We start from the raw sequence: 72,089 nt of genomic DNA on the forward strand, positions 1-72,089 counted from the left end.
AGAATAGAATATTGAGTTGAATTCTATTGCATAACTGATAGTAACAAATGGATTTGCCATCTTAATAACTATTCAAAACCTGTATCCATCAGTAATGGTCTCTGTAATCCAGTATATCAATTAACACAAGCAGACTTAAGGATTCTAAATGAATATATTGTTAGGAAATCCCATTTAACTTTGTCTTAACTCTAGGTTTAGGCAGTAGCAAAGCTATATTGAGGACTTCGGAGAAGGGAATGGGAATCCACTCCAGTATTCTTGCCTGGAGAATTTCACAGACAGAGAAGCCTGGTGGTACAGTCTGTGGGGTCTCAAAGAGTAAGACACGACTGAGCGACTAACACACACAAAAAAACTAAATTGGGAAGCAAGGTCATGGTATTTTATAGTGTTATTTTCCTGCCTTTTTATGTGTTACATTTGGTTGTTTCACTCAGAAGCAAATTCTTAAATGGCATTTTGTTTTGTGAAGTTGATATTATTAATTCACTTGATGATTATTCTGAATAAATAAATAACATTTTGAAGAAATTTAAAATGTGTGTCAGGCTGATTTTTTTCAAATTGATGTTTCAAGACTATGTGTTAAGTTATCTACTTGGGTAATTATAAAAGTGTATTCAATGTAACTACTCATATGTCAAATTCATCTACTGCTTGTGTATAGATGAATAAAAATAAAATACAGAAAGTGAAAATATTTTTAATATAATAGATAAAAATCAGCATACAATATTCTCAACTTCTCAATCAACAAAATACTGTGTAAGAAGAAGCTTTTCTGTTTGTTGTTAGTATGAAAGCAGAACTATTTTGCGTTTTAGAGGTTAAACATTTTTGCATAATCATTTTTAGAGAAGCCACTGACTTTTTTTCTTTTCCTTTTTTTTCCTTCCCTCCTTCAATCCTTCCCTCCTTTCTTTTTTCCTTTCCTTGCCTGACTCCTTCCTCTTTCTCTTCTTGCCACTTTCTCTTGCTCTTCCCCCTTCTCTCTTCCTCTTTTCTTCTTTCCTTCTTGTTCTTTCCTTTTTTCAACTGAATACATATACTTTCCCATCACTGTTTAATTTTATCCTTATAAAATAAATTAATAATAATACCTTAAAACACCCTTTTACTTGTCCAAGGGAATCACATCCCTAATATAAAGCAGACTCCTGCTTTCATGTCTGGAAAAAGAGCTCATATTTAACTAAGTAGGCAATATATTTAGGTTTCACTCTTTTCTCCTTTCTTTGTATTTCCTTCAAGTAATTAGGAAGAACAGGGGTACTCTTTTCACAAAGCGCCTGTATTTAATTGTATGTTATTGCTTGTCCCACAGGAAGACATGAACAGCTGGATTAAAATAAACTGTAATGAAACAAGAATTAGAAAAAAGAGAACATTCTCATTTGGAGAATAATTTACGTTGCTTGAGGAGAAAATCCAACAAAATTAAATACTAGCTCTGAGGCTAAATAATTTAGGTGTTTTGGTTTTATCAATTTTTTAAAAATTTGTACCTCTGTCTTCCTCTGACTCCATCATGTTAACACTCTGAAGTAAAGATATTATTATCTGAAAGTCAATATCCTGAAATATATCAAAGCCTCACCTTAGAGAAAAAAACAAACTACTGTAGCTGACTGAGCTTTCAGTCTCCTGTTTATTAGTGGAAAGGTTTCCCACACAGCCTTGGCTGCTATTCAGAGTCTACATTTAAATGTGTATAATTCAATAAGATCAAAGCACTTTGTCTTTTAGGAGAGGTTTACTTAGATGATAAATTTTAACTTAAGGTGATTTTTTTTTTTTCTTTTTCATCTTACTGTCTATATAAGGTTTTCATTGGCTCTTTGTGAAAGGTTATGAAATCCAGCCGGGCAAAAGGATAGGAAAAGTATGTACCTTTTAAATTTCACTGTAACTGCTTTCTATCTTTAAAAGAGTGTTCTATGGAATATAAATTCTAACTAGAATATTACAAACACCATTCCAAAAATGCTTTTCTGCAATACTTGTATTGAGTGTTCTCCCCAGTGGCTCAGCCAGTAAAGAATCTGCCTGCAATGGGGGAGATCTGAGTTGGATCCCTGGGTCAGAAAGATCCCTTGGAGAAGGAAATGCCTACCTTCCCCAGTATTCTTGCCTGCAGAACTCTATGGACAGAGGAGCCTGAAGAGCTACAGTTCATGGGATTGTAAAAAACAGGACAAGACTAAGGGACTAACACTTTGATTTTCACTTTCTTGTCTGACTATACAACTACAGGTAGAGAAAAAATAATAAAACTAGAAATGAAGCCTAAATATAAACATGCAGTGTTGGGTAATATATAGACACACACACATATAAAATTTCTGGAAAGTTCATTGCAGTTCCATAGTAACATAATATGAATTTATAATACAGAACTTCGAAATCTGAAGTTGACTCCCTTGCTGTATCACACTTATATTTGGAAAAATGCATATTGCCAATCTGAAAATATTGAATTTTATAACTTGTATTCACAATATAAAATAATATAAAATATCTAAATTGTAAAATTTAGATATTATGAAATATCCAATATAAAGAAAAATCATGGTAAGCCGGCCTGTGATCATTTGAGCCCTGGCAAGGCAGAGAGAATTTTGTCTTTATCTTATGTGGCACTTTGAGGGCAGGCTCCTGTGCCTTCATGCAAAAGGTGCTAGGATTTGGCACCCTTTCAAATCAGTATTACAATGTGACAATCTCTGCCTTTTCAGGATATGAAGAAATTAAAGCAATGTATTAATAATGGATGTCTTCTAGATATTAAGGAAATTTGATGGACTTAATGGAAATGAATTTTTAAAATTGACATGACTAAAGGCAAATTACTGACCACTAATTTAATTTTTCTCAGCTATAGTTTTTATTTACCTTTTCCATGATTTCTATAATCCATGTGCTGCAGAAATGACTATTGTTTTATAAATTAGCTTTATGCATTGTAGTTAGCCAGTAAATAATTATCTATTAATTTTTCTCTGGATATTATTTCTATAAAATCCATCTATATCTGCTATATGATATCTATAATTTTTATTCCTCTCTATTCTGTTATTCTTGATTTTTCTTTGTCCAGGCTTAAGTTTTTTATAAAGTATAGATTTCCCTCATTAGTGTGCACCAGTATGCATATGATATGTATGCAATCATTTTCTAAAATCCATTTACTTTAGGTGTACTTTTTAAGTGCTTTTAAATTCAATCTATTACCTTTGGTTTACTTATTGATACTATTAGGCATATTTATATACTAAGTTTCTTATTTCTTAAAATTAATTCAACACATTAGCATCTTACTAATATTGGGCACTATTCAATCATTGTATAAATTCAAAAGTATATTTATTGAAAGTATTTAAATGCATAAATATATCTATAAATTAAATTAAAGAGCTTGTATTTATGTCAAGAAAATAAGAATTGCAACAAAAAATAGAAAGCACTTGTTAAAGTTTTAACAAAGAAAGAAAAAGTTAAATCAGTTTTATTGACTTTAGAACTGAGTTATTTCCCTTAAGCTTGAAATGGAAAATAAAATCAAAGGTGGGTTAGTTCAAAAGGAAAAATTTGTGGGTTTCTTGTTTTTGAAATTATCTCAGGATAGGAGATTTAGGAGTCCAATAAATGATGTAGTGAAGTTTGGAGCCAAGCTGTTGGGTTTGAAACAAGTCTTTGCTGATTACTAGTTTTGAAGTCATAGAGAAAATAATAGCACCTAACTGATAAGGATGATACACCTAAAATTATATATATAATATTTTATAAATTACATATACTATTTATAATATTATACATAATATGTTTATTATATATATATATATATATATATATAATATGTTTAGAATAGTGACTGGCACATGTTTTCAAGCCAAAATTATCATAGTCTTACCATTTATTTTATTAAGTGCTGAACTACTTGAGAAATTAGATAAAGCTCTAAGGCTTAGTAGAGATAAGTGTGTCTTTGTTGCAGAACAAGCTGACCTCAGAGGTTTCAGTTCATATTTGAAACAATTAAGTTTCCAAAAGTTTAGTCTGGGAGTGAGACAGACTTCCCATCTTCTCATTGTCAGTGATGCATTAGGACAGATGTCTCTGTCACAGTTACAGGATTTACAGTTTAAAAAAAAAATTAGGAATAAAGGTACAGACAGGAACAGGAGAGCAATGAGCAGTGAGAAGAAAAGAAAGAGCTACACTTCATATTCTCTAGTCTCTTTTCTACATCCTAAAACAGCAAAATCACTCCAGCAACACTATCGCATAGGGAACTGAAGGGAATAAAAATGGAAAAGAACTTTACACTAAAAGAGCTCCCTTTTTAAAAATGAAATTTCTACAAGAAGGAAATAAGCCTCCTGACCTGCTCCAAAAAGCAATGAATCATTATATCCATTATATCCATTACATGACAAATCAGGTAACAATTGTATTGTAAAACAGACTTCCAATACACAGAACCTAATTCCAGACAGTCTTTGGGTTCTTTTTGATAGTTTTATGGAAGATTGAAAATTTGATTGAGATAGGGAAAATTTAGTAGAGATAAGGAATCAACTAATCCCCTCCATGTTCATTGAACAGATATGTAAGTACTACCATTGAGGATATAGAAACAATGGAAATATTGAGTATGATGCTGAAGATTTTCAGTAGGCATAAGAATATGAAGAGATATAATTAACAAGTGTAGGTACAGATAATAAGAGAGGTATTGGTGTAGTCCACTTCAGTATTCTTGCCTGGAAAATCACATGGATAGAGTAACCTGGCAGGCTTCATACAGTCCATGGAGTTGCAAACAGTCAGACACGACTGAGCACACACATACAAGAGGAATTCAGGATTGAGAGCACTCTGTGCTTGAGGGGAAAATTGGTAGGATAGGTCTTAAAATAGTTAGATATTTTCAGGACCTGATTTTATGAGCCCAATTCTTGAATCTCCTCATATCTAGTAAAAGCACTAAAATCCTTCATGGTGACAACTATTCCTCAAGAGATTAGCAGAAACACCTGGAAAAATATGTGCTTTATTGCATGTACTCTCCCTTCACCAAAATCATATATACTGACCGTCCCCCCCCCCCCCAATCTCTTTGGAGCAGTTTCTCAGAACTATATGAAGTGCTTTTTCCTGGGCTGCAGTTCTCATTTTGCTCAAATAAAACTTAATTCTCAACACGTCTGGCATTTTTTTTAAGTCTGCAGAAGTCACTGGTAAAGCTAAAGCTTTACTCATTATCTTAAAAATGCACATTTCATAGCTTAATTCAAAGGTCATAACGTGTCTTAAATCACATAAATTATTGATGACAATTACAATAAAATGTGGTTCCTTTATTTACTATTCATGGTCAAAATTTTTAGGTTATTTCTTCAGTTAGAAAATATTTAAGGATATGCAATATCTAATTTTTTAATTTTATTTTGTTTTACATTACATATTTAAATTTATATTTTAAAATTTTGAAAATATTTGTTGCTACTAAGTGCAATTATTTAATTAAATTTTAGTATAAATATAATTTTCATATGTATATATGTTTAGATGACAAAATGCACATTTGTAATAAATTTGTGTGTATTCAAGAATATTTTAGATTTTAGAGATTGATAAAGTTGAAGAAATTTTGAAAATTTATGCTTTTATCAGTCACTGCTTTTTGGTTCAGTAGATATCAACTGTAATAGATATAACTTTGGATCTCATTATTCCTTAGTTTCCTGATCAGTGAAATGGGGATAATAATATTATCGATTTCACAGAGTTGATCTGAGCCTTAAATTAAGTCATATATGTAAGTACTTAAATAGTGCCTGACACAAAATTAATACTCTAGAAATTATAACTACTATGTGCACTTCACTGTAATTATTCTGAGAAGGAAATGGCAACCCACTCCTGTACTCTTGCCTGGAGATTCCCCTGGAAGGAGGAGCCTGGAAGGCTACAGTCCATACGGTTGCTAAGAGTCTGGACACGACTGAGCGACTTCACTTTCACTTTTCAGTTTCATGCATTGGAGAAGGAAATGGTAACCCACTCCAGTATTCCTGCCTGGAGAATCTCAAGGACAGAGGAGGAGACTGTTGGGCTGCCGTCTATGGAGTCGCACAGAGTCAGACAAGACTGACGCGACTTAGCGGCAGCAGGAACTATAATTACTACATTATTGTATTATAAACTAATTTGAAAACATAAGAAACATACTATAAGGAACCTAACCCAGGTGCTCTGATTTTAAAAACTAAGGCTAAAAAGGCTAAGCAATGCATCTACTCGCACAAAAGAATCTAAAGTTTAACTTAGAACTAACACAAGGTTTCTACAGCAAAAATTGATCCCTTCCACCACACTTTCTAACTTCAATGTATACTAAGAATTTTTAACCCATATTAAGAGTGATTGTAAAGAAAGAGTACATTGTTCCTGAAGGTTTACTCTTGTTTTGCATTTCCATTTTAACAAATCAGAGACAAATAAATAAATCCATAGCCTCTCCCAAAATTATACTTTTACTTTTAATACACATTAATCTAAATAATAATAATAATGTTTAACTTGAATAATGTTGACATAGAAAATGGACATATATATGTATAATAACATATAACATATTAACATGTTTAAAATCATACTTTGTGTGGGTATATGTGTACAGTTTGTGTGGGTATTAATACAGTACAGAATGACACATAGTATGATATAGAATCCCTTAAAATGTTGGAAATTACATCAATTAACAGTAAAAATATTTATTAGTATGTATTTTTAAGATATTACTTGCAAGTCTCCAAAGTTTACTTTCTCAACCTTAATTTATGGATAAATAGCTTTTATCTTCCCATAAAGTACTTCGCCATTGCTTTGCTAAAAAATGTTAAAAATAGTGTCATAAAACCACCTCAGGAAAAAAATGAGTCATATTTTTTTGTATTATATAACTAAAACCATACACTTATGTTTCTTTTAGTTTGCTGCTATATATTACAGAATATATATATATATATGTATACATATATATACACTTAATTTAGAAAGAAATTGATATGCTGACAAATTAAAAAGGATAAGATAAATATTTTAAAAATCATCATGCCATTTACTGGAATCAAATTTAATCTCCTTTTACCTTTTCTACACCATTCTACTTAGAGAAGGAATTTAAAAGTTTAGAGGGTGATGACATACCTTATGTGACCCCAAAATAATGAAGGCATTAACAAAAGATTTTCCAATTGCAGTTTAGATCTCACCATTCACAAAAGGCATATTTTATATTTTTTTGGAAATAGGAAGAATTCCTACTTCACATGACAGAAGAATTCTTAGTACATATTCAGTGCCTCCCCTATGTCATATGACTATAAAAGGGAGAGACTGTGTAAAATTAGTAACTGGTAGAACTACAGATGCTTGGATTTATTGGTATTACTACCAAAATTATTCCAAGACAAAATTATATGGTTAATAGTAAAGGTTACTGTCAGTCCTTATCTAAGAAAAGTATCTGCTGGTAATTTTTATTTTCGCTCTCTTAATCCTACTGGATCAACATTCCCAAAATATTTTGTAAGCCTAATTCTATTCAGTAAAAGGTATGAAATTCTGTTATGGATCTAAAGTTATTAATGGTTTTATTTTCAAAGAGTGTCATGAAAGTTCAATTTTCCATTCACAAGGAATTGCAATTGGTTTCTTGCCATTCTCTAAACATTTATGAAATTCCATTTTATTTCATTCAAAAGGAATTTCATTACAGATAAGTTCACAAAAATAAAATACCACCTTAATTTAGAAATAACTTAATATATCTTCTCCTCTACAAAATTTAGTTTTGTAGATACATAAGTATTTTAAACATTGAGGGTCTGTTTCCTAAGACCTGTAGATGGTGAACTATTGTGTATAAAAATAACTTTCTTCAAATTTTTTAAAATTGGAAACATACAGTATGAAAAAAATCAAAAACTTTACATTCATTAATCTTTCATCATTTGTCTTTTCCTCAGATGATCTCTCAAACAGGTGGCTTTTTCTTCAAAAAGCTGTTATGTCTTATTTGTCCAGTAAACCACTTGGTCAATGCAAAAGGAAAAAATAGGAAGGTTAAAGCAGAAGACTGTTAATGGCACAGTTATATCATCTGATTTACTTTGTGTCATCTGTTGTCCCTTTGAATAACCTAAGCATGTGTTGACCTTGTCCTTGAAAGGGAAGGCTGCACAGTGCAGAATAGTTTCCTTAGTTCAGATTGTCTTTCACAGGAAAATTTGCAAACCAATAAAATGAGGTGGTTAGGAACACACATTTGACAACAGACTGAAATATGCTCAAATTCAGGCTCTGCCACCTTTTAGATGTAAGATCTTGACAATTTTCTTAATTCCCAAGACCTGAATTTTTATCTCAAAAAATATACTAATAACATCTACCTCAAAAGTTTTCATGAGAATCAAAATTGTATATGAAAGTACATGAGGCCTAATGTCCCTCACATATTAAGAGTATAAAATATGGTCATAAAGACACAAATTTGAGTGAAGGATACACACTTACTATAGAAATGGATTTCTTTTTTTAAATTTCAATTTATTTGTTTTAATTGGAGGCTAATTACTTTACAATTGTAAAGTAATTGTATTGGTTTTGCCATACATCAACATGAATCCACCACAGGTGTACACATGTTCCCCATGCTGAATGCCCCTCCCACCTTCCTCCCCGTACCATCCCTCTGGGTGATCCCAGTGCACCAGCCCCAAGCATCCTGTATCCTGCATCAAACCTGGACTGGCGATTCATTTCTTATATGATATTATACAAGTTTCAATGCCATTCTCCCAAATCATCCCACCCTTGCCCTCTCCTACAGAGTCCAAAACACTGTTCTATACATCTGTGTCTCTTTTGCTGTCTTGCATACAGGGTTATCATTAACCATCTTCCTAAATTCCATATATATGCATTAGTATACTGTATACACAATGGAGTATTAATCAGCCATTAAAAAGAATGCATTTGAATCAGTTCTAATTAGGTGGATGAAACTGGAGCCTATTATACAGAGTGAAGTAAGCCAGAAAAAATGGATTTCTTGTCCCTTACTGCAAGAGTGTTTTTTTGTTTTGTTTTGTTTTGTTTCAAATATCTCACCTCTCTTCAACAGTTTGGCAGTATATATTCAGAGAAGTGATGTTTACAAATAAACCTGAGGTACCCACTGAATGGACTGATTCAAATTTAGGAAAGGAGCATATGTCAAGGCTGTATATTGTCATCCTGCTTATTTAACTTATATGCAGAGTATATCATGCAAAATGCCAGGCTGAATTAAGCTCATGCTGGAATAAAGATCTGGGAGAACTATCAAACACCCTCAGATACGCAGGAAGTATATCTAGTGGTAGAAAGCGAAAAGGATGAACTTCTTCATGAAAGTGAAAGGGGAGAGTGAAAAAGCTGGCTTAAAACCCAACATTCAAAAAACTAAGATTATGGCACTTGGTCCCATCACTGCATGGCAATTAGATGGGGAAACAATGGAAACAGTGACAGACTTTATTTTCTTGGGCTCCAAAATCATTGCAGATGGTGACTGCAGCCATTAAAAGACACTTGCTCCTTGGAAGAAAAGCTATGACAAACCTAGACAGCATACTCAAAAGCAGAGACATCACTTCGCCAACAATGGTCCATTTAGGCAAAGCTATAGTTTTTCCAGCGGTCATGTGTGGATATGAGAGTTGGACCATAAAGAAGGCTGAGCACCAATTAATTGAGGCTTTCAAACTGTAGTGCTGGAGAAAACTCTTGAGAGTCCCTTGGACAGCAAGGAGACCCAGCTAGTCAATCCTAAAGAAAATCAACCCTGAACATTCATTGGAAGGACTGACGCTGAAGCTGAAGCTCCTATACATTGGCCACCTGATGAGAGGAGCTGACTCATTAGAAAAGACCCTGATGCTGGTAAAGACTGAAGGCTGGAGGAGAAGGGGACAACAGAGGATGACATCATTGACTCAATGGACATGAGTGTGAGGAAACTCTGAGAGATAGTGAAGGACAGGGAAGCCTGGTGTGCTGCATCCATGGGGTCACAAAGAGTTGAACAAGACTGAGCGACCGAACTGAACTGAACTTACACAACATTGCACATCTTGCATTACTGCTCAGTGGAACTCTAGTCACGATCCTTCAAACAAATATGTCAGGCATTTACACTCTTAGTTTTGCATCTCTTATTATGTAGGGGCTTTTATGAAGAATATCTTTCTGGGTCAGAACTTCCTCCCAATAATACTGTTTAAATCAATTTATTTTAAAACAGATAAACAGTAATGTAGAATTGTTTACAGTATAAACAATATATGCTCTTTTACCTGGCAGCATAAATAATATATAAATTATCTTTTTCATTCAATATTTGACTTGGCCACAGATTGTATGCTATTTTTATATTGTTATTCATTTAGCATTCTTGTTCAAAACCTGTATTATTCTATGTACAAAACCTGCATCATTTTTATAAACATATTTCTAAAAAGTATGCAAACTTAAAAATTAATGATATGAAGGTCTCTATCTTTAAAAAGTATAGGTTATTCCTATTTGGATAAGTATGGTTATGTTTGGCCTCTACTCAATGTTATATTTTATATACATTTTATTTGCTAAGCTCTCTTGTGATCTTTTGTTTCTTTTCCCTTTATGCTTCAGAACTGATTGAAATTTCCTATTTTATATTACTAGCATAAGGGAATTAGACACTACTTGTATTCTTTCAGAACTTAACTTTAATTTTCAAATGGCATTTAAATATTTCTGTCTTATATAATTGAGAATAGCTAACATTTACAATTCCCACCAAATGAGAAGCTAGATATAACCATTTATTCAAGTTTAATTATCACACATCACATATATAGCAATTATGTTCATATTTTTCAAGAATGCTTCTTGTTCTCCTATTACACTATTTTTCATTTGTGACTGATCTTACTTGATATTTCAACATCACCTCAAACACTTTGTAGACTCTCCTGAGGAAATAAATCAAGTTTTTTTCTTTTTATGTAATTTCTGCTTCTCCTCAGGTCAATTATTTTATTCCCATGATTTTTCAGTTTGCTCTTTTGTTTTTCTAAATGATTAATGATTTTTAACTAGTCACATAAACACAAATAAAACATTGTTTTTTGATTGCAAGCAAGTTATTTATATCCCGTTTTGAAACTCTGTTCCAAACCTATTTCTCCATTTTGTGTACAACCTGGCTGTAGCTGTGTGGGTAAGGGGCAGGGGCCAGGGGAATTAAACAGAGCCTCCAATTGAAATGCTCTTATAGAAAATAGCCATTAGCCATGAGAATAAAAGAGTAAGAAAGATTTAATCTGGGTTTGTAAACTATACTATATTTTATTTTTAAATTTTCTCTCTTCCTTTGTATGTTTTCTAGGTAATTTTTGATAAGATTCAAAGCAGCCTCTTCCTGTTTTTCTCTCATGCCAATGCATATTAAGAAGATGTAAAGGAGCATCACCACTTTATTTATGAGGTTCATGAGGTTACACTTGGGACTACAGAGTGACACGATGAAGGCTTTGAAGGAATCCCAGCCCAAACGTTCCATATTCATCCAATTAATTACTCTATATTTGGTCCCTCCCTTTCTCCTATACTCAGTCCTGGCCACCTCAGTCAGTTCAGTCACTCAGTTGTGTCCGATTCTTTGCGACCCCAAAAATCAAAGCACACCAGGCCTCCCTGTCCATCACCAACTCCCGGAATTAACTCAAATTCATGTCCATTGAGTCGGTGATGCAATCCAGCCATCTCATCCTCCATCGTCCCCTTCTCCTCCTGCCCCTAATCCCTCCCAGAATAAGGATATTTTCCAGTGAGTCAACTTTTTGCATGATGTGGCCAAATTATTGGAGTTTCAGCTTCAGCATCAATCCTTCCAATGAACACCCAGGACTGGTCTCCTTTAGGATGGACTGGTTGGATATCCTTATAGTCCAAGGGACTGTCAAGAGTCTTCTCCAACAACACAGTTCAAAAGCATCAATTCTTCAGTGCTCACCTTTCTTCACAGTCCAACTCTCACATCCATATACGGTCACTGGAAAAACCATAACCTTGACTAGATGGACCTTTGTTGGCAAAGTAATATCTTTGCTTTTCAATATGCTATCTAGGTTGGTCATAACTTTCCTTCCAAGGAGTAAGTGTCTTTTAATTTCATCCCTGCAATCACCACCTGCAGTGATTTTGGAACCCATAAAAATAAAGTCAGCCACTATTTCCACTGTTTCCCCATCTATTTCCCATGAAGTGATGGGACCAGATGCCATGATCTTAGTTTTTTTAATGTTGAGCTTTAAGCCAACTTATTCATTCTCCTCTTTCACATCAAGAGGCTTTTTAGTTTCTCTTCACTTTCAGCTATAAGGGTGGTGTCATCTGCATATCTGAGGTTATTGATATTTCTCCTGGCAATCTTGATTCCAGCTTGTGCTTCTCCCAGCCCAGCGTTTCTCATGATGTACTCTGCATAGAAGTTAAATAAGCAGGGTGACCATATACAGCCTTGATGTACTCCTTTTCCTATTTGGAACCAGTCAGTTGTTTGATGTCCAGTTCAAACTGTTGCTTCCTGACCTGCATATAGGTTTCTCAAGAGGCAGGTCAGGTGGTCTGTTATGGCCATCTCTTTCAGAATTTTCCACAGTTTATTGTGATCCACACAATCAAAGGATTTGGCATAGTCAATAAAGCAGAGATAGATGTTTTTCTGGAACTCTCTTATTTTTTCCATGATCCAGCAGATGTTGGCAATTTGATCTCTGGTTCCTCTGCCTTTTCTAATACCAGCTTGAACATCTGGAAACTCATGGTTCACATACTGCTGAAGCTTGGCTTGCAGAATTTTGAGCATTACTTTACTAGCGTGTGAGATGAGAGCAACTGTGCAGTAGTTTGAACAATCTTTGGCATTGCCTTTCTTTGGGATTGGAATGAAAAGTGACCTTTTCCAGTCCTGTGGCCATTGCTGAGTTTTCCAAATTTATTGACATATTGAGTGCAGCACTTTGACAGCATCATCTTCCAGGACTTGAAATAGCTCAGCTGGAATTCCATCACTTCCACTATGTGTGTTCCTAATGATGCTTTCTAAGGCCCACTTGCCTTCACATTCTAGGATGTCTGGCTCTAGGTGAGTGATCAAACCATCGTGATTATCTGGGTTATGAAGATCTTTTGTGTATAGTTCTGCTGTGTATGCTTGCCACCTCTTTTTAATATTTTCTGCTTCTGTTAGGTCCATACCATTTCTGTTCTTTATCGAGCCCATCTTTGCATGAAATATGCCCTCGGTACCTCTAATTTTCCTGAAGAGCTTTCTGGTCTTTCCCATTCTATTGTTTTCCTCTATTTCCTTGCAATGATGGCTGAGGAAGGCTTTCTCATCTCTCCTTGCTATTCTTTGGAATTCTGCATTCAGATGCTTATATCTTTCCTTTTCTCCTTAGCTTTTCGCTTCTCTTCTTTTCACAGCTATTTGTAAGGACTCCCCAGACAGCCACTTTGCTTTTTTTTTTGCATTTCTTTTCCATGGGGATGGTCTTGATCCCTGTCTCCTGTACAATGTCACGAACCTCATTCCATAGTTCATCAGGCACTCTGTCTATCAGATCAAGGCCCTTAAATCTATGTCTCACTTTTGATTTAGGTCATACCTGAATGATCTAGTGGTTTCCCCTACTTTCTTCAATTTAAGTCTGAATTTGGCAATAAGGAGTTCATGATCTGAGCCACAGTCAGCTCCTGGTCTTGTTTTTGCTGACTGTATAGAGCTTCTCCATATTTGGCTGCAAACAATATAATCAATTTGATTTCGATGTTGACCATCTGGTGATGTCCATGTGTAGTTTTCTCTTGTGTTGTTGAAGAGGGTATTTGCTATGACCAGTGCATTCTCTTGACAAAACTCTATTAGCCTTTACCCTGCTTCATTCCGTACTCCAAGGCCAAATTTGCCTGTTACTCCAGGTGTTTCTTGACTTCCTACTTTTGCATTCCAGTCCCCTATAATGAAAAGGACATATTTTTTGGGTGTTAGTTCTAAAAGGTCTTGTAGGTCTTCATAGAACCGTTCAACTTCAGCTTCTTTAGCATTACTGGTTGGGGCATAGGCTTGGATTACCATGATATTGAATGGTTTGCCTCGAAAACGAACAGAGCTCATTCTGTTGTTTTTGAGATTGCATCCAAGTACTGCATTTTGGACTCTTTTGTTGACCCTGATGGCTAATTCATTTATTCTAAGGGGTTCCTGCCCCCAGTAGTAGATCAAGGGCCACAGCCAAGATGAGCTATCACACCCCCAAGGTCAGGGCAGCGACCAGGAGGAGCTACCACACTCCTGAGTTCAGGGGCGGAGGCTGAGAGGAGCTACTCCACGTTCAAGGTCAGGAGGGGTGGTTGTCATGAGATACCCTTCGTCCAAACTAAGGAGCAGGGGCTGCGCTTTGCTGGAGCAGCCGGGAAGAGATACCCCACATCCAAGGTAAGAGAAACCCAAGAGGGTTTGTTGTGAGAGGGTTGTTGTGAGAGGGCATCACAGGGCAGACACACTGAAACCGTAATCACAGAAAACTAGCTAATCAGATCACATGGACCACAGCCTTGTCTAACTCAATGAAACTAATCCATACCATGAGGGGCCACCCAAGACAGGTGGGTCATGATGGAGGGGTCTGACAGAATGTGGTCTACTGGAGAAGGGAATGGCAAATCACTTCAGTTTTCTTGCCTTGAGAACCCCATAAACAATATGAAAAGGCAAAATGATAGGATAGTGAAAGGGGAACTCCCTGGGTTGGTAGGTTCCCAATATGCTACTGGAGATCAGTGGAGAAATAACTCCAGAAAGAATGAAGGGATGGAGCCAAAGTGAAAAAAGTACCCAGTTGTGGATGAGACTGGTGATAGAAGCAAGATCCGATGCTGTAAAGAGCAATATTGCATAAGAACCTGGAATGTCAGGTCCATGAATCAAGGCAAATTGGAAGTGGTCAAACAGGAGATGGCAAGAATGAACGTTGACATTCTAGGAATCAGCGAACTAAAATGGACTGGAATGGGTGAATTTAACTCAGATGACCTGGCCATCTGCAATGCCATATTTCCTGTGTGTCATTTGGGGATCGGAGCCCTCTTTGCCACATTCATCCTCTTCTGTGCTGCTATGGTTTTTAGACTTCACCAGGATGAATTCTGGCTCAAGCTTTATAGAAGTGTTCCATTTAAAGATAGGCTGTTGACAATACACTTTCCTAATTCCATTACCTTTATCGGTTTCCCACTCTTCTTTTGTTCATTCAGCTAAATTGCATTTTGGGAGGGCAGGAAAGTGAAAGCTTACATTTAATATACAATTTTGAAGCAGAAGTTAGAAATGCTGTCTTGAAGAGGGTTTGAACTTACACTGAATTCTGTGTCTATTGTTATTAAATGGGAAATCTGCTTGGATTATATGCTCTGGTGAAAAAAATTTTGCACAATTTAAATAATAAGAATTGTCTGTACATGTATAATCAAGACACTCAACCATTTGGGTGTTTTCATATTCCAATAATTGCTTTACTTTTAAGGAACATTAAATGCTTATTAAAATTCACTGAAATGAAATAGTGCTTTACCCTCTTACAAACTGTATTTTCTCTATTTACTCAAATCAGTTGCCCTTATAACATGAATAGTTGGACTTATGTGGAAGTCTACTAATTTCTACAAGACTATCACTAAAAGGAACTGTTTACTTTAGAAAGCAAGCATTTTTCAGAATTCCTGTTTTTTGCCATTTCTTTTACATGTCTTATGCTCTTTGTGTGAGTCCTTTAATTGATTTATGTAAAAAGAAATACCCTGGCTAGTACTTATTACAGAATCTTGTTACTTCCTTTCATCTATTTGTCTTGTGATGTTTGAGTCTCTTCTCTGTGTATCTTATCTCTATGTGTGTATCTCTTCTCTTATCTCTCCTTCAGAAAAGGGGAAATAAAGCTGATTGACTAAGAACCACTGTTCAGAGATGTAGGATTTTTAGCTACTAATTAGGACTCAGCTATTTCTATTAATTGCCCTTATTTAATAGTGCTGAAAGTCTGCATCAGCAGGATTCCAAAGAGTAAATAATGAATCACAGGAACTTTTAGAGGGTGTTATGTATGGATGTGAGAGTTGGACTGTGAAGAAGGCTAAGTGCTGAAGAATTGATGCTTTTGAACTGCGGCATTGGAGAAGACTCTGAGAGTCCCTTGGACTGCAAAGAGATCCAACCAGTCCATTCTGAAGGAGATCAAACCTTGGATTTCTTTGGAAGGAATGATGCTGAAGCTGAAACTCCAGTACTTTGGCCACCTCATGCAAAGAGTTGACTCATTGGAAAAGACTCTGATGCTGGGAGGGATTGGGGGCAGGAGGAGAAGGGGACGACAGAGGATGAGATGGCTGGATGACATCACTGACTCAATAGACGTGAGTCTGAGTGGACTCTGGGAGTTGGTGATGGACAGGGAGGCCTGGCATGCTGCGATTCATGGGGTCTCAAAGAGTCGGACACGACTGAGCGACTGAAATGAACTGAACTGATGACCTGAATATGTCTCTCCCCAAATTCTACTTTCCAAGGATAAGTTTAGATTAAGTCATGAGGATGAGCCCCTGGTGATGTAATCAGTGCCCCTGAAAGAAGAGACATCGAGAATTTATTCTCTCTCCAACCATGCACAACTAGAAAAAACCATGGGAGGCTACAGCAAGAATTGACAAACCATGAAGTGGGTCTTCCCAGAACTTGATCATACTGTCACCCCGACAGACCTCCACTTTCTGGCATTGTGACAAAATAAGGGTCTACTGTTTAAGCCAGGTCTATGGTATTTTGTTAAGACAGCCCACGCTGACTAAGACAGAGGGGCAAATCTACTGCCACTCTCTTGATTCCTGCAATCAAATCCTTGTTACTGGGGACCTAGCAACTCATCCAGTAAGACAGTACATCAAACTTGAAGCATGTTGTTCTGAGATGCTACCACTGCTGGGCCTTTAACAGGAAAACCCATGTGTTTTTGTTTGTTTGTTTAAACATGATGGTTCCTGAATCATATCAGCCTCTATGTTTCATCCACTTAATGCAAAACTCCATTATTATCACATATAATTTGTGCCTGAAACAACTCTAATTATAAAGACTTTAGTATAATAATTTCCCTAATATTGTCATTTTCCATTCTTACTGTAATATAGCATGCCTTCTCATGAGATAGAGAGAGGAAAGAAAGACGGAAAATAAGAAAGGGAATGAAGGAAGAAAAGAGAGAGGAGGCAGGGAAATGATTTTAAAAAATAAAACAGCATATGGCTTCTTTACTGGTTCCATTTTATGTATCTAAACTTGTTCCCAAACTTTCACATACATTATAAATTTACATAAAACTATTGAAGAAATTAGAGCACATTTATTGGGTGAAGCCCTGCCAAGATATAAAAATAATACATAAATCATGGTATACAAATTCCAGGCCAAGAGGAAGCTAATTAGCAACTATTTTGGCTGCTTTCATATTTAATCTTTGTCTAGTATTTTCGTTAAGAATATTAGTATCTCTTTCATTCACTCACCCTGAAGTTAGTGAATCAAGTTCATTTTGAGTCTATTTCTTTAATATGTGTTGATATACATATAAAAATAAGGAATAAATTACTTTTGTTTCCACCTGGCTTCCTATTAGTAACTAAATGTAAGTTTTCCAAGTACTACTAGTGCACTGGTGGATGGTTACTTGCTTTATGGCTGCATTTAAGTTGCTGAGGTGCAATCTGTAACAAAACATAAATCAGTCAGCATGAGGGTAGACATAAATATCGATTCTGGTGGTGAAAATCCTCAGGAGATGGTTTTTCGAAAGCCACATATTAAGACTAAGTCTATGCAGAAATATCATTGAGCATTTATTGATCTTTGGCTAAATAAGTATACAAATAATGGGACAGAACTTTTCACTGTTGCCAGTGGACATAAATTACATGTTTTAGATCTAAAATCTTAAATATTTCTAATATACAAGTAGATAATTATATGTTTTGATAAAATAGAAGTCATTGTTGCCGTACATAAAATCACTGATTTCTTTGTAAAATCTCAGTGGACGAAAAAGAAGACATGAAAAATAATTGCCTTGTAAGGATATAGACAATCACTAAATAAATAAATAAGAGAGAAGTACTGTTTTGGTCGGTTCACAATGGGTGAATCAGAACTATGAACTGATAAAGATTTCTTTTTGTCTAGCTTATTTGCCAAGAGAGGTAAGAAATCTACAGGAACATTGATAGTAAAATTTGAAAAATCACATAGAAATGTTGTTATCACTTCTATCATAGTTTTGGCTGCTGTCCCTGCAGCTGTTACTAAAAGTAGAAATTTTATTACAGGAAAAAGTATGAAACAGAGGAGATATATGCTAAGTGAACAAATAAAACTTACTTTACTCTTCATGAGAAGATGTTTTATACTGTGGCATTCACCCTAATTTATTTTACATAAAAGGAATGAATGTCAAATATAGAGTATTTTAAAAGATGACAGTGATACAATGTCACTGAACACTTAGGGACCACGTCTGCCCTTTCCTCTCTTCAGCCTTTTCTCAGTAAAGCTCCTGGAGTGAGTCTCAAAATGTGCGCCAGATGGTGCCTTTCCCCAAAGCCTTCTAGTAGCTGCCCATGGCCCTCAGTGGAACCGTGTTCCTGAGAGTAACCAGTAAGATTGACATTCTCTAATCCCATGGTGGCTCTCTCCTCATCCCCTGCCCTCTCCTTTGCTCTCCATATCCCAGCCCTTTCCCTCATTGTTGATTACTGAGTATGCTATTCACTCTCTTCTCTTTGGGTTTTTATGCTTCATCAAAATACACCTCATAATTAGAGGATTCCCTAAGCACTCCACATAAAATAGGATCAGCTACTTACAAGCACACATAACAGTTTGGGAGACGCCTGTGCCCATTTCCTTTATCAAACTTTATTTTTGTTCATTGTACTTCTTGTCATTGGGTTTGCCGTGCATTTGATTGTTTATTTGCTTGATTTTAACCCTAAGTCTCCCCAGGAATTGAAAGTTCCTCAAGGGCAGAGATTTTGACTCTTTTGTTTATTGCTGTATATCCTGTTCCTGGAATAAAGAGACTCAATAAATACTGTTAAAAGCCTAATACTACAAATTACCAACATTTCCCACACTTGCCTAATTTAATCTTTATATTATTATCAACCACATCTTACAGATAATTTAAATTACATAAATTCCCAAAGATTACCACCTTGCAATTTTTAGATAAGGTCTCCTGCACACTTTGTTTGATTTGTTGCTTAGTATAGTGGTTTCTCTACTCTCTGCATTGCACTTTTGAGGTTGCCAATCATTTAGTAATTCAGAAGCCAATTTAATGGTCAGCCTAAAAATGTAAAATGAAATAATATTCACTATATATCATCTGTCTTAGTCACCAATCCCAGGGCCAGAAAAAATAAAGCAACAAACAGAACTGAAGTTATTTGTAGTTCAAGCCTCAAATAGTGCCATTTATTTTGGTTTTCTCTTTTATGTAAAGGGAGTATGTTGCCCTACATTTAATTCAGGGAACTACATGCAGCATTGCTATAAGGAAAAACCAATAAATACCATGTTTTACTCAGCCCTGTCATCCCTAAAGTTCTGTGCCTCCTGCTGTTTTCAAACTGTGCGTCAGTAGTTCAGAAAAGGTGTGAGATTCTCCCCACCAATTACCCAACACACAATAGGTCAATTCCCATGAATTCCTTACACTGGATACTGCCATGTAAATGGATGACTATATTTTTCATGTCTTCCCTTATCTTTTCTATGCATGGTGAGATACATCCAATATGTGTTAAAAATACATCATTCAAATGGTGTTCTAGTGATTCCAATTGCTGTATCTTATACCAAGCCTTACATTTTCCTTTTAATAATTAAATGTGATCATCTATGCTGAAAGGATGCTTTAAGTGATTATCACAATAGGCTATTATTTCTATGTTATTTAAAGAATGGAAACATTAAGACATCTAATCAACACTTAGCATTAAGTGTAAGACAAAAGGGTAAGAAAGACATATTTATAAGACTTTAGATATCCACAGTTTCCCATAACTATCTTCCATAAAAATTCTTAACTGCATATCGATTGCCATTTTACCTAATATGGCAATATGATTACAAATATCCAGAACCAAGAAATTTATTCAAGTTGTTATCTTTCTTGACTGTGCAATATTTTAAAATAACTCCACCAAATTTTATCATAAACATTTCTGAACTAAAAGGGAATAGCACTACATAGCTTATATAAGAAGAGATTTTATAGTTTATTTAAAGTTTGTGGTACAGCAACTGAGGTAAGTGATTCTATTAAAACGTAGGCAATAATGATTCCTTATTACCTAAGTAGAGTTAGGTCATCTTTCTTTTAAAGCTTTATAAAATTTTTAAGAACTTACAAAGCATCTTGTGTGAAATGAAAGAAAAGATGGATTTAACTGTCAAAAAATGGATTAAAAGAATTAAGACATTTCACAGAATTTTGTGCTTATTTTTCCCCCTTTTGGGGCAATCAATGAATACACTGGTTGTTTACTTGTATAGTCACAAATATACAAACGTACTTGTAATGGTTAATTTTATGTGACAACTTGTCGAGGCCATGATAACCAGTTCAGTTCAGATCAGTTAGCTGCTCAGTCATGTCCAACCCTTTGTGACTCCACAGACTGTAGCACTCCAGGGTTCCCTGTCCATCACCAACTCCCAGAGCTTGCTCAAACTCATGTCCATCTAATCAATAACATCATCCAACCATCTCATCCTCTGTCATCTCCTTCTCCTCCTGCCTTCAATCTTTCTGAGCATCGGGGCCTTTTCCAGTGAGTCAGTTCTTCACATCAGGTGGCCAAAGTATGGGAGCTTCAGCTTTAGCATCAGTCCTTCCAAAGGATACTCAGGACATGATGATCAGATATTTCATCAAATATTATTCTTCATGTTTCTATGAGGGTGTTTTTGGATGAGATTTACACTTAAATCAATGGACTTTGAGTGAAGCAGAATGCTCACAATAATGTGTGGGGGTGGAGTTCATCTACCCAGTTGAGTATCTGAAAAGAACAAAGGACTGTCCTCTCCTCCCCTCAATCCCAGCAAAAGGAAATCTGCAGCAGATTGCTTCTAGTCTTCAACTTCAGTTGTCCAACCTGTCTGCCTACACTGCAGGTTTCAGACTTGCCATCTTCTATAAATACACAAGGCAATTCTATTACATATATATAAAAGCAACTTAGGTAAGTGGTTGCATTAAAACATAGACAACATTGGTTCTTTACTATTTAAGTAAAATTTAGCTATTTTTTTTATACTTTACATTATTTTGAGAACACCCACATGCATGCACACATATTCTATTTCTCTGTTTCTCAAAAAAAACCTGACTACATTATTTATCCAGAGAAGAGATGAAAGAAGTGGGAAAAGAGCATGGGAAAATATCTAAGCTATTTATTTAATACAAACCATTATAAAATATTAAATTTCTATAATCATACTATATTTCAAAGACTATCAGTTCAAAATTTTAATGAATTTTCAACCTCTCTTTTCTGTAACAAAGTACAGAGATAATGATTAGTATTGGAATGTTGCCATAGAAATGGTCAGCTCCTATCTTACATAAATATTGATATGTTTAACAATAGAGTATGAAACCATATGACACCAAATCAGCCTTAAAGTGTAATTTGTTTTTCTGAAATAATTATCCTATTTTTTTAGATAATGATATATTTTTCTGGCAATCTATTATCTTATGAAACTAAATATTTCCTAAGTGTCTTTATGGAACTGATAGGTTAACAAATTAAAAATAAATGTTATATGAGGCAATGGGAAATGTAACTTACTGTGTGTGAAACTGCAATGTGTACACATGATGAATTAATTGCAGTCAGTATTAAGTAGAAATAGATTCCTAAACTTTCTAATATTTATACCTTCAGTCTCTTTTCATTCAAATAAGAAACATAAACTAATATCTGAATAGCTTACTGTTTATTCATATGGTTGACCTATGAAAGTTAAGAATTTGAAAATATGCAACTTTATGACAAAATAATCTTAACTTTTTTCTTATTTAAATTTTACCTAACTTGTAAATCAGGGATTTGATATGTATGCTTGTTTCCCTTTATGTTATTAATATACAAGTTAATATTAACAAATTAAAACCAATATTTTTATAAATATATTCTATGTATATACTGTAAGGCACTATAACCATATACACTATTATTCTCGCTGACTGTATTTTTTCATTTGGTCATCATGCACTAATAGAAATCCTTGCAGTAAATAGAAATCCTTTTATTAAAGCTTTCTACTTTTCTGGAGTCAGACTGTCTGGTACTTAGTATCCAATTCATGACCCATGGAGACACTCACCAACAAAAAAAGAATATTGAGTGTGACAATTCACCACAAAATACATGGTGAAAAACAATGACTAAACTAAATGACATCATATACAAAGATACTTATGAGAAGCAGAGATCACCAGCCAGTACATGTCATCCAACTATTCCACCATATCTCAGGAAGGGAATTTTTTTAAATGTTTACTTAGAATACTTGGACCAAAAAAAAAACAAAAACCAGAATACAGATGTGAACGTTAGAACTTATGATGTTTTGGAGCAAAGTACAAGATTGTCTTTTCAAACTTGCTGATTGGAAAATACATAAGGGAAAAAAGAGAATGGCAATAAAAATAAACTTGGGCCAAATGTATTTTGGGTTGCATAGAAAAGCACTTTTAATTTAGTGCTGCCTTAGTGAAAGAGTAAATCATCTCCAATTTAATATGTATTCTTTTACATCCAAACCATTCTTTTAAATTACGGAAGCTAAGTTGTTTTTAATGATCTTTACTTTATGTTCCACGGAGGAAAGTATGTTCCAAGCTGGAAATTTCAAAGGCAGAAAAGAGATAAACCACAAACACCTGAGCACTCAAAGGATAAAATGTTTACTGGTTACTATTTTGTTACTTAGAATTACAGACATTAGATTATTCCTGGAACATCTTGCTTAGAAGAGTTGTGGTAGATACACAGAATATCATCTCTACTTCTGCATATCTTTGTAACAGATATGCATTCAAAGAAAGTAAAATCCTGAAGTCTAATCATTAATCTCTTGTGTAAACATTATTTCACCTTCTATTTTTAACAAATTTAATAAAGCCAGCACTTTATTACAGCACTTTATTTATTATTTTGTTCTACCATTTTGGAGCAACACTTTTTGATTATCTGAATAATAAAAATTGACCTCTGTAATATGAATGGTATAAATATACTAATTATAGACATTGCTAGAGTGGATGAATAAAAAGGCCCCATTATAATTTATTTATAAGAAAAATTCACTTTAAGTATAAAATCTCACATTGGTTAAAAGTTTAGGAATGGGAAAATATTTACCTTGCTAACAGTAATAAAATGAAAGCTGGAATTGCTATATTAATTTCAGATTACACAAATTTGATACCAAAAAATGACAGATGATTAAGAAGAGTGTTGCATGATGATAAAATAGTCAGTTTGTTAATTCTCCAAAAGAGATGTAATAATCTCAAATGTGCTTCCACATAACAATACAGAATTAAAATGTGTGTGGCAAAAACTGATAGAATGATGCAAGGAGAAACAGGCAAACCTACCACTGTAGTTCAATTCATCAGCTTTTCTCTTTCAGTAATTCACAGATCAAAAAGGTAGAAAATCAGAAAAGACAGCTGACCTAAACAGCACTAAACAATCTAATCAACATTTATAGAATACTCCACTCAATAATAGGAAAATATGTTCTGGGCTATAAAATATACCTTAAAATATTAAAAGAATAGAAATCACAGTATGTTCTCATCCACATGGAATTAAATTAGGAATCAATAATAGAAGATAGTTGGAAATTCCAAATATTGGAAAGTAAATAACATAATTCTAAATAATACATGGGTCAAAGAAGAATTCTCAAGTAAAAAGTTTAAAAAATATATTTGAACTTACAGAACATAAAAGATCAAACTTTATAGAAAATTAGTTCTAAGGATTTAGAAATAACTGCATACATTGGAAAAATAGGAAGATTTGAAGTTAATTAATTATTAAAGCATTTATCTTAGGAAATTTTGGAAAGAAGACCATTTTAAGTTAAAGAAAATAAATAATTTTAAAAGAGCAGAAATTAATGAATTTGAAATCAAGAAATCGATAAGAGAAAATGAATGAAAGTAAAAGTTGATTCTTTGAAAACATTTTTGAAAAGATTAATAAAACTAATAAACCTCTACTGATGCAACCCAATAAAATAAAGAAGTCATAAATTAATACTAGAAATGAAAGAAGTCCATTACCACTAATATTATGGACATAAAAAGTGATAAAGGAATACTATCAACAACTCTGTGTTCACAAATATGCCAAATTTGAAAAATAGAATAACTCCCTGAAAGACGTAATCAACTAAAACTCATTCAAGAATAAACAAAAAATCTAAATAGACCATTGTGTGTGTTAAGTCACTTCAGTTGTGTCTGGCTCTCTGCGACCCTATGGTAGCCCGCCAGCCTCCTCTGTTTATGGGATTTGCCAGGCAAGAATACTGGAGTGGATCGTCATGCTCTTCTTAAGGGGATCTTCTTGACACAGGAATCCAACCCACATTTCCTATGTCTCCTGCACTGGCAGGCAGGTTCTTTACCACTAGCACCTGGGAAGCCCCAACAGACCTATATGAGTTCAGGAAATTGAACCAGTAATTACAAGAAAGAAATCCTCAAACTCAGAAGCTCTCCCTGGCAAACTATATCAAACATTTAAGGAAGAAATGATACTAACTTCTCACAATCTTTCCCAAAATATAAAAACAAAGTGACCCATTATTAACTCATTGCTCTAATACCAAACTGAAAGCCAGTATCTTTCATGAAAATAAATGCAAAAATCTTCCAGACAATATTGTAACTGAATTTAACTCTAGATTAAAAGAATCATATACCATGACCAGATGGAATTTATGCCACCTATAAAAGGCTAATTCAATACTATAGCAATAATAATCATTCAATATAATTCACTGCATTAATAATATATAAAAAATAAACATCACTCACTGATGATTTTATAAAGCTCAGAAAACTGGAAATAGAAAAGAATTTCCTCCATTTGAAGTAAAACATTTGCAGCTCTACAGCTAACATCAAACATCAAGCATATGGCAAGATAACAGATGCTTTATCACAAATATCAGAAACAATATAAGGATTTCATCTCTTTCACCACTCCTATAAAACATTTTACTGGAATACCTAGTTAGCCTATTAACAAGAAAAGTAAGCAAAATGTATAAAGATTGGAAATAAAGAAATAAGACTTTTCCTGTTCATAGATAATATGATTTTTAAAAATCCCAAATAGTTGACAAAAAATAGCCTGGAACTAAAAAGTAAGTATTACACGGTTGTCAGATATAAGGTTAATATTCTAAAAATTGATAGCTTTTCTATATTCAAGCAATATACAATTGGAATCTGAAAAAAATAGCACCGAGAATAATGAAATACATAGATGTAAATCTAAAAAAATACACACAGAATTTAAAAATTCTAGTAAAAGAAAAACAAAAGGTCTAAAGAGCTGAAATTTCATGTTAATCAGATGGAAGACTTGAAGATATTATTATATTACCAACTTCATCTATAATTTCAGCACCATCTCAATCAAAATCACAGCCATCCTTTATCTGTGGATAAGACAAAGAACCAAAAATAATCAAGAAGATACTAAACAAAAATAAAATTATAAGGCTTACATTACCAATTTCAAGATTCTTTATAAAGCTGTGTTAGTTAGGGCAGCATGGTATTGGGGAAACAATTGAAACATTGTTCATTAGAACAGAAAAAAAGAGCTCATAAATAGACAACACAAATACAGGCAACTGATCTATGTTCCTGCAATCACAAAGGAACATAGGCAATTTCAATAAATAAAGGACAAACTTTTCAACAAATACTACCAGAGGAATTGGATGTCAATATTCAAAACAGAATAAACATATAAACAAGCATTATACCTTTGTCAAAAATGATCTCAAAATCATAGATCTAAGTTTAAAATGCAAAATTCTTAGTAGAAAACATAGAAAGTCTATATGACCTAATGATCATGAGTTTTTAGATTCAACACCAAAAGTACAATCCACATGGAAGAAAAAACTGGTAATTTCATTAAAACTACAACTCTAAGCTCTGTGAAATACACTGTCATTAGAACTGAAAGTAAAGAATATATTTTTCAAAGATGATAGTTTTGGTAAAGGTCTCAGATCCAAAATATGCAAAAAAATTTTATAACTCAACAATAAGAAAACAAGCAACTCAGTTTTAAAACTGAACAAAAGAAGAGTTCAGGGACCTCATCAATGAATATATATATAGATGAAAAATAAAATATGAAAATATGTACTACATCATACTTCATTAAGGAATTTTGAATTAAAACAGTAATGAAATATCACTATACAACTATTATAATAACTATAGTTTAAAATATATTCATATTACAAATTTCTGGCAAGGATGCAGAGCAACAGGAATGCTAATCTATTAGTAGAGGAAATGTAAAATGCATAACTTTGGAAGATAATTTGGATGTTTCTTACAAATCTAAATGTAACCTTGCCTTATGATCTTTCAGCCAAATCTAGATACTTAACTGATCTGAAATGTTATGTCCACACAAAAGCCTACATATAAATATTTATAGCAGATTTATTCTTATTATCTGAAAAGGAAGACACCAATAGCCTCATTAATAGGTCAATGTATAAACAAGTTGTGGCACAATATAGTGTAGTATTAAATAATTAAAATGAGTTATTAAGTCACATCAAGGGCTTCCCTGATAGCTCAGCTGGTAAAAAATCCACTTGCAGTGCAGGAGATCCCGGTACAATTCCTGGGTCAGGAAGATCCACTGGAGAAGGGATAGGCTACCCACTCCAGTATTCTTGAGATTTCCTGGTAGCTCAGTTGGTAAAGAATCTACCTGCAATGCAGGAGACCTGGGTTTGATCCCTGACTTGGGAAGATCCCTCGGAGAAGGGAAAGGCTACCCATTCCAGTATTCTGGCCTGGAGAATTCAATTGGCTGTATAGTCCATGCGGCCACAACGAGTCAGACATGACTGAGCAACTTTCATTTTCACTTTCACTAAGTCACAAAAGGTATGAATCAACTGTAAGTGCATATCGCTAAACGAAAGAGGCCAATCTGAAAAGGCTATGTATTTATGATTCCAGTTATAGAGAAACCTAGAAAAGTCAAAACTACAGAGACAGAAAAAAAAATTGATAATTCCCAGGGATTTGTGGTATCAGAGTATGTTTGAATAGGTTAAATATAGGGCATGTTTTAAAGTGGTGACTGTATCCTATATGTAATTGCATTTGTGGGTACATGATGTTATCCATTTGTCAAAATGAATACAACCTTATAGTTCAAAGAGTAAATCTTAATGTATCCAAACTTAAAAAAATAATTTAGTAGGTTGAAGAATCCCAGGAAGGAATGAAAAATAGGGCAAAACAATTTAATTGTATTTAAAATGTCTGAAATGACCTTTCTGAAGAGAATAGGGGGAAATATGTTGACCACAGGCACTTTGGAAATGAAAGACATAAGTAAATTCAGAAACAAAAGAAATTTTTAATCAGCACCATGTTCTAGCTAATGATAATGTGTTCCCATGAAGTTATAGATTAAGGATTCTGATATTGCTATACACGTATGCTGGTATTGAAAACTGATGACTGATGGTAGGTGAAAGCCACATTTCTCACTATTGCAGTGAGAATTTACAAAGAAGTTGAAGGGGAAACCAGTGTAATCCATGCAGTAATTATATAGAGTTGAAGACCACAGTATGAACTCCTATTTAACTGAGACATATACATATGGAAATATTTATGGATTGAAGTGTATATATAGGTTGTATTCACACATATACTTCCTTGTTCTGCTAGTTGACAGGGTCTAGAAACAAGGCAGGCCTCACTGCACCAAGCAGACCAAGCACCCAGATGTTGGCTTATGATTTCACTCATTAATAAAATGAAACAGGGCTTCTATGAGAAAGGACAAATTTTAGGCCCAGGGCAGGAGATACACAAATGAGCCTGGAGTAGTTTAAAGTGACAGAAAGTAATGAAATGCTCAAAAACCAAAAGAGAGAGAAAAAAACCTACACAAAATGATGTAATGTGCTCAGTTGCTCAGTCAAGAACAATTCTTTGTGACCCAGTGGACAGTGGCCTGGCAGGCCCCTCTATCCATGAGATTTTTCAGGCAAGAATATTAGAAGGGGTTACTATTTCCTCCTTCAGGGAATCTTTCCAGTCTAGGAATTGAACCCAGGTCTCCTGCATCTCCTGCGTGTGGATTCTTTACCACTGAGCCATCTGTAGAGGTATGTAAATGTTATACAGTATTTAACAGAGAATTCCACAGAGGGGGCCCCAAAAACAAAGCAGGAAAATAATTTGATCATATAAATCAATACAGAAGAATTGGATTATAACCCATTCATAAAATAGCCATCCAAGATTCCATGCTGATATAAATAAAAGATTAAATAAATAAATAAATAATGAAAAAATAGTGATAAATCTCTCATGCAGCAAAATTCCAAATACATATACAGATATTATGACCTTAGGACGGGAGCACATACATCTCGACTCCACAAGGTTGACTTCTTTCCAAAGAGTACACCATGAAATGGGGGAAGGAGTAGAATAATTTTACAGTGAAGAAACCTGACAAACTATTTCAGCCCAGTTGCCAATAATAGTTACCAGTTAGCATCAATAATGATAAGACTTGTTGATAGCATATAATCTTGATATGAGGTAAAGAAATGGCACATTTCCTCTTTGCCCTTCCTCCCTCAAGTTCACAACTCCAGTGTAATCATGAGAAAAATCATATTAGACAAATCCCAATTGAAGAGCATTATATAAAATTGTACCTGCTCTCAAAAATGCCAAGGTCATTAAAAACCAGGAGTGCCTGAGAAACTATCACAGATAAAAGAAGTCTTCAGAGACCTGACAATTAAATGTCATGCTGTATCTTGAATGGGAAATGCTGTAATAGTAAAGGACATTGGATAAAACTAAGGAACTATGACAAAAGTAGAACTTTAATCAATGTTAATAACTCAACTGATTCCTTATTAGTAATAGGGGAAATTTGGTGCAGAGTATATGAGACCTGATTGAAATATCTTGCAATGTTTCTATAAATCTCAAAAAAGTATTCTAAAAATTTCAAAACTTAAACTTCATTTAAAATATCTGATAGTGTCCTTTTACTAATGTTACCTATCAATTTGTTTTCAATTGGTCTTATAAGTCAATATTGCTCAGTCATGTCCGACTCTTGGCAACCACATGGACTGCAGCACGACAGGCCTCCCTGTCCATCACCAAATCTCGGAGTTCACCCAAACTCATGTCCATTGAATCGGTGATGACATCCAACCATCTCATCCTCTGTCATCCCTTTCTCCTCCCACCTTCAATCTTTCCCAGCATCAGGGTCTTTTCAAATTAGTCAGCTGTTTGCATCAGGTGTCCAAAGTATTGGAGTTTCAGCTTCAACATCAGTCCTTCCAATGAACACCCAAGACTGATCTCCTTTAGGATGGACTGGTTGGATCTCCTTGCAGTCCAAGGGACTCTCAAGAGTCTTCTCCAACACCACAGTTCAAAAGCATCAATCCTTCAGCACTCAGCTTTCTTTATAGTCCAACTCTCACATCCATACATGACTACTGGAAAAACCATAGCCTTGATTAGATGGACATTTGTTGGCAAAGTAATTTCTCTGCTTTTTAATATGCTGTCTAGGTTGGTCATAACATTTCTTCCAAGGAGTAAGTGTCTTTAAAATCATGGCTGCAGTTACCATCTGCAGTGATTTTGGAGCCCCCCAAAAATAAAGTCAGCCACTCCTTCCACTGTTTCCCCCTCTATTTGCCATGAAGTGATGGAACCAGAGATCAAATTGACATCTGCTGGATCATCAAAAAAGCAAGAGAGTTCCAGAAAAACATCTATTTCTGCTTTACTGACTATGCTAAAGCCTTTGACTGTGTGGATCACAATAAACTGTGGAAAATTCTGAAATAGATGGGAATACCAGACCACCTGACCTGCCTCTTGAGAAAACTGTATGCAGGTCAGGAAGCAACAGAGAGAACTGGACATGGGAAAACAGACTGGTTCCAAATAGAAAAACACTGAGCTGGTGAAGGGTTAATAGGGTAGCAGAGATGTGCCTGCAAATGGGTCTCTCTGCTCAGGCTGAGCGTCCTTGCATATGAGGCGTTCTGCCAAAGAGTCTGGACACAGCCTTGAGTTTAATGGTCCCTTGCAAATGAGGGAGCATTCCCTTCTTGAGATAAGAAGGAGATGAGGGCTTTGGGCAGACTCTTCAGTAGACAGAGATTTCACTCCCCTTTGCTATACGATAACATGTATGCACCTGCACTGTACTGAAAAGGCTTATTCTTACAATCTGGAATTCTGCCTAAGGATGGCTTTATAATAATAAACAGCAATTAGTTTGCCCAGTTGTTCCTCTGGCCAGAGTGGTGTCCTGTCTGTCTTTTGTATGTCTTGTATGTTCTGTGTCATTTCGCTCGTAGTAACCAACAAGCTGGAGGAAGTACAAGCTGGAATCCAGATTGCCAGGAGAAATATCAATAACCTCAGATATGCAGATGATAACACCCTTATGGCAGAAACTGAAGAAGAACTAAAGAGCCTCATGATGAAAGTGAAAGAGGACAGTGCAAAAATTGGCTTAAAGCTCAACATTCAGAAAGCTAAGATCAGGGCATCCGATCCCATCACTTCATGGCAAATAGACTGGGAAACAGTGGCTGACTATTTTTCTGGGCTCCAAATCACTGCAGATGGTAATTGCAGCCATGAAATTAAAACACTTACTCCTTGGAAGAAAAGTTATGGCCAACATAGACAGCATATTAAAAAGCAGAGACTTTACTTTGCCAACAAAGATCCGTCTAGCAAGGCTATGGTTTTTCCAGTAGTCATGTATGGATGTGAGAGTTGGACTATAAAGAAAGCTGAGTGCCAAGGAATTGATAGTTTTGAACTGTGGTGTTGGAGAAGACTCTTGAGAGTCCCTTGGACTGCAAGGAGATCCAACCAGTCCATCCTAAAGGAGATCAGTCCTGGGTGTCCATTGGAAGGACTGATGTTGAAGCTGAAACTCCAGTACTTTGGCCACCTGATGTGAAGAGCTGACTAACTTGAAAAGACCCTGATGTTGGGAAAGATTGAGGGCAGGAAGAGAAGGGGATGACAGAGGATGAGATGGTTGGATCACCGACTCGATAGAAGTGGGTTTGGGTGAACTCTGGGATTTGTTGATGGACAGGGAGGCCTGGCATGCTGTGGTTCATAGGTTCACGAAGAGTTGGACATGACTGAGCAACTGAACTGAACTGATGGGCCCAGAAGCCATGATCTTGGCCTCACAGAGGTAATGGAAAATGTGTGGGTGTATTAGTAGCTCAATCGTTCCAACTCTTTGTCACCCCAAGGACTGTAGCCCACCAGGCTCCTTTGTCTATGGAATTTTCCAGGCAAGAATACTGGAGTGAGTTGCCATTTCCCTTTCCAGGGGAATCTTCCCAACCCAGCACTGCAGGCAGAGTCTTTATTGTCTGAGCCACCAGGGTAGCCTTAATAAAAAAAAAAAAAATCTGCTCTCAAATATCTTAATCTTTAAAAATCAAACATTCAGTCATTGTCAGAATTTCATATGAAATATTTAATATTTGAGGAAAATTCATTAAAATATGTTTATAATACTTCATGTATATTGTTATTTATCTAAAAAATATCTATTAAAGCACTGCTACTTTCCTAGCTTTATAGTCTTCATTACTGATAGTGTATAAAACTATTATGCTCTGTACACATAACATCTAGTCCCAGAATCTAGTTGAATTTTCAGTAATATAGTGGAAGATAATAACCAGAACTATCTTACTTTGGATTTATTGAAATATTTGAAAATATTATTTATAATCTTAATAAAATATTTATTGACAAGATTCATGCTCATTAATATTTCTTTCAAAGAGAATTCTGTTTAACAAAACAAATATATTATTTTAATGATCTATATAACTACATATAGCTTCATCTTTGTAATAAATAGAAATTAAGTAATTAACAATAGTTACTTTTGTGTTTCAACTATCAGGATGTTTGGAAGAGATTTTCTTCTCAGACAATTATATTTAATATATTCATGCATGCTAATTTGCTTCAGTCATGTCCAACTCTTTGTGACCCTATGGACTGTAGCACACCAGGCCTCTCTGTTCATGGGATTCTTCAGGAAAAAATACTGAAGTGGGTTGCCATCCATCCTTTAGGGATGTCCCAACCCAGGGATCAAAATAGCATCACCCATGACTCCTGCACTGCTGGCAGATTCTTTATCACTAAGCCATCAGGGAAGCCCATTTAATGTATATATCATATTTAGTCAGACTTCTTTTACTCATCTCATTTTTATTAGCATTATTTCAATTATTTTAGTTTATTGACTAAAGGAGTTTTGTTGAAACATTTAACCAAAACTTTGTTTTTAAAATAAGGATAAAATCATGATGTGAAAGGAAATGAGTATGTTTCACATGGAGAAGTATACATCCTTCTTTTATGTTGGGAGTGGCTTGTTACTTTTGTAAAATGAAAGTGAAAATGTCAGTTGCTCAGTCCTGTCTGAATCTTTGCAGCCCCATGGACTGTAGCCCACCAGGCTGCTCTGTCCATGGGATTTCATAGGGAAAAATACTGGAGTATGTGCCATGTCCTTCACCAGGGGATCTTCCCAACCCAGGGATGAACACAACAAATTTCAGATACATTCTTTACTGCTGATGCCACTAGGGAAACTGTTATTCTTGCAACTCTATATCAAAATACATCTCTCCTCAGGCTGTTATACTTGAATTCTGTCATATTGAGAGCTCAGAGGACAAATATGATTACCTCTGAGTTAAGCTATACCGATAGATAGAGTGCCTGATGAACTATGGACGGAGGTTCATGACATTGTACAGGAGAGAGGGATCAAGACTTTGCCCATCGAAAAGAAATGAAAAAAGGAAAATGGCTGTCTGGGGAGGCCTTACAAATATCTGTGAAAGAAGAGAAGTGAAAAGTAAAGGAGAAAAGGAACTATATAAGCATCTGAATGCAGAGTTCCAAAGAAAAACAAGGAGAGAGAAGAAAGACTCCCTCAGCGATCAACACAAACAAACAGAGGAAAATAACAGAATGGGAAAGACTAGAGATTTTTCAAGAAAATTGGAGATACCAAGGGAACATTTCATGCAAAGATGGGCTCGATAAAGGACAGAAATGGTATGGACTTAACAGAAGCAGAAGATATTAAGAAGAAGTGACAAGAATACACAGAAGAACTGTACAAAAAAGAACTTCATGACCCAGATAATCACAAAGGTGTGATCACTCACCTAGAGCCAGATTCAGACATCCTGGAAGGTAAAGTCAAGTGGGCCTTAGAAAGCATCACTACGAACAAAGCTAGTGGAGGTGATGGAATTCCAGTGGAGCTATTTCAAATCCTGAAAGATGATGCTGAGAAAGTGCTGCACTCAATATGCGAGGAAATTTGGAAAACTCAGCAGTGGCCACAGGACTGGAAAAGGTCAGTTTTCATTCCAATCCCAAAGAAAGGCAATGCCAAAAACGCTCAAACTACTGCACAACTGCACTCATTTCACACGCTAGTAAAGTAATGCTCAAAATTCTCCAAGCAGGGTTCAGCAATACGTGAACCGTGAACTTCCTGACGTTCAAGCTGGTTTTAGAAAAGGCAGAAGAACCAGAGATCAAATTGTCAACATCTGCTGGATCATTGAAAAAGCAAGAGAGTTCCAGAAAAACATCTATTTCTGCTTTATTGACCATCCCAAAGCCTTTGACTGTTTGGGCCACAATAAACTGTGGAAAATTCTGAAAGAGATGGGAATACCAGACCACCTGACCTGCCTCTTGAGAAACCTATATGCAGGTCAGGAAGCAACAGTTTGAACTGGACATGGAACGCCAGGCCGCTTCCAAATAGGAAAAGGAGTATGTCAAAGCTGTATATTTTTACCCTGCTTATTTAACTTATATGCAGAGTACATCATGAGAAATGCTGGGCTGGAAGAAGCACAAGCTGGAATCAAGATTGCCAGGAGAAATATCAATAACCTCAGATATGCAGATGACACCACCCTTATGGCAGAAAGTGAAGAGGAACTAAAAAGCCTCTTGATGAAAGTGAAAGAGGAGAGATAAAAAGGTGCCTTAAAGCTCAACATTCAGAATACTAAGATCATGGCATCAGGTCCCATCATTTCATGGGATATAGATGGGGAAACAGTGGCTGACTTTATTTTGGGGGGCTCAAAATCACTGCAGATAGTGATTGCAGCCATGAAATTAAAAGATGCTTACTCCTTGAAATGAAAGTTATGACCAACCTAGACAGCATATTAAAAAGCAGAGACATTACTTTGCCAACAAAGGTCCATCTAGTCAAAGCTATTGTTTTTCCAGTGGTTATATATGGATGTGAGAGTTGGACTGTGAAGAAGGCTGTGCACTGAAGAATTGATGCTTTTGAACTGTGGTGTTGGAGAAGACTCTTGAGAATCCCTTGGACTGCACGGAGATCCAACCAGTCTATTCTAAAGGAGACCAGTCCTGGGTGTTCATTGGAAGGACTGATGTTGAAGCTGAAACTCCAATACTTTGGCCACCTGATGTGAAGAGCTGACTCATTGGAAAAGATTCTGATGCTGGGAGGGATTGGGGGCAGGAGGAGAAGGGAACAACAGAGGATGAGATGGCTGGATGGCATCATAGACTCAATGGACATGAGTTTGAGTGAACTCCGGGAGTTGGTGATAGCCAGGGAGGTCTGGCGTGCTATGATTCATGGGGTCAAAAAGAGTTGGACATGACTGAGTGACTGAACTGAACTGAACTGAGAACTTCTTGGGCTTCCTAGGTGGTGCTAGTATAAAGAACCTGCCTGCAAATGCAGGAAACACAAGAGACACAGTCTCAATCCCTAGGTTCAGAAGATCCCCTGGAGAAGGGCATGGCAACCCACTCCAGTATTTTTCCCTGGGAAATCCATGAACAGAGGAGCCTGATGGGCTACAATCCATAGGGTCCTGAAGAGTGGGACACAACTGAAGTGAGTTAGCACACATGAGAATATCCTTTTGAAACCCATTGTTTCCATGTCACATACTAATAGAATATTGTTCTCCTATGAAATATAGTAAGGATTTTCTATTGGGGAATGATTAATCTGGAGGAATTCATTGCTCTTAAGGGCTTCTTCCATGGCTCAGAAAGTAAAGAATGTGCCTGCAATGTAGGAGATCCAGGTTCGATCCCTGGGTTAGAAAGCTTCCCCTGGAGGAGGGAATGGCAACCCATTCCAGTATCCTTTCCTTGAAAATTCTATGGATAGAGGAGCCAGGCAGGCTAAGTCCATGGAGTCTCAAGGAACCAAACACGACAGAGCAACTAACACATACAGACACCACACCGGTCTTAAAGAACAACACCAAATCTGCATTGCAGGTGGATTCTTTACCACCTGAGCCAGCGGGGAAACCAAATTTATACCAAAAGCTTCTAAACTGTACAGGTAACAGTTAACCCATTCAATCTCTAGCCATTTCAAATTAATTTTTCCATGGTGTTGTTTGATCATTTTATTAAATGAAATTGTTTCCTCTCCTGTTCCATATACCTAGGAAATTATCTCAGTACAGTGCAAACACAAAACACAGTATAAAGAGAGGCCCCTAAGAGATCACATGGCCTGGTGTAACCAGGTGTGGATGCAGGGAGGAAACTAAATAATACAAGACACTTAAATAGAGGTGATTTTGGAAACAATGATTTGGGTTTGGATGATCGATGAATTCAGTATCTATATAGTTCAACTAAAGATGGTTAAATTGGGGACTTTCTGGTGGTCCAGTGGCTAAGATTCCATGCTCCGATTGCAAGGGGCCTGGGTTTGGTCCCTAGTCAGGGAACTAGATCCTGCATTCTACCACTAAAGAGCCACAGTTAAGAAAAACCCCGCATGACAGAGCTAAGATACGGTGTAGCCAAATAAATTTATATTTCAGTTCAGTTCAGTCGCACATTCGTGTCCAACTCTTTGTGACCTCATGAACTGCAGCACACTAGGCCTCAAGATGGTTAAATTTGGCATTTTTAATTTTGCATAAAAACATATAAATGAATTGGACTTAAAAATTCTGGAGAGGACTACAAAAATCAGTCAACAGATTTTTCCTGGAGAAAAGGTTGTTGAAAACTATGTGTCTTTTCTAAGCCAAGAGAGTAATTTTCTCTTGCTCAGGGACTTTATGAACATGGCACCTGGATGGGCCCACAACGTAAGAGTGTATGTGGTAGACTCAGGATAGACTCTGTGAAATGAGGCGTTCAATAATATTAGTAGTTCTCTCCATTTTGGTTTCAGATGGACTAAAACTGAGACAAATTATGAGACCTGAGAGAAGAGTTTAACAGGAAAATGCAGTTTGAGTTTCATGTGTATTGCTGTCTTCTAAATGATGAGGATTATTGGAAATTAGCAGTTTGAGTCTTCAAAAAACATGAACTTCAAAAGATCAGTAAGAGTAAGATTTTTTACAGTGAAAGCATACAGTGATCATCTACAAGATCCATGAAAGAAATTTCTTTAGTGAAAACAAAGCTAACAAAATGTTAATCATTATATTTTAATGAACACTTGAAAGAAGAGAAGAACTCACAAGAATCTAGTTTCCTTTGTAATCCAGAGTGTTTTTTAATGAAAAGTTTCCAGCACAATTGCAATCTGATGGTTTTGTAACTACCTGCCATCTCACACACAGAAACTTAGTCCTCTTGATTTCATCTATTAGTGACTCTCTTGTAGGTGCAATGCATCCTCACTGCACACCCCAGGCCTTGGAATAACTTCCAGAGAGGAAGATATCCAGTTTCAGCCCACTAAACAAAAAGCTGTAAGTGGCAGTCCCTTGTCTGGGCAAACCGATTTTTTTCTTTATTTTTCCTGATCTTGATCATTCTCTGTGCAGTCTGGTTAGTTTTATCTTTGGCATTGCCTACAAAAAATCTTAAAATCATCTTTCTGTAATTTTATCCTACACTGTACCAAATTAATATAGTTGTTTGTTTACTAAGTCTCTTAATTTATGCAATTCTCTCTCTTTTTTTTTTTCTATTACCTTGACTGCTAAAGACTTTAACAAGTTTAACACACATAGCTACACACATGGACAAGGACATTATAAAGTTTATCAGCAGTCTTTTTTGAATAGCCCTACTAAATCCCTCAGTAGTAACTTTAACAGTCATATTAATACATGAGGACTTTGATTTCCAAGGCATAAAATTAGTTTAATATATATTAAAGTAAATTTACTTTCTTTGACAGTTATTGATAATTTTCATTCCATCATAGTATCATCATGATATATCACGTAGTTGACGTTGTCTCATTGCTTACAATTCCTAAAAATGTGTTAAAGGGTGTGCGATATATATTTCCTCTAACTTATGTTATTAGATGGGGAGAGAAATATTTTCATGATTAACACTAAATCAACCATATTCATGAATACTCAGGTGTTCAGTCATGGCCAACCATTTTGTAACCCCAAGGACTGTAGCATCCCAGGCAAGAATATTTCAGTGGGTTGCCATTTCCTTCTCCAGTGGATCTTTCCAACCTAGAAAGATCCATGTCTCTTGCACCACAGGCAGGTTCTTTACCACTGATCCATCTTGGAAGCCCATCGATTGTTTACAAATTATAGATAAAATAAAATTGAAATATGAGACTAGAACCAAACACTGAATTTTTCCCTCTCCCTTATTTCCTTTTCAATTGCACCAAACATGACTGTGAGAAGAGGAAAAAAGTTGCACTCTAGATTTAAGTTACTGGGAAAGTACATGACTGGAATTTCTGAAATATTAAACCACATTAGCTAACCACATTTTTAAAAAGAATAAAAATAGATGAATACTGTGAAATTGGTTTCCCACATAAAATTGAAATAAGCAGATATATTGTACCCATTTAAAGAGGTATATTTATGGCTTCCATGCTCTGCTGTAGCTGCACAGTGTTAAGCTGTTAACTTATACTCTAGTTGAAAGATAACAGCTGCAAATCTGGCAGAATTTAAGCTGCCAGTCATTTTGAGAGTTGCATTTGTCTGAATTAAACAGGAACCAGTTATTAAAACTAGACCTTGACATCCAGGAGAGCTTATGATTATGTTTAGATGGCAAATGAGGTCTGAGTTCCCCAGAATGACGTAGCAGCCTTGAATGTATCTGTTGCACTCAGAGGCCACTGAAAGAGAAACAATATTCCAGGTTGTTAATAAAGACATTACTATTTTTGGTCAAACGAAGTTTATTGACTGATGAAAGTTTGCATTTGTCACCTAGAAAGGGTACTGTAAGTGCCTTAAGAGAAGATATGAGTATCATTACACATGTTAGCCACTCATTTAAAAAACATTTTAGTTAGAATGCTGTGATTGTACTGTAGCTAAAATTGAATATATCCAATTCCCTGAGAATGAATAATAATTATGAGATATGATGATATAGTCTCAAATATTTTGTCTAGTTAAAACAGTGTTTTCTACCAAAATGGGATAGATAATCTATGCCAATTGAAGAATTTCTGCTTGTCTAAATTAATTTATATATTTGTCTCTTGTGTATTATATCTTATGTGATAGATTTCTAAACAATGTGATAATTTAAAATCATAATGTGGTCTTCATCTCTAGATGTTGCTCAGTAGTAATGGTTTGAATCATAGTATTCTACTAAAAACACATCATAAATTATGATAGGACTGTGGTTATTCATGTGATTTTCCAATGAAATATTGAAATATTCCAATGAATATCATTATCAAAAGTATAGACAGGTATGTATCTATCTTATCAAAGACAGGGAAGACAATTGAAGAAAGGAAAATGAAAGATAACAGTTTTGGGGCTCAGACTATAAGGAATCTGTCTGCAATGTGGGAGACCCAGGTTCGATCCCTGGGTTGGGAAGTTCCCCTGGAGAAAGGAATGGCACCCCAATCCAGTATTCTTGCCTGGAGGATTCCATGGACAGAGGAGCCTAGCAGGCTACAGTCCATGGGTTCACAAAGAGTCGGACACGACTGAGTGACTAACACTTGTTATGTCTTAGTCAGAAGGAAGGTAGATTATCATAAGCACTTTTTTCATTATTCGAAGTACTCTCTGTTGTAAAAAAAATAAAGACACAATGGAGCATATCAAAGCAGCAGTTTAGATTACTACTAACAGGTAAATTTAGCTAATAACTTTAGGCCATACCACTCAACGTCTTTGAGAACTGTGGAACCAAATATTTCACAGAGCTGAATTATACTATTAAAACATTCTAACTCTGTGCCTATTTCTGTTCCTCTGCAAATCAGGTTTATTCCATCATCTAGGCATTATGTATTGTGAGAGATATTATCAATGTTTAAATCAAGTTTCAAAAATTTTGCTTACTCTTTTAAAGCTGTTAGTGTGCATAGATGAAGATGAATTCAATTATACAGATAATTAATTAAATTCAAACAAGAATTTTTCCTGAAAAATTCAAATTATTTAAACTAATTTGAATTAATTAACTAGATATCTCTTCAAGAAAATTAAAGACACCAAGGGAACATTTCATGCAAAGATTGGCACAATAATGGACAGAAATGGTATGGACCCAGCAGAAGCAGAAGATATTAAAAAGAGGTGGCAAGAATACACAGAAGAACTATACAAAAAAGATCTTAATGACCCAGATAGCCACGATGGTGTGATCACTAACCTAGAGCCAGACATCTTGGGGTCTGAAATCAAGTGGACCTTAAGAACCATCACTATGAACAAAGCTAGTGGAGGTGATGGAATTCCAGCTGAGCTATATCCAATCCAAAAACATGATGCTGTGTAAGTGCTGCACTCAGTATGCCAGCAAATTTGGAAAACTCAGCAGTGGCCACAGGACAGGAAAAAGTCAGTTTTTATTCCAATCCCAAAGAAGGGAAGTGTCAAAGAATGTACAAACTACCACACAATTACACTCATTTCACATGCTAACAAAGTAATCCTCAAAATTCTCCAAGTTAGTCTTCAACAGTATGTGAACCGAGAACTCCCAGATGTTCAAGCTAGATTTAGAAAATGCAGAGGAACCAGAGGTCAAATTGCCAACATCTGTTGGATCATAGAAAAAGCAAGAGAATTCAAGAAAAGTATCTATTTCTGCTTCATTGACTATGCTAAATATTTTGACTGTGTGGATCACGACAAACTGTAGAAAATTCTTCAAGAGATGGGAATATCAGACCACATTGCTTGCCTCCTGAGAAACCTGTATGCAGGTCAAGAAGCAACAGTTACAACCAGACATGAAACAACAGACTGATTCCAAATTGGGAAAGGGGTACGTCAAGGATGTATGTTGTCACCCTGCTTATTTAACTTATATGCATAGTGCATCATGCAAAATGTCAGAATGGATGAAGCACAAGCTGGAATCAAGATGGCTGGGAGAAATATCAATAATCTCAGATATGCAGATAACACCACCCTTACGGCAGAAAGTGAAGAGAAACTAAAGAGCCTCTTGATGAAGGTGAAAGAGGAGAGTGAAAAAGCAGGCTTAAAACTCAGCATCCAAATAACGAAGATCATAGTATCTGATCCCATCGCTTCATGCTAAATAGATGGGGAAACAATATCAACAGTGACAGATTTCACTTCTTGGACTTCAAAATCACTGCATATGGTGACTTTTCAGCCACAAAATTAAAAGACACTTGCTCTGTGGAAGAAAAGCTATGACAAGTTTAGACAGCATATTAAAAAGCAGAGACATTAGTTTGCCAACAAAGTCCATTTAGTCAAGCTGGTTTTTCCAGGAGAGCCAACCCATTAGAAAAGACCCTGATGCTGGGAAAGATCAAAGGCAGGAGGAGAAGGGGATGGCAGAGGACGAGATGGTTGGAGGCATCACTGACTCAATGGACATGACTCTGAGCAAGCTCTGGGAGATGGTGAAGGACAGGGAAGCCTGGTCTGCTGCAGTCCATGGGCTCTCAGACACAACTGAACAACAACATGCTTTTTTCCCAAGTTAACTCAGTAACTTTACATGCAGATACAAATCAGAGTCTAAATCCTTTCATAATAATATATGAGTAAACTTACTCCAGTACTTTGGCCACCTCATGAGAAGAGTTGACTCTTTGGAAAAGACTCTGATGCTGGGAGGGATTGGGGGCAGGAGGAGAAGGGGACAACCGAGGATGAGATGGCTGGATGGCATCACAGACTCGATGAACGTGAGTCTGAGTGAACTCCGGGAGATGGTGATGGACAGGGAGGCCTGATGTGCTGCGATTCATGGGATCACGAAGAGTCAGACAACTGAGCGACTGAACTGAACTGAACTGAACTGAAACTTATATCTTATCCTTCTCATTTCATTATGTCTTTCAATCTAAACTATATCCAGTTTCAATTAAAACTTTATACAAAGTAGTGACATCTAAATATAATACATTAAAGTTTGGGGAACAATTTCTGAAATTGCATTGTATTTGTTCATATATTTTTAAGCATGTAACAACAGGGGGCTGTATAACAATAGTAAAGCTACATAAAGCTATATTGATGACTATGAATCAGGCATTAAATTTAGATTAAATTGTATATGTAAATACATTCACATAGTATTTGTTTGAATGAACTAAATAAATGGTGAAGTTTAAAATTTTTACTCATTCTAAACAAAACACTTTATATATGTATTTTGTAATGCAATTCTAAACATGGTAATTAAGATTTCAATAAAATATAATACTTCAAATTATAAAGAGAAATTTTATGTCTGATGCCTGAATATGTTATTCTTTTAAATTATAAAATCTTGATATTCTTTGCAATGAAAATTGATCATCATCTAAATATATTCATATTTTTAAATGCTTATGAAAGAAAATAAAACATGTCAGAATCATGTAAATGTTATTGACAAATATTAAATACATATGAAGTTATGAAATGACACAATCTCTTGAGAGACAATGCAATCTATATAATTTAATTTTGGGAAATACTTGCTAAACTTCAGCAGTAAATTGAAAACATTTGAAAAAAGGAACACAATATTTCAACAAGGTTTATGTAGAAGATTTTTCAAAATTTTGATTTTTATCATATGTCTGCACTAAAGAAATGTTTAAAGTGAAAACAAATGCTTTTCAGTAAACATAGTGTTCATTTGTATGTTTTTGTATATTTATTCCACTAGGATTTACAGATATACAATTTTATTATTCCTAACTTTCTGTATTAACTAATAAGCTCATGGTGAAAACACACTTCTGTAGTATGCATGGCATACTTGAATCAAAGATATTCCCCATTTAAAATTAGGAATTGTTGATTGTTTTTGTTTTTTAGTTGCTAAGTCATGCCCTACTCTTCCAACCCAGGGTCCTCAGTCTGTGGGATGTCCTAGGCAAGAATACTGGAGTGGGTTGCATTTCCTTCTCCAAGGGATCTTCCCAACCCAGGGATCAAACACATGTCTCCTGCACTGCAGGTGATTCTTTACCACTGAGCCATTAGGGAAACCAAAATTAGAATAGACATTGGCAAGTTGCCTTTCAGAAGACTATCAATTTACACTCTTATTAACAGTATAAAATAACCCCTGAATTCCTAAACTTTGAAAACTCTAAGATGGTATTTCATTATTGCTTTACTTTGCAGTGTTTTAAAATATAATTTCTATCAGCTCAGTTCAGTCGCTCAGTCATGTCCGACTCTTTGCGACCCCATGAACCACAGCACGCCAGGCTTCCCTGTCCATCACCAACTCCTGGAGTCCAGGAATATACTCAAACCCATGTCCATTGTGTCGGTGATGCCATCCAACCATCTCATCTTCTGTCGTCCCCTTCTCCTCCGGCCCTCAATCTTTCCCAGGGTGTTTTCAAATAAGTCAGCTCTCCGCATCAAGTGACCCAAGTATTGGAGTCTCAGCTTCAACATCAGTCCCTCCAATGAACACCCAGGGCTGAGCTCCCTTAGGATGGACTGTTTGGATCTCCTTGCAGTCCAAGGGATTCTCAAAAGTCTTCTCCAACACCACAGTTTTCAAAAGCATCAATTCTTCATCTCTCAACTTTCTTTCAGAAAAGGCAATGGCAACCCACTCCAGTTATCTTGCTGGAAAATCCCACGGACAGAGGAGCCTGGTAGGTTGAAGTCCATGGGGTTGTGAAGAGTCTAACATGACTGAGTGACTTCACTTTCACTTCTCACTTTCATGCATTGGAGAAGGAAATGGCAACCCACTCCAGTACTCTTGCCTGGAAAATCCCAGGGACAGGGGAGCCTGATGGGCTGCTGTCTACGGGGTCGCACAGAGTCGGACATGACTAAAGCGACTTAGCAGCAGCAGCAGCTTTCTTTATAGTCCAACTCTTACATCCATACATGACTACTGGAAAAACCATAGCCTTGACTAGACGGATCTGTTTTGGCAAAGTAATGTCTCTGCTTTTTAATATGCTGTCTAGGTTGGTCATAACTTTCCTTCCAAGGAGCAAGCGTCTTTTAATTTCATGGCTGCAGTCACCATCTGCAGTGATTTTGGAGACCCTCAAAATAGTCTGTCACTGTTTTCACTGTTTCCCCATCTTATCCCATGAAATAATGGGACTTGATGCCATGATCTTCGTTTTCTGAATGTTGAGCTTTAAGCCACCTTTTTCACTCTCCTCTTTCACTTTCATCAAGAGGCTTTTTAGTTCCTCTTCACTTTCTGCCATAAGGGTGGTGTCATCTGCATATATAAGTTTATTGATATTTCTCTTGGCAATCCTGATTCCAGCTTGTGCTTCCTCCAGCCCACCATTTCTCATGATGTACTCTGCATAGAAGTTAAATAAGCAGGGTGACAATATTCAGCCTTGATGTACTCCTTTTCTTATTTGGAACCAGTCTGTTGTTCCATATCCAGTTTTAACTGTTGTTTGCTGACCTGTACACAGGTTTCTCAAGAGGCAGGTTAGGTGGTCTGGTATTCCTCTCTTTCAGCATTTTCCACAGTTTATTATGATCCACACAGTCAAAGGCTTTGGCATAGTCAATAAAGCAGAAATAGATTTTTTTTTTTCTGGAACTTTCTTGCTTTTTCCTTGATCCAGTGGATGTCAGCAATTTGATCTCTGGTTCCTCTGCCTTTTCTAAAACCAGCCTGGACATCTGGAAGTTCACGGTTGACATATTGCTGAAGCCAGGCTTGAAGAATTTTGAGTGTTACTTTACTAGTGTGTGAGATGAGTGCAATTGTGCGATAATTTGAGCATTCTTTGGCATTACCTTTCTTTCCAATTGGAATGAAAACTGACATTTTCCAGTTCCTTTGGTTAGGGCTAATTTTAACTAATCTTTCCCTGAAACCAAGTTTCTTTCCATCATAGAATGTTTAAATTTTCTTCATTTTTATGATATTTTTAAACATACAATTAACAGTTTATGGACACATTTTGATCTCTTTATGGTATCTATGTATCTTGTTCAAAAGGCTTCTTAACCCTATGCTTATAGAAGGAGTGCTGATATTTTTAATTTTATGTTTTAGAAAAGCAAGGTCCGTCTAGTCAAGGCTATGGTTTTTCCTGTGGTCATGTATGGATGTGAAAGTTGGACTGTGAAGAAGGCTGAGCGCCGAAGAATTGATGCTTTTGAACTGTGGTGTTGGAGAAGACTCTTGAGGGTCTTTGGACTGCAAGGAGATCCAACCAGTCCATTCTGAAGGAGATCAACCCTGGGATTTCTTTGGAAGGAATGATGCTAAAGCTTAAGCTCCAGTACTTTGGCCACCTCATGCAAAGAGTTGACTCATTGGAAAAGACTCTGATGCTGGGAGGGATTGGGAGCAGGAGGAGAAGGGGACGACCGAGGATGAGATGGCTGGATGGCATCACTGACTCGATGGACATGAGTCTGAGTGAATTCCGGGAGATGGTGATGGACAGGGAGGCCTGGCGTGCTGTGATTCATGGGGTCGCAAAGAGTCGGACACGACTGAGCGACTGAACTGAACTGAACTGAAAGCTTGATATATAAGAAATATACTTTGGAAGCCAAATGTTCTTAAGACAGCAGTAAATTCAAAGAAAATAAAAAGTCCTATATATTTCTTAAATTTATCAAAGTTTTCATGTTGAAACAATAATTCATTAATCCAAAAATTAGCCTGCTTTTATTCATTGTTTCCTCACTTCTTCTGTCCTTCCTCCATTCCAATATTACTTCTGAACAATGACAACATTTTAAAAGATATTGGTTTCAAAGTTATTTTTTAAGATTTGGAGAGCCATAAGCATGTAATCAAAATTCAATTTTTTAAGAAGTTTTTATCATGTCTTATATCTGGTTCTGTTTTATGAGTATTTTTCAACTGAGAGGCAAAGAAAACATTCCCATACTTCCATTTTAACTTAATAAAAGCCTAAACCATACCAAAATCAGATATTATAAGGTTGATTATTTTAGAAAGTACCTCATTTATCCAATGACATGTGTTAGATTGACTAATTGTATATCTGTTGTTAAAGATTGATATGTATTAAATGTTGAAGAAGTTAGAGTCAATAATGCAATGTTCCTTGGTATTAATTCTGCACAGTAGATCCAGCCTAGTTTTAGATAAATGTTTGTAAATGAGTGTGATTTAAAAAGCTCTGAAATATTTTAGAAGTAACAAACTATTCTATGTCAAATAGGAAATAAAAGCTTTCTCTTACTATTTCTAAGTTATTCAAAATCTCTATTCTTTACTTCAAAAATTTTCTAATTATTAACTCAAATGTAGGTCTAAATGTCATTTGATCATTAGATTGAAATTTGTACATTATTATATCACTAAACAGTGCATCTGAAAGTGCAAAAGTAGATTATTTGAGCTGTTTCTGTGCTTACAACTAGTTTGTGATTTCCAGTGTCCTGGAATTATTTGCTTTAACAGGTCACCAGTAATTCTCAGATATTTAAAAGACATTCTACTTTATGTCACTTAGTCATTTTCACCTGGGAGAAATAAATAAATTAGACAAGTATATTTATGTAATTTGGCATCTATTTTTACCCAGAAGGCAGGAGGAAAAGAAGGAAATAAAGAGGAAAAAGAAAGAAATATTTCAACCTACATGAGAAATACTATATGTAGTATTACTTCTGTTATACAAATAATGAGAATGTGGTTTTAGAGAGGTTAATTTTTTTTTCTTATTTTCTAATAACCTCAAAATATTTTTCTTTGGAATTCTTGCACACTGTTGATAGGACGTAGCTTGCCATCATTAAAAAAAAAAAATGAATGGCACTTTAATAAATCCTGAAATAGTGAACCTAATTTTACTGTTATAATAACTCCACTCTTCAGTATTTTCCCAGAGAACTAGAAATGTGTACATACATAGAATTTCATTAGAATATTTAAAATAACTTTACTCTTAATGCTAAAAATTTGGAAATATCGTAACTGTCCGCCAGCAAGAGTAAGACTAAAAACATGGTTGTATATTCGTGCAAATGTATTTCTAGCCAGTAACAGACAGAAACAAACAACTGATATGTGCAATGACATGGATGAATCAAAACCACTGCACTAATCAAAAGTCACATCGTACATGTACCTGTACATAGAGTCCATGTACATGAATGTCTAAATCAGGTAAACCAGCAAGAACAAAATAAACCACTGGATGCCTCTATGGTGTGGGGAGCAGAGGGAAAGAAATGAACTGGAAAGAAGTGTAACCTTAGGAGGTGACAGAAATTATCTATATCTTAATCTGCATAGTGGCTTCATGTTTGTATACACAATTTAATGTTGATCAGGTTGTAACACTTAATACTGATAGATGTGAATTTCACTGTGTATAAACTAAACCCCAAATAACAAAAACGGCCTTCTAAAAGTGCTTTTTCTAAGCACATATTATCAAATATTATTTTGTATCTAAAATAGGCTAATTTTTTCATTCTTTATGGATACATACCTGTTTTTTGTTTACAGATTCATTCCCATTTTAAAGATTTCCTTATCTTCCTTTTTCACTGAAATTTTAGAAAAAAATAGCTTTCAAATACATGAATGGGATTACAGATTACAGAGTAACATAATCTTTGTAAACTTGTCTTTTAGCCATTTATCCATTCTTAAATGCATCAATTGTTAGCAGTTTCTTCTTTCTAGGGACAAAGTTTGTATATAGAAACATATGCATATATAATATGCATTCCCTCTTCAAACATAAGGGATATTGTACTATATGTTTTTTACCTTGCTCTTTTCATTTAAGGAAGGTAGGAGAGATTTCCTTTTCATTACATAAAGTATGTGACAATTTAAAAACATGTCTGCAAATGTTTTAAACTCCTTCCTGACTTTAGTGATATATATGTAACTTATCTCTGTATTTAAGATCAGAAAAGGTCATTCAGTATCCAGTTGGCTTACTACAAGGCCAGAGGAAAGATACCCCAAGCACACAGCCTAGCAAATCTTTTCTAAATACTTAAACCCAAACATATGGGAGCAAAATACAATTGCTATTTTAAACCATGAATAATCCCTTGTAGCTCAGTCGGTAAAGAATTTGCCTGCAGTGCAGGAGACCCGGGTTCAGTCCCTGGGTTGGGAAGATCCTCTGGAGAAGGAAATGGCAACCCACTCCAGTATCCTTGCCTGGAAGATCTCATGGACAGAGGAACCTGGTGGATTGCAGTCTATGGGGTCGCAAAGAGTCGGGCACGACTGAACGACTAACGCACATAACACACATTAACCACCATGCTGATACTTTCTTGTGGTTCAGTCAGTCGTGTCTGACTCTGCGACCCCGTGGACTGCAGCATGCCAGGCCTCCCTGTCCTTCACCATCTCCAGGAGCTTGCTCAAACTCATCTACATTGATTCTACCATGCCATTCAACCATATCGTCCACTGTTGTCCCCTTCTCCCCTGCCCTCAATCTTTCCCCGCATCAGGATATTTTTCAATGAGTCCATTCTTCATATCAGGTGGCCCAAGTATTGGAGCTTCAGTTTCAGCATCAGTCCTTCCACTGAATATTTAGGATTGATTTCCTTTAGGATTGACTGGTTTGATCTCCTTGCAGTCCAAGGGGCTCTCAAGAGTCTTCTCCAGCACCACAGTTCAAAAGCATCAATTCTTCGGTGATCAGCCTTCTTCAAGGCATACATGACTATGTACATGTCACATGCACATCTGTACATGACTACTGTAAAGACCATAGCTTTGACTGTATGAACAATTGTTGGCAAAGTGATGTTTCGGCATTTTAATATGATGTCTAGGTTTGTCATAGCTTTTCTTCCAAGGAGAAAGCATCTTTTAATTTTGTGGCTGCAATTACCATTTACAGTGATTTTCGAGCCCAAGAAAATTAAATCTGTCACTGTTTCCATTTTTTCACCATCTTTTTGCCATGAAATAATGGGACTGGATGCCATGATCTTAGTTTTTTGAATGTTGAGTTTTAAGCCAGGTTTTTCACTTTCCTCTTTCACCCTCATCAAGTAGTTCTTTAGTTCCTCTTTGCTTTCTGCCATTAGGATGGTGTTATCTGCATATCTGAGGTTATTGATATTTCTCCTAGCAATCTTGGTTCCAGCTTGTGATTCATCCAGCCCGGCATTTCACATGATGTACTACTGTGTGTATAAGTTAAATAAGCAGAATAACAAAATACAGCCTCGATGTACTCCTTTCCGAATTGGAACTAGTCCGTTGTTCCACGTCCAGTTCTAACTGTTGCATCTTGTCCTGCATACAGGTTTCCTAGGAGGCAGGTAAGGTGGGCTGGTATTCCCATCTCTTGAAGAATTTTCCACAGTTTGTTGTGATCCACACAGTCAAAGGCTTTAATGTAGTCAATGAAGCAGAAGTAGCTATTACTATGTTGTTATATTGTGTATGTATATGTAATACATTTTAAATATTTTTTAAAGTATGTTATCATTCTTTCCAACCTATTTTTAAAGCCTTTGTACATAATAACATATGATCATTGTGTCTCCCTATTAATGGCGATTAGTTTCAATATTTTTTGATCATTAAAAATGTTACTGAGTGAATAAACTTCTACATGGCTCCTCTGAATCATGAACAATATATAGGATTAATTCAGAAGAAAATTACTTCAAAATTAGGGAGCATATGCCTTTTACATTTTTGAAAATTATTTAAAACTTGCCCTTTTTAAGTATTTTGTCAATTTTACATTTACCTACAGTTTTTAAGAGTATGTGTTTACCTAATAACATTAACAACACAATTATCAGCTAGGTTGAATTGTTGCCTATCTTCAGTTGATATAGTACTTATGTGAAATCTTTAAAAATTTTGAGAGAAGTTTAGCTTTTTTATCCTTAAGATACTTGTTCATTCATCTGCACATTGTTTAAAATATCATTGTGGGTCTTCTTATCCATTAGTAGAGACACACTAAATAATCAACCACTGTCTTTCAGATGAGTTGCAACATATTTTCACAAGAAGTAAGTTGTTCTTTTTTACTTTATTGAAGATTTTTCATAATTTTTATTTTGTATATAAATCAGTTATTTCCTTTAAAATGTCTATTTTAGTTTCATACTGCGACACACTTTTCCCTACTTCATGTTGTGAGTTAAGTTTTCCAAGTGTTCCTCCACCATTTATATAGCTTCATAAATTTTAATTTTTTTCAAATTTATTTGGAGTGTATCACATTCTGTTATAACTCTGAATAAAAGCTCCAAAATGATGCTTTCCCTATGCAGTTACCCAGATGTCCAACCTTATTCATTAAATAAACCATCTCCACAAATAAGTTGAGATGTCATTTTTAATTATATATTTATCATGCTATTTCCTTCAATATCCATTGTTTTAATAATATACATGCTTATTAGTACATCAATATTAACTATCTTTATTTTGTACTATGATTTAATATCAAGTAAAGCTAGTCTTCTATCATTTCTCCTCTTTAAAAAATGTTCATGGTTGCTGTTACTTAGTTATCTTTCCACATGAATCTGGAATTAGATCATCTGTTCCCTATCAAAAAACCAAAAATCTCCTACTTTTATTTTTATTAACATTATGTTAAATATATGAACTTACTTAAATAAAAAATTATATTTTGAATGCCCATCAAATGCCTCTGCATTTCTTTACAGGTATTTGTGTATGTTCTTTAAGAATCTATTCTGGTTGACCTTAATATTTATTTTTATTTTATTCTGTGATATATAATACTTGGACTTCCTAGGTGGCTCAGCGCATAAAGAATCTACCAGTAATGCAGGAGATGCAGGAAACATGGGTTTGATCCTTGTGATGGGAAGATCCCCTGGAAGAGGGCATGGCAACCCATTTCAATATTCTTGCCAGGTTAATCCCATGGATAGCGGTAGGGTCACAAAGAGTGAGACATGACAGAAATGAATGAGCACTGCATACATATAATACTTCTGTTGCTTTTGAAATAAAATTTTTCTTCTGTTACTGCTGTTGTACATATGAAGTTAGTGATTGTATTAATTTTTGTCCCATTGCTTTCTATACTATTTTGTATTAGAAATTGATGTGATTCCTTCATTTTCCTAGATATATTATATATTCTGCAGAATTTAAACAAATATTTTTTCTATCCATATTTCATATTTTTCATTCTATCTCAGCTATAAATATATTGGCTATAATTTCAGAATAATATTACTTGATTGGCTGAAAGTACAAATTCTATTTCTAATTGATTGAGGATGTGCATGTGTATGTTGTACATGTAGGTATATTGACTTGATCTAGAATCCTTCCCCCTAGACCAAGAATTTTTCTAATTATATATTCCAAACAGCATTCTTGTAGGTTCCCCATCTGTTCCAAACTTGAAGGCCCTGTAATCAATTAGCCTTCTCCACAATTCTCCGCTGATCAAAACACTCTGATTACTAATCTGTCCTTGTGGCCTGGTTATGGTAATTTCTCCCACTGTTTAGTCTATTGGACTCTCTAAAGGTCAAAGGCTACCAACTGACTTCTCCTGTTCAGAATACTTATTATTCCCAATGAAAGCAAGGAACCTAATTCCATTTTCAATGCCTCCCATAATCATCCCTTGCATATAAAGAGCAAAAATATATTCAGAGATTTTCAGAGATGATGATGCATTTCTCTCTTCCTTTGGTGGTTTAGTTGCTAAGTCGTGTCTGACTCTTGCAACCCCATGGACTGTAGCCTGTCAGGCTCCTCTGTCCATGGCATTCTCTGGGCAAGAATACTGGAGTGGGTTGCCATTTCCTTCTCCAGGGGATTTTCCCAACAAAGGAATCAAACCCAGGTCTCCTGCACTGCAGCAGATTCTTTACCAATTTGTATTTCTTAGTTTCTTCACTATTTCTACTGAGGAAGAGAAGGTATTCCTACTGTAGAATACAGTTTTGAATATAAGATTGTGGAGCACAAATTGTACCATTTTGTTGAGTCCAGATTCAGTTAACCAAGTTAATTAGTCTAGACACTATTAATGTCACTTGCAATGTTTTAAGCCAACACATTAAATGCCACATCATTAAGATAAGACATTGCTTCTTCATTGTTAGTCTAATGATCTCAACATCTACCCTTCTATATGATTTCCAGTCCCCTGCCACCGAAATCATTAAGATTTTGCAAATCTTTCAAAATATAGACATCTTATTCTGTGACAGGTCCATTTTTCTCTTATCCAGACTATGGTGAAATTTGATTCCTAAAATTTGTTCCTGAAAGACAATGCATATGCATTAAGGGCAACTGATGTTCTTTGTGAGACCACTCTAGTTAAAGTCATTAAAATGCACTTATGTACTGAAAAATTCAGATGGGACACAGGACATGATTTTCTCAACAAGCAGTATTGAGATAACGGGATTCTCAGTCCCATCTGGTCCACCCCAGTATTTAAATCTCATTTTTCAAGATCCAAAACTCAAATATGTGAGTATCTCAATTCTAAATCCCTTTTTAGGATCTATGTTCAAAACTATTTCTGGTATAAATTATAGAATCATTGAAGATTGAATAGGAAAAGATGGAATAGGTATTAAAAATATTTATAAGGATGTGGATCCCAGGGATGGGGGAGCCTGGTGGGCTGCCGTCTATGGGGTCGCACAGAGTCGGACATGACTGAAGCGACTTAGCAGCAGCAGCAGCCATTTTATAGGGGAATGAAGATGAGTAGCTAAGGCAACTTAGGGCTAGCAAAAGCACCTTTGCACCAAAAACCCCAATGCAGATATGATCTGAAATTCTCTGAAGTGTTTCAATATTGGATAAAAATTTAGTACGATTTCATCTTGGGATCTGAATATAAATCAAGTATAAATTATTTATTTTGAATTGAAATCAACTATTTATTTTCAATTGGAATTACATGTTGTGTTTTTTATTTTCACTCTTAATAGGCTACACTTTGTTAAACATTACACATATTTTAAATGTCAGATATTTCAAAATATCAATATAGTGGGTATAAATCACTTAAACTTTTCTAAATTTAATTTCTTTTCAGTTGAAAGTCATTATCCACTAAAGAAGCAGTTATACCCTTAAAAATAAACAGGTTTACCACCTCTGTTGGCCAAATTTTCAAGACTAGTATAGGTCTATCCATAATAATGACTGCTTTCTTGTCTGTTACAGTGATGGACACAGAGAGTCCATTTGTAGGTCTTAGCCAATGACTCTGTAAACCAATGATGATTATATAATTCTTGACTGTATATTATACTTAATGATATTTGCAACCTCTTAATGAAGTGATTGAGCTACTTGAATGTATTTTTACAGACTTTTGGCTCTTAAAATATATAAATATATTCTCTCATATTAGAAATTAATATGAAAATTATTACTATCTTTTAAGGTTTTATCTGACTATGGAATCACAACTTCTAAAGTCATTCTAATAACAGTACTTACTTGTTTTATTTTCTTGTGCTCAATCTGAGAACAGGAGCATGTCATTAGCTTTTGACATCTTTCATAATAACAAAGAGTCATAAACTCGCCCTACACACAAGTAAAGTATGCTCTTCAATTATTAGATTTCTTCAATATAAGTAATATATTATATAATATATATAATAATTTATTATATCCAATAATCAATTCCTAGATTACTAGCAACTTTTTAATTTACTTGTATAAGATCTTACAATTTAAATGAATTTTAAGTTGTGTTTCACAATGAGAGGTATGCCCTATGTCTGTAGCAGGATTGATTCTAATGAAATAAATAGCATGTATTTTTAAAGCTTGCCTTCTGGCATTTGTGAAATATGGTCTTGGATTCTTTAGCTGTATACTACATTAGTCATCCCTATTACAATCAGCCATCTATTCATGTGCTCTGAGACTCTTTATCACACTAAAGAAAGCATGTTATGTTTTATGATGATTAATATTTCAGTGATAAAGATTGGTTTTCATTGTCACTGTCATTGAAAAGATGTTTTACTCTAGCTTACCTCAATTCTAGGAATAATTAGAGAATTCAAGGAAAATCATACATATTTAAAACTTTTAGGTATAAATGTAAATGCCTTTATCTTAAAATTAGTAACATATTTTTAATATTATCCTCCCTCAATTCTGGAACACATATTGTTTTGAAGGTTTATTCTCCCAAACCTTGTTTTTATTCACTATTTATCTTTCTATTTGTTTATTTATTTCTTTTCTGAGAAGAGCATATTTAAAATATTAATGATTTCTGTTTTTCTTACCTCCCTAATGAATACTAAAGACTAAAACACAACTTTTATCTACACGAGGGTTACCTGTGCAATCTCAAAAATGAGTTGATAAGATGACAGTAAAACTTGATAAAATATTGCACTCAGGTCAATTGGACAGTTTCTACTATTTCTGAACTAGAGAAAGATTTGTTTTTTTATCCAGGCTTTCCTAATCATCATTTTAATTATGCAATAAGCCAGATTGTAGATTATTCAATATCATTCACAATTTTCCAATCAAAAGAAAAATAATTAAATAAAGAGAATAATTCAGATAATATTATGCAAACTACCTGTTTGGAGGATAGTGGGACAGTGTCTTCCTCTACATGAAAAAGAAAAATACATCTCAATATGTATTGAGTCAACAAACGGAGGAAATTTACTCTGTGGGAAGCAATGAATGACATCAATGTGGAAGGAAATTCAGTAGATTGTTCACACATCATTAACCCAGTAAATATGTGTTGCATGAATGAAGGAACATGAGAACAAAAAATCAAAATAATCATAGACTTAAACTATGGAATGTAGCATAATGCCTACTGAAATAGATTAAGCTAACTATTAGAATGTGCTTCCCTGGTAGCTCAGTTGGTAAAGAATCTACCTGCAATGCAGAAGACCCTGGCTCAATCCTTGGGTCAGGAAATCCCCTGGAGGTGGAAATGGCAAAACACTCCAGTATCCTTGCCTGGAAAATCCCATGGACAGAGGAGCCTGGTGGGCTGCAGTCCATAGGATCACAATGAGTTGAGCACAGCTGAGCGACTAACACTTCACTTTCTTTCTCTTGAAGAGACGTGTCGCTTTCTATTAAACTGACAATAATTGGAAAACAGAAGAATGCCAGAAATATTTATATCTGATGAATTTCAAATATTAAAATAAGTAATGTGGGTATATCAAGATTTGGTGTATGAAGTTATATTTACTTGGAATGGTAAGTATTTCTGATAAGAAGTAGTATTTCTGGTAAGAAGCATGGTTTTACCTGCAGGCATATTTTGTACACAGAATGTATTTTATCACTTGACATAAAAAGTGATGGGTAACAGCTATCATTTATTAACTGGCCATTTTATGCCAGGAAGTGTGAAAAGTGCTTACACAATATGTTAATTACTTAGGATAGACTTTCTGCCATAAAAATATGTAAAAATATCTCTGCCTTATCATAAATATTATGGCTCATTCACATTATAGAGTAATGGTTCTGGGAGGAAAGATAACAGGAAAGGGGTTTCTATTTTGCATGCCCATTCAGAGATCTAAGTTCTTTCTACCTTATGGTATTTCATCATCTTTACCATGAAATCTCTAATTTTTCTGCTATCAGCAGAGAAGAAAGTGAAGAAAACATCTTTTTGTTGTTCAGTTGGAAAGTAGTGTCTGACTCTCTTGTGACCCCATGGACTGTCACTGGCCAGCTCCTCTGTCCATGGGATTTCCCAGGCAAGAATATTGCAGTAGGTTGCCATTTCCTTGCCATTTCCCTCTCCAGTGTTTCTTCCCAATCCAGGCATTGAACCTGCAACTCCAGCATTGGCAGGCAGGTTCTTCACTGCTGCACCACCAGGGAAGACATTAGAGAATAAAAGATACCCTGTCTTAAATATCTGGGCCCGGGAGTAGTATACCTCACTTCTGTACATGTTTCATGGCAAGAACTAATCACAGAACTACCTATATGCAAAGAATCAAATAAATATATTAAAAAGTTGATCCAAAAAGAGAGCCTGTTTAGCATCTATCTAATATCTGCCACACAAGTGAGTGACTTCTTGTAACACCTTAAAATATTCTTATGGTCAATGTTACGCACAGAGAGTAGATTTTCTTTTTCCCCAAATGCTGAAAAAAAGAAGCTGCAAAGACTATAATGGTTATAAACTTATGATAGAACTACATTATGCAAGAATAAAGTAACTACAGAGCAAAATGTCTAATAATAGAAACACTGACTAGTCAGTTCAAAACAATTGTGAAAAAATATATATTAAATGTTTGAGTGGGTCTAGGGTTTGTTTCACAAAAGACATCTATGAAATTTAGAGAGCATTGAAAAGAACTATCTAAGTACATTTCCAAAAATTTATCAACCTAATATAATAATATCTCAGCAGGTCTTAATCTTCATAGATCCAACTCCCTCTTCTTACAATCAATATTTTATAAAATCCCTTTAACTATGCTGAAATATAATCAATAAACAATCTAAACTGCATATATGTGCCTATATTTTAAGTTAATAGAATTATATAATGAAGAAATTTTAAATGTAATGTATAATAAAATACTATAAAATTCAACATGAAAAATCTTGCCAGAACTATAATAAACCATAAAGAAGTTATTATATCTTTCCATCCACATATAAAAAACTTTGTATATAAATATGTATTTTTCATTTGAATAAAATTGCCAATTTACCCTTTTTCTACTTGTCATTCCGTAATAAAAGTTGAGTAAGTATTTTTTAAATCCACAGAACAGTGTTGTCATTTGTGATTGTTAATTTGTGTGTCATTGCCTGGGCCCTAGTAGCCATGGATATTCAGTCAAGCATAATTTTGACTTTTTTGTAGGAAGGAGTTTTTGGATGAGATGATATTTAAATTGGTGGACATGGAATAAAACAGACTTCTCTCCATGAGGGGGCTAAGGGTCATTAAGTCAGTTTAAGGCCAGAATAGAATAAAAAGACTGGCCAGCCCAGAGCAAGACAGAACTCTCCAGCAGATTGCTTTCAGATTTCTTCTGCAACACTGGTCCTTCCCGGCCTGGTTCTATCTATCACATGAGACCTCTGAACTGAAACAGAAGCATCACTGCTTTGGACTGAAACAGAAACATCACTAGACTGGGTCTCTAGTCCGCAGACTTACACTGTATATGTGTGTGTATGTGTGTGTGTACATCCTGTTGGTTTATTTTCCAGAGAACTCTGAGTAAAAGACCATTGATGATGTATTTTTCATAATTGCAAACTACTCTTAATAGCATCTGAAAGTGAAAGTTGCTCAGTTGTGTCCAACACTGCCACCCCATGCACTATACAGTTCATGGAATTCTCCAGGCCAGAATACTGGAGTGGGTAGCCTTTTCCTTCTCCAGGGGATCTCCCCAAACCAGAGATCGAACCCAGGTCTCCAGCATTGCAGGTAGATTTTTTTTTTTTTTTTTAACCAACTGAGCTATTAGGAAAGCCATTTGAGCAGGAAACCCAGGCAGAAAAAGAAACAGGCATGTAATCTAGGTTCCCTGTGAGGATAGCTAAGAATTCCATAAGTGCACCTTGGGAGTCTGCTCTTTCCCATCATTCTCACTACCTATAAATAGGAAAATGTAATCTTCTCTTTTTGTTAAATTACTATATAGGCTCATTCTCCATAAGGATTGGATTAATTTTCTAAATCTACAAGTAAATTACATAGTTGCTTGAACACAAGATCAGGATTATTGAAATAATCTAGTCAGGGCATAAATCACCTATGTATGTAGCAGGAGAGGTTTTATTCCCACACCTGATTACATTCCTTAACTTTTAAGACTCCTACTCTTACCGTCCACTCTATAGTTCTTAAGAGATGTGGGGGGTGGGAGGGGGGGAAGGATATATATATATATATATATATATATATATATATATATATATATATATATATATATATATATATATATATATATATATATGTGTGTGTGTGTGTGTGTATATATGTGTATATATATATGTATATATATATATATGTATGTATGTATGTATATATATATATTTTTTTAATCAAGCACTAAAAAGAATATGGAGGTAAAGAATACAAGGTATTCTTGTAAGAATTCTTGCCCATTGAAATTGGAGGATAAACTTCAATAGAAAAAAATATTAACGTAATCAAAATACTCCTCTGTCTAGCTACATAGTTATTATATTTGGAATTTTGATGCAAGCACAGTGTCTATAACTAAAGACATTCATGAGAATAGTGTAAAATGTAGCTTCTATCTTGTAGAATTATGCAGTGGCAACAGTAGGAACAGGTTGAGAATATAGCCTCTGAACAGGGCTGTCTAGAGTCAAATTTCAGTTCTGAGTGATCTAGTGCAAGGTATTTAAACTCTTCTCTGTGTTCAGTTCAGTTCAGTTCAGTTCAGTCACTCAGTTGTGTGCGACTCTTTGCGACCCCATGAATCTACCTTAAATCTAAATTGACTCACAGTACAACTTACATCATAGAATGATGAAAATTTATGCAAGTCAATTGTTACATTGCTTAGAAGAAAACATAATAATAGTATTTAAGAAATATCAGTCATATAGTTCTCATTAAACACTATACACAGGTGATGACTTTAATAATTGGAGTAAAAAATGTAAAGATCATCAGCAGCATATTTTGACTTACTATAGAAATAAAAAAATAACTTACTGGAAGGTTACAAAAGATTTCTCATATTGTGAAGAGTTATAACCTGGTTTACTTTAAAATATTTTATTGAGATACAGTATTATAGGAAAAAAACTCACTTCATTTATACACTAATATCTTACCCAGAGGATTTTATGATTACTGTTAAAGTGATTCATTTACCTCTAAAGAATGAAATAAAAGATAAGTGGGAAATTTTTGCACCTCCCACTATTAAATCAGAAACTGTACCCTTGAATGTTTCAATGAATTTAAAAGTGAAAACAAAGTTTTGAATAGAGATTTTTTTAAATGGCAACTTTCTAACTAATGTGAGGTCAAAAGTATCAATTATTTGGTTCTGAGAGTGAATACAAACAATATTATCACTGCATTTTATGGACCAAAAAATGGCAAAGATGCAGGAGGTCATCTGTTTTCCTTTTCTAAAAGTTTCCTTCCATCAGATTTTTTTCCCCATCCATTTTCAAACATCCACCTCGCATTTCTAAAATTTCCCAGGGGAAATAATATGGACCTAAATTAAAGGCATATGACAGTTCTCATATACAATAACTTTTTGGAGAACACAGTAGAGCAGGTAATATGGTATCATAAAATGCCTTGGGATAAAGAAAATGAAAAAAAAAATGTATTTCCTTCTTTAACCATTAACATTCTAGATAAAAACCACACAGTCCAATGAAAGCCAAAATCCTGCATCATGACTATAACTACAATGTCTCCTTCTTTCACTACATTATTTTTTAGATCATCAGTTCAGTTCAGTCGCTCTGTCGTGTCTAACTCTTTGCGACGCCATGAATCGCAGCACCCCAGGCTCCCCGTCCATCACCAACTCCCGGAGTTCACTCAGACTCCCGTCCATCGAGTCAGTGATGCCATCCAGCCATCTCATCCTCTGTTGTCCCCTTCTCCTCTTACCCCCAGTCCTCCCCAGCATCAGGGTCTTTTCCAATGAGTCAACTCTTTGCATGAGGTGGCCAAAGTATTGGACTTTCAGCTTTAGCATCATTCCTTCCAAAGAACACCCAGGACTGATCTCCTTTAGAATGGACTGGTTGGATCTCCTTGCAGTCGAAGGGACTCTCAAGAGTCTTCTCCAACACCACAGTTCAAAATGAAATACAATAATACATTTGAGCGTGCTGTTGGAGAAAGCTGTTTCCATTCACAGATTTCCATTTGATAGAGACCTATGCTGTGTTTCAGGAAAGAGTGGGGCATCTGTATATTAACACAGTTGGACCTTACACAGTTATCCTGCCCTAAACTCTACCCAGAAAGGTAAAAAGAACACTATTTCCTAGTATCAATAGACTTGCTATCTTTGTGTTTCTTTATCAGATGGAGCTGACTTGCACAGGAATAGCTGAGACCTACCTCTGCAAATTTAAAATTTAGTGTCCAATAATCCTGAGGAGGAAGAATCAATTTCATTATTTTTTTAATTGTCTAGTGCATTCCAAACAACAATTCCCTGACCTTACAAATGTACATTCTGTTAGGTAGCTCAAATAGGAAAAAGGAGTTCAGAATGGTGGTGGCTAAAAGACAAAGAAGGGAAAAGCCTGTGAAAATAGAACAAAGGAAGATGAGAGGACAGGAGTAAGGACCTGGGTAGAACAAACAGCGCTCCTGGCTAGACCAGTTTACACAGGGCAGGCCCAGGAGGAGGAGAAAAAACATACAAAAAGAGGAGCCAAAGGGCCATGAGTCACTCTCGCTCTCTCTCTTGCTCTCTCTCTTGCTCTCTCTCTTGCTCTCTCTCTCTCTCTTCTCTTCACGTCTTTTGGGTTGGCATGCCCTCATGCCTCGAGGACGTCTTTTTTCTTTATTTTCTAAATAAAACTGAGCTGTATCACGGAGCTGTGACACTGGTCTGGCTGAAAGTTGTTAACACTGGCCCATCGCTTCAACTTTTTGTTATGACAAGACAGAACCAAGGAAATTACACACTCCACACTCCCCTGATATCTATGGTGCTGTGACTCCAATTTAACCTGGCTGAAACAACCTTGGCACAGCCCCTTCAAGGAGGAGGCCAAGCACAGCAGGAGCCCAACTTGGCAAAAGCTTCCACAGTGGAAGCTAAACACTAAGAAAACCCAACACAGGGGAAGTGACAAGAAGCCCAGCATGCTGGAAACTGGGGTAGCAAAAAACCAACTCAGCAGAAAGCTCACGCGGCTCAATCTCAGATTCCAGAAGACCTCTGGTTAAGGTAGGAGGTCCTCTCTCCTATGGCTGAAGGGACATATGCCTAACAAAATCTTAATTCTGTTACAAACTCTCGTATCCTTTTTCCTTGAACCCCCCGCGAACAGGCAAGTCGCAGTGGGGGCAATTGAGGGACTTTGGAGAGGCTACTCCTCAGTTCCAAAGGCTCCACTATCTGCTGGCCCCAGTAGCTGTTACCCAGGCCAGTGGGAGTTCTTCTGTCCTTGATCTTCTTTGTGTCAAGGATCAGGCCAATGAAAACTGTGAGCACAGGTCAGGTATTTAGCAGGTTATATGGCAGATTATGAAGGGGTTTTTATTATGGAGAAGGAAATGGCAATCCACTCCAGCCCTCTTGCCTGGAAAATCTCACGGACAGAGAAGCCTGGTAGGCTACAGTCCATGGGGTCGCAAAGAGTCGGACACGACCGAGTGACTTCAGTTTCAGTTTTCATGAAGGGGTTTCCTTGGCACGTTTTTCCCACTGCTTTTCCTTCCTTTCCTTCAGCTCCTCTCTCCCAGGAATTGAGCCCCGTCAAAACCCATGATGCCTAGCTTCAGGACCTAATGAAGATCAGGCTCTGATGTCTCATTGCAAAAATTCAGTGAGAGACACAGAGATAGGTAAGAGGTGGATTTATTCAGATTCAGAGAGAAGCACACTCCGCAGGATGTGGGCCATTCCAGAGGGCAAGTGCTTCTGCCATGGAATGTGGTGTGGCTAGGTTTGGCAAGCTGGGTAAATTCATATGCTAATGAGTGGGAGGATCATCCCAAACATTGGGGAACCACCCACTCCTCTGTCTTTTGACAGTGCCTTAGAACTGTCCTGCCACCTGGATATGGTATTTAGCTTGCAGATTGGGGATCAAGGTTTAGTTGAATTTTACTTGTCATCTTGGACCCATTTGATTTTAACTGGTTTCTGTTATGCCCTTGTGCTATGTCGTTCTTTCAAAACTTGTGCCCTGCCCCCTTCCCTCCTGCTTCATGCTCTTTTCCTGAGCCCTGTCCAGGCCCACAATGTTGCCTCTACAATCCTCTGGAGGGACAACCAGAAAATAGCTGGCCCTTGGGAGGGAAATACTGTATAATATCCAATCCCTCTGGATAGTCAGGCATTCATCTTCCATGTTTCCTACAACATGAGCAACAATAGCATCTCTCAGTTAACCTGCTAGAGTGAGAGACAGGCACACAATGCCTGCTAGAAGTCCATCTGTTGGCATCCCTTCAAAGGCAATTGGGCTTCCAGTGATAATGTTTGCCACTTTGGGAGTTAGCCCTGCAGGCCATTTCGGCCCAAACCCTTACCACCATTCTGCTAAAGTTACAAACATACCCCAGGAGCAAATCTCCATTCACTTTTATGGAACATCTGGCCTGTTGCCTCTTATCAATTTGTTTTTAAGCCAATTACTAACTCCTACAACCAGGACCCTGCCCCCTTGTAAGCAACATTGCTCCACCCCGCTTATTATTAGAATACTCTCAATGCCCCTAACAGGGCCAGATAACCCACTCTTTTGTCATTACTTCTGTTATTACCTAAAGTGGGTCTATGACAATGAAATGTTTACCGTTGGAAACACCCTAAGCTGCTCTTATGGAGGACTAGGGGAGGAAATCAGTGAGTTACAATCCCTTAGAGCAGTAAAAGGATAAGGCTTATGGCTGTTTCAGCAGGTTCCCAGTATCAGGGCACAGGCTTGGATTGCTATTCATCATAATATCTATTCCCATCTGAGGTGAACAAACTGGCAATGAGTTAAAATTACAGCCCCTTAATCCTACCTGGCACTGGTCACGCTGGAGACCTTGGGAGCACCCAACTCCAAACCTGGGATCCCAGGAGGTCGACCTGCCTTGACCTGCCTAGGGATCTGGTCCTCAAAAAGTTGTCATGTCTCAACCTGCTAGGGGATCCGCCAGTCCAGGGGTTCCAGGAGGCCAACATGCTGTGACCTGCCTGGGGATTCGATTTCCAGGAGGCTGTCATGCCTCAGCTTGTCTGGAGATCTGCACCCTGACCCGGGTATGCCTGGCTCTCAGGTTGCAACAGTACTGGATAGAATAAGTTTCAGAAAGACTTACCTCTATGGAAGTCCACCCATGGGAATAGAAGGAAGCCTATTACTTGTGGCACTGTGCCCAGCCTCAGCAATAACTCAGGAGCCCAGTGAGAATCTCATTGCCTTTCTAGAAAGGCTAAAAGGGGTCCTTTAAAAGTTTACCAATCTGGACTTAGACTCTTATTAGGGACAGATTATTTTAAAGGACAAATTCCTGTCCCAGTGTGCATCAGACATTAAGATAAAGTTACAACAGCTACAGCAGCAGGACCCTGCTGCCTCTTTAGATGAGATGGTCCAGACAGCCACCAATACCTTTTATAACAGAGAACAGGATAGGGAGGCCAAGGCCAAGGAAAGGGAGAAAAGGAAAGAGAAAAGGCATGCCAAGATGCTGGCCGCTCACCAGGGAACCCCTATGGCAAACCCTGAGTCCTTGAAAGACAAGGCAAATGCCTAATCTGTAGACAGGCTGGGCATTGGGACAAAGGGTGTCCAAACCATGACAAATCTCCTAAAACAGCTGGCTACAAATGCAATTAATTGGGACATTAGGCAGCACTCTGCACCGGGGACCCAAGAGTCTCAAGGTCAAGTGCCAAGCCTTCCCTCACAGTGGTTCAACAGGACTGAAGTGGCCCACTCCAGCCAGCCCACCTGCCACAGATAATCATCACAGGGCTGGAGCCAAGGGTGCAACCGGATGCAGCAGGTAGTTCTGAGAGTTTCTTGGTTAACACAGGGGCTACCTACTCTGTCCTTACCTCCTACTCCAGAGCCTTCTCCTCCCAAACCTGTACCATTTTGGGTGCTACAGGAAAAACAAATGCAAGAGATTCACCTGAGCATTCTGTTGCTTGGATGGGCAAATATTTTCCCACCAGTTTCTAGTGGTCCTCTTCCCTTATTGGAAGAAATATCTTCCTACCTTTGACACCTTGCAGCTATTACAGTCCTGAAAGAAGATGCTTTAAAACTCTCCTTTGGAGGCAAACTATTTTTACCAGCCACCAACTGAAAAAAACTCCTAAATGGGAGAGGCCATTTATGGATGTCTGATCAAAGAATCCTCAGATATCAATTAGTTCTGATGGAAAATCCAGGACTGACTATATCCCCTTGTGAGGTTCTTAACCCAGCCACCCTCCTGCCTACCCACAAGGGCTCTCTCCCATTTCACTCTTGGCTAGAAACCTTGGACCACTGGACAAAACCCTGAGAGGGATTGTCAGAAGATCCTCTGATCAATTCTGAGGAAATCTGGTACACTGATGGAAGCAGCTTTTTCTTGCATGGGAAAAGAAGAGTTGGATATGCAGTAGTCTCAAATTTGAGACCATAGAGCCTAAACCTTTTTCCACAGGTACTTCAGCCCAATTAGCTGAGCTCATAGCCCTGATTCAAGCTTTAGAACTGGGAAAAGGAAAAAGAGTAGCCATTTACATTGACTCCAAGTATGCCTTTCTGGTGCTACATGCACATGCGGCTGTTTGGAAGGAAAGAGGCCACTTAACCACTGGCGGGGCCCCAATCAAATATGGTGACAAAATCCTTAGGCTCTTGGAGGCAGTCCATCTGCCCACTGAGGTTTGAGTCTCCCACTGTTCAGTTCAGTTCAGTTCAGTCGCTCAGTCGTGTCCAACTCTTTGTGACCCCATGAATCGCAGCATGCCAGGCCTCCCTGTCCATCACCAACTCCTGGAGTTCACTCAGACTCACGTCCATCAAGTCCGTGATGCCATCCAGCCATCTCATCCTCGGTAGTCCCTTTCTCCTCCTGCCCCCAATCCCTCCCAGCAGCAGAGTCTTTTCCAATGAGTCAACTCTTCACATGAGGTGGCCAAAGTACTGGAGTTTCAGCTTCAGCATCATTCCTTCCAAAGAAATCCCAGGGCTGATCTCCTTCAGAATGGACTGGTTGGATCTCCTTGCAGTCCAAGGGGCTCTCAAGAGTCTTCTCCAACACCACAGTTCAAAAGCATCAATTCTTCGGTGCTCAGCTTTCTTCACAGTCCAACTCTCACATCCATACATGACCACTGGAAAAACCATAGCCTTGACTAGATGGACCTTTGTTGGCAAATTAATGTCTCTGCGTTTCAACATGCTATTTAGGTTGGTCATAACTTTTCTTCCAAGGAGTAAGTGTCTTTTAATTTCATGGCTGCAGTAACCATCTGCAGTGACTTTGGAGCCCAGAGTCTCCCACTGTAAAGGACACCAAAAAGGGAGCACAGAAGTGGCAACAAGGGAACCAAGCAGCCAATCAGGCAGCTAAGAGAGCAGTATTACAGAACAATGACCTAAAAGTGGTTGCCACCTTATTTCCACAGACTAATTTGCCAGGAACTCCTTCATATACTGAAGGTGAGACTCTTAAAGCTAAGAGTGAGGGCTATCAAGATGGGGTGGTTCCAAAAGGAGGGACTCCTTTTTCTTCCTGAGAACCTCCAATGGAAGTTGGTTAACTCCTTACATGCCACCACTCATTTAGGTGAAAAGGCCCTCCAAAGATTACCAGAAAGGTCCTTCAGAGGAACAGGCCTCCAAACGATTATAAGGCAAGTGGTCTCCTCTGTCTCACTTGCCAATTAAACAACACTTAAGGAGCTCAAAGACCCCAGCTGGCCCAGCCTGTCAAGTGACATGGGACCTACCCAGGAGAGGACTGGCAGATGGACTTCACCCAGATGCCAGTTTCTCAAGGGTATAAATACCTATCAGTCATCATAGATACATTCACAGGGTGGATTGAAGGCTTTCCCACCCAGACTGAGAAACCTGAGGAGGTGCTAAAACTACTGCTCCATGAAATCATTCTGAGATTTGGTCTGCCCAGGTCATTACAACTTGACAATGGGACATTATTTACTTCTAAGGTCACCCAAGGGGTCTCTAAAGCATTGGGCATTATTATCTCCATTGTGCCTGGAGGCCTCAGTCTTCAGGAAAAGGAGAAAGAGACAACCAATTCTTAAAATCAGTAAAAAAAGATAACCCAAGAGAGACCTCCCTGGGATGGAAGGAGGCTTTACCGATAGCTCTCCTCTGCACTCGCATTGCCCCTAAGGGACAGGCTGGTCTTAATCTTTGTGAGATGCTATATGGGAGACCTTTTGTTTATGTCAATGATCTCTTCCTAGATCCAAAGGCTCAGACCCTCCTATCTTACACCATGACCACTGGGCAATTCCAACTGGATATACACTTGTGGGGTGTCAACCAGGACCCAAAAGATTCTAAGGAGTCACCACTATATGTTCCAGGAACTCAAGTCCTAGTTAAAGTCTGGAAAGATGGGTCCCCAAAGGCTCAACTCCAGCCTGCATGGAAGGGCTCCTACCCTGTAATAATTTCTACCCCCACAGCAGTCAAGGTACCAGGACACATCTCCTTGTTTCACTACTCACAAGTCAAGCTGTGGAAGAAAACAGAAAAGGACACTCAATACATCTGTAAGCCCCTGGGAGATCTCAGATACCTATTCAGAACTACAAATGAGTGCCATTCTAATGAACACCCTCAAAATCTAGTTTCTGGGGATAAGATTTCTCAGGATAGCTCTAAAGAGCCAGCACAGCTTGGCAGGGGTTGAACTCCAAAACAGACAGGAGATAGATCTTCTGATCTCTGAACAAGGAAGGACTGGAGCCATCCCAGTGATGGTAATTTGGAGTTGGCTAATGTCCCTGCTAGTCCTTGTTCTACCATATTGATGCTGCTTATGATTGCTCCATGTATTATCAATAGTCTAATCCATTTTGTCTCTGCCCAGATCAACAAGCTGTGACATGCAGTGCCAGTTCAACAAGGATATATTAAACTACAGCCGACCACAGAAAATATCACTCACCCTTGATGGACACCAGTATAAGGACTCTGAGGCCTGAGACTAGCAAGAGGGGGAGGCCCAATGCCCCTCACAGCCCCAGGTCAGGAGGAAGTAGCCAGAGAGATCTCAAAGCCCCTACCAAAGACTTGGGCCTCCCATCTCTTAAGGGGGGAATGTTTGGTAGTTAGAGTAGGGAAAATGAGTCCAGAATCGTGGTGGCTAAAATACAAGGAAGGGAAAAGTCCATGAAAATACAACAAAGGAAGATCCAAGGACCTCAGGTAGAACACCAGGCTAGACCAATTTACATAGGGCCGGGCCGGGGTTGGTGGGGGGGTGTGGGGTGTGCAGTGGGTGGAGTGGGGCATAGAACATATAAAAAGAGGAGCCAAAGGGCCAGGGATCTCTCTCCCGTGTGCATGCTCTCTCTCTTCTCTTTGTGTCTTTGAGTTATGCTCTCATGCCTTGAGGATGTATTTTCCTTTATTTTCTAAATAAAACTGAGCTATAACACGGAGCTGTGACACTGGTCTGTCTGAGAGCTATAATGCTGGTCTATCGCTTCAACGTTTTGTTGTGTCAAGACAGAACTGAGGAAATTAAACTCTTCCCAGAAAACTCCAAACAACAATTACAAATATTATTGCAAACAATGTTATTCAGTAAAGCCGCAGAATGAAATTCCTTTGCTCGTCCTCTCATCTATTAATGCTGCCATTAATTTATTCATTGCATTTATACTTCTTGGAACTCTAATTTGTCTAGACCATTTTGTTAGTCTTGTGCTAAAAAAATGAATACAGAATTCTCAGTTAGTACATATTTATGCCGGATTTTAAAATAGCATACTTTGATTTATAATGAAGGCCATAGAAAACATCTCTAAAATGAAAAGATAAAACAGTCTTTTCAATATTTGGAGTATTTGAGTGAATGGCTACACTGAACTTGAGGCTAAAATTATTTCCTATTGTGGCTGATAAAAATGGACCAGAAACTGCTTCTTTCCCTAATTCACAAGATTGCTGTAAGGATCAAAATTTGTAATATATGTAAAATGCACTTTGGAAATCATAAAACACTTTTGGTAGAGAAGGCAGAGTCATTACAATTAATAAACTTATGATCCACTTCTAGGAGCAACCAGTAAAAACTGGAGAAAAGCAAAGGCTAAAATTAAATGCAATAAATATCCACATCTACCATCCAGAATGAACAATAATGTACTCTGCAGCCTGTCTCTATAGTGAGAAGAAAATTTTTCTCTCTGTTGATGGCACTTGCTTCTGCATCTCACTATATTTAGCACCACTTGTGTGTGCAATCATGTCTTTCTTTTTGGACTTATTCTATGAGGCATCATTTATAACAGTGATATACAAATGTCTCAGAATTGAGGCTGTGTGTGTGTGCTAAGTTCCTTCTATCATGTCAGACTCTGTGTGACACTATAGAATATACCCCACCAGGATCCTCTCCATGGGATCCTCTAGGTATGAATATTGGAGTGGGTTGCCATGCCTTCCTCCAGGGGATCTTGCTGACCCACGGATCAAACCCACATCTCTTATGTCTCCTGCACTGGCAAGCACTCTTTACTGCTAGCAACATCTAGGAAGCTCAGAACTGAGGCTGTTTCTCTGTTTAGTTGCTCAGTCGTGTCTGACTCTTTGTGACTCCATAGACTGTAGCCCGCCAGGTTCCTCTGTCCATGGGGTTTTTCAGACAAGAATACTGGAGTGGGTTGCCATTTCCTCCTCCAGGGGATCTTCTCGACCCAGGGATCAAACCTGTGTCTCTGATGTCTCATGCATTGCAGGCAGTTTCTTTTTCACTGAGCCACCAGGGAAGCCCTAAAATTGAGGCTATCAATGTGTTAATATACATTAAAAGCTAATAAGAAATATATACAAATAACATAATACAGGAAAATATTTTTAATTTGTTAAATTTTGTTGTATTAGAGAAAGAAAAGCTTGAGCTAAACCTGGAAATAAATGGAAGTATGTTTTAAGGGAGAGGATGCACATAAAGAACTTCTAAGTGAAGGATACTGCATAGAGGTAGGAATTTGCAGTCCCCATTCAAAAAATGGTGAAGTTTGTACTTCCTGGAGTAAAGGAAGTCAGAAAACCAGGCTATGGGGTATGTGTCACATACATAAAAATATTCCAAAAACCATCTCCTGTGCTATGGCACGCTCAAGCAAACATGTCACTGTATTTCTGAAAGTGTTTCTCTAAAACTAATTCTTCTCTTCCTAAAAGTCACTAGGGAATTCTTAAAGCAGGTTATAAAATGCAGCACAATAGGCATGTCCTCATTTTCCTATAAACTCCATCCCCAAAAGATGAATCATAAGAATGTATGATCTACCACATGAAATATTCTAGGCAAGCTTTTAACATTGCATGATTTGATTTACAGCTAAGGAACGGGAAATTGAAGAGGGAGATAAATGGCTGACAGGAGTTTTAAATTACCTTAGTCTAAAAACAACAACAAAAAAGGAAGCCACCTTCATAGAAAATTTTGGATATATATTCTAGACATTTGATGCATAGTTTCACCTTAATGAAGGGTTGGTTTCATACTTACAAAGATGAAACATTTTAAAGAGAATTTTACTAATTTCAGCAAATACATAATAAAGAAATTAGTTTTGTAAATGTTCTTAACTGATATTAATTTCCTATAAAATTTCCCTAGTAGTGCAATTTGCTTTCTCTATTTTTCTATTTGATTTCTGATATACTGTTTTAGAGTGAGCAATCTTTATAAAAATTTCATATAATATTTTATTCATTTAAATTCAATTTTGAGGACATAAAATATAGTGTTAAATTCTTTTTCATTAAGGCTAATGATTATCTAAAATAATTTTATAAAGGCTACTGATTCTATAAAATACAATTAATTTTAATTAGTAAATTTTTGCATTTACTGTTTTTAAAGAAACATTTTATCAAGTTTTTGCTATTAGTTTATATGTTTAACTGACTTCAGTTTCATTTTTCCTTATAAATTCAACAAGCAATGGTCACCATTCCTTCACAAGTGTAAAACAGAAGAGTTAAAATTTTAATGTTAAAATGCCTTGGTTTGGGAGAGCAGTAATAATCAGCTTTGTATTGCAACATTACACTACAAGATTAATTGAAAAATTGCATTGAATTCATCATAATTACTTTTAAAGATTTATGGAAATAAAAACACAAAAAGCAAGAGAAAAACCTTTATGAGAACATAAAAATGATAATTAGCTTCTCAAATCAACATAGATTTAAAATAGTAGTTTAAGATGTTATGCACAGGGTGGGATAGTAGAAGGGAGGCTCAAGAGGAAGGGGATATATGGCTATTTATGTCTCATTTATGTTGCTGCACAGCAGAAACCAACAGAACATTGTAAAGCAATTATCCTTTAACTAAAAATAATAATTGAAAAAAATAATATGAAGCATCTCCTGTGGTCATCACAATAAAAGGATATAAAAACTATGACGGCAAAACAAAATCCATCTAATTTGATTTTTGAAAAAAAAACTAAAGTTGTTATATAAAGTATAATACCATTATTTCATGTCCTTAATACTAGGAAAGAAAGCAGAAAAGGCTGTTGTCATTAGCTTTAACATTTTATTTTATTTTTTTTATTATTATTATTATTTTTTTTTATTAAATTTTAAAATCTTTAATTCTTACATGTGTTCCCAAACATGAAACCCCCTCCCACCTCCCTCCCCATAACATCTCTGTGGGTGATCCCCATGCACCAGCCCCAATCATGCTGTATCCTGCGTCAGACATAGACTGGCGATTCAATTCTTACATGATAGTATACATGATAGAATGCCATTCTCCCAAATCATCCCGCCCTCTCCCTCTCTCTCTGAGTCCAAAAGTCCGTTATACACAGCTGTGTCTTTTTTCCTGTCTTGCATACAGGGTCGTCATTGCCATCTTTCTAAATTCCATATATATGTGTTAGTATACTGTATTGGTGTTTTTCTTTCTGGCTTACTTCACTCTGTATAATCGGCTCCAGTTTCATCCATCTCATCAGAACTGATTCAAATGAATTCTTTTTAACGGCTGAGTAATACTCCATCGTGTATATGTACCAAAGCTTCCTTATCCATTCATCTGCTGATGGACATCTAGGTTGTTTCCATGTCCTGGCTATTATAAACAGTGCTGCGATGAACATTGGGGTACATGTGTCTCTTTCAATTCTGGTTTCCTCGGTGTGTATACCCAGCAGTGGGATTGCTGGGTCATAAGGTAGTTCTATTTGCAATTTTTTAAGGAATCTCCACACTGTTCTCCATAGTGGCTGTACTAGTTTGCATTCCCACCAACAGTGTAGGAGGGTTCCCTTTTCTCCACACCCTCTCCAGCATTTGTTGCTTGCAGATTTTTGGATCGCAGCCATTCTGACTGGTGTGAAGTGGTACCTCATTGTGGTTTTGATTTGCATTTCTCTGATAATGAGTGATGTTGAGCATCTTTTCATGTGTTTGTTAGCCATCCGTATGTCTTCTTTGGAGAAATGTCTATTTAGTTCTTTGGCCCATTTTTTGATTGGGTCGTTTATTTTTCTGGAATTGAGCTGCATAAGTTGCTTGTATATTTTTGAGATTAGTTGTTTGTCAGTTGCTTCATTTGCTATTATTTTCTCCCATTCAGAAGGCTGTCTTTTCACCTTGCTTATAGTTTCCTTTGTTGTGCAGAAGCTTTTAATTTTAATTAGATCCCATTTGTTTATTTTTGCTTTTATTTCCAGAATTCTGGGAGGTGGATCATAGAGGATCCTGCTGTGATTTATGTCTGAGAGTGTTTTGCCTATATTCTCCTCTAGGAGTTTTATAGTTTCTGGTCTTACATTTAGATCTTTAATCCATTTTGAGTTTATTTTTGTGTGCGGTGTTAGAAAGTGATCTAGTTTCATTCTTTTACAAGTGGTTGACCAGTTTTCCCAGCACCACTTGTTAAAGAGATTGTCTTTACTCCATTGTATATTCTTGCCTCCTTTGTCAAAGATAAGGTGTCCATATGTGTGTGGATTTATCTCTGGGCTTTCTATTTTGTTCCATTGATCTATATGTCTGTCTTTGTGCCAGTACCATACTGTTTTGATGACTGTGGCTTTGTAGTAGAGCCTGAAGTCAGGCAAGTTGATTCCTCCAGTTCCATTCTTCTTTCTCAAG

This window comes from Capricornis sumatraensis, chromosome 17 (genome assembly GCF_032405125.1).
Source record: "Capricornis sumatraensis isolate serow.1 chromosome 17, serow.2, whole genome shotgun sequence".
Lineage (NCBI taxonomy): Eukaryota > Metazoa > Chordata > Mammalia > Artiodactyla > Bovidae > Capricornis > Capricornis sumatraensis.